The sequence below is a fragment of the Phoxinus phoxinus genome (assembly GCF_949152265.1).
Source record: "Phoxinus phoxinus genome assembly, chromosome: 4".
Lineage (NCBI taxonomy): Eukaryota > Metazoa > Chordata > Actinopteri > Cypriniformes > Leuciscidae > Phoxinus > Phoxinus phoxinus.
In genome coordinates, this window is record NC_136879.1 from 39,997,915 (window position 1) to 40,058,862 (window position 60,948).

At 44.2% G+C, this 60,948-nt stretch overlaps 2 protein-coding genes and 2 long non-coding RNA genes across 5 annotated transcripts in view; 1 reads left to right on the plus strand and 3 right to left on the minus strand.

The window, feature by feature from the left end:
• LOC306997130 overlaps window positions 1-4,149 on the minus strand; it is a 14,168-nt gene extending 10,019 nt beyond the window's left edge. The window contains exon 1 of the long non-coding RNA XR_013797272.1: window positions 3,960-4,149. This is a non-coding gene — a long non-coding RNA (uncharacterized lncRNA). The remainder of the gene's footprint in view (window positions 1-3,959) is intronic.
• Window positions 4,150-27,375: 23,226 nt separating this feature from the next.
• LOC306997135 lies at window positions 27,376-44,789 on the minus strand. The gene is made up of 3 exons (XR_013797277.1): window positions 44,679-44,789; window positions 43,431-43,541; window positions 27,376-27,629 (listed from the first exon to the last, which is right to left on the minus strand). It is a non-coding gene; the product is annotated as an uncharacterized lncRNA (long non-coding RNA).
• Window positions 36,774-39,455, minus strand: LOC306997399 (uncharacterized protein). Its single transcript, XM_079610701.1, has 4 exons — window positions 39,351-39,455; window positions 38,262-38,344; window positions 37,974-38,063; window positions 36,774-37,129 (listed from the first exon to the last, which is right to left on the minus strand). Exons 3-4 carry the CDS (start codon window positions 38,007-38,009, stop codon window positions 36,803-36,805), a joined length of 363 nt encoding a protein of 120 aa, XP_079466827.1. The 5' UTR covers window positions 38,010-38,063; window positions 38,262-38,344; window positions 39,351-39,455; the 3' UTR covers window positions 36,774-36,802.
• A 503-nt stretch (window positions 44,790-45,292) lies between the features above and the next one.
• Window positions 45,293-48,959, plus strand: LOC306997387 (paraneoplastic antigen Ma3 homolog). Of its 2 annotated transcripts, XM_079610692.1 has the most exons (3): window positions 45,293-45,361; window positions 45,441-45,506; window positions 46,103-48,959. In XM_079610692.1, exon 3 carries the CDS (start codon window positions 46,711-46,713, stop codon window positions 48,421-48,423), a length of 1,713 nt encoding a protein of 570 aa, XP_079466818.1. In that variant the 5' UTR covers window positions 45,293-45,361; window positions 45,441-45,506; window positions 46,103-46,710; the 3' UTR covers window positions 48,424-48,959. The 2 variants fall into 2 exon arrangements, with proteins under 2 accessions (XP_079466818.1, XP_079466819.1); XM_079610693.1 differs by lacking the exon at window positions 45,441-45,506 and having other exon boundaries at window positions 45,300-45,361.
• Window positions 48,960-60,948: the final 11,989 nt, after the last annotated feature.

The window sequence follows — 60,948 nt, forward strand, 5'->3', positions numbered from 1 at the left end:
GCACTGCTCCCCTGTACCTGAACTCATTACTTCAGACTTATGTGCCATCCAGAAACTTACGCTCTGCAAGCGAGTGGCGTCTAGTGGTGCCATCTCAAAGAGGCACAAAATCTCTCTCTCGGACCTTTACCATGACTGTTCCCTGCTGGTGGAATGATCTGCCTAACTCAGCCAGAGCTGCTAAGTCCGTAACCATTTTTAAGAAACTGCTGAAGACGTATCTTTTTCGGCAGCACTTGATCCATTAATACTAACACTTTCTTCTCTATTCTAACTTTAAAAAAAATATTGTGTTGGATTGTACTGTGAAGGGTCATAGCACTTACATACTGTTGTCCTACTGCTAGTTTAATTGCTTCTATTGTTTCTCATTTGTAAGTCGCATTGGATAAAAGCATCTGCTAAATGAATAAATGTAAATGTAACCTTCTCAGCAAGCAGGGGCGCCAATTTGCCAATAATTGAAATGATAAACAGGCTAATAGAAAACCGCTTCGCGCGCAAAGGTTTATTATTTTTTTAAAAGTTTGTGCCACCCCCCATGTGACATGAAAAAATTCATGCCCCTGGCAACCGCCCGGTTCGCCGGTGCCAAAAACCGCTACTGATGCCTCTAGTGGAATGAGCCCTAACGCCCAAAGGGCAGTGTAGACGCATTTGCTGCCGCGATAGCGTCAACGATCCACCTGGACAGACTCTGCTTCGAGGTGGCGAGACCCTTAGTGCGCCCACCGAACGAGACGAAGAGCTTCTCCGAGCGCCTGAAGGCGGCGGAGCGCGTGATGTAATCTGATGACAGGACTATCAGAAAAGCAGTTTTGAGCGAGAGGTATTTCAGATCCGCGGCCTGTAACGGTTCAAAGGGATGTGCTTTCAAGGCCTCTAGGACCACCGAAAGATCCCAAATGACTCAGTCGGAGAGGAGGGTGCGTATACTTCACAGCTTCAGCAGGCTCTTCACTGGACTCAGACGGAGAGGAGGGTGCGTATACTTCACCACTTTAACAGGCTCTTCACTGGACTCAGACGGAGAGGAGGGTGCGTATACTTCACCACTTTTGCCGAGGGATTATAGGCTGGTCGCCCGTACACTCTGCAACATCCCACACTTGTGTGTACACTGCAACACACTCAGTGATAATTAAAACTCAGCACAGCATGCACAAACCTCAGATCATTAAGGCAGAGTGCGGACCCAGAGGACAGCCTCGACAGATGACTCTCCGTGTGTTGATACAAACAGGGCTCTCACTGCTGTGTCATTTCCAAACATCCAGCTTCAGAAGAGAGACAGAGGATTGTGAACTTCAGCAGTATGTCAACGCAGTACTTCTTCATAGAATGATAACGACAGAGAATAACCAGGCACTTATCTTTAAGATGAATCCAGTCTCTCTGCCTCTAGTCCTTTCCTCGCTGCGTCTCCGCTGCATCACCACCGATCCTTCCTCGCTCCCCCAACTTCCTTACTCTCCAGCGTCAGCTTCTTTTTATATCCCTCCTAGTCCAATCGCCTGTGTGTATGTTTTCCCCGCACCGCTGCCAGCGAATCCCCTCATTAGTTTTCGTTCCCGGCGTGTTTTTCCCGCTTCCGTGTATCACCGCAACCGGCCTTGTGTTACACCGGAAGTGCTCCCCGCCACAACAACTTCCCGGCCTGTAGTTCCGGCTTTCGTCACCCCGTGACATAAAACTAATCAATGTTAAATAGTTCAACATGAATCTTTATATGATTCACTACAGAGCTTGAATGTCTAAAACTCTCTCCACATTAGTGCGGCTTCTCTCCAGTATGAACTCGCACGTGTGATTACAGTGCCGACAAACCTTAGGGTGTATTCACACCTGCCTTGTTTGGTTCGAAGTAATCGTTGAAAATCCCCCTTGGTGCGGATCTTTTGGGCAGGTGTGAATACAGCAATCGCACTCGGGTGCAGACCAAACAACCGAACCGAGACCCAGCTGAAGAGGTGTTCTCGGTACGGTTCCAAACTAACTCTGGTACGGTTCGTTTACGGTGTGAACATGAACCGACCCAATTGCAGAAAGCACTGCGCTGATACTGTTGCGCGTCTTTCTGCGCGTCGTGTGTGCATCAGGACATTCACAGACAGAGCGTTCTCTTTTTTCTTATCGTGCTTAAATGGTTTAAAAGCATTTGCATGAATAGGACCGTGATCATATAATGTAACGATAGTTTAAGGATGATAGGGGGAAAACGGGTGCTGTGTTAATTTGCGTTAAACTGGACAAACTTAATCGCATGCGTTAAAGTTGACAGCACTTGTTAGCAGTAATAATAATCTCATTTGGATGTATGAACATAGCCCCTCTCTATGAATGAAATCTTTATGCTCATTAGTGGCTGCCAACTCACGCAATTGACACTTTTCACACGCTCTCACGCCACACATCCATTTTCTAAAATGGATCAAAGAGGACACTGACACTGACATCTTTCGAGGCCCTGTAATTGGAATGAGCGTATCCTAAACCCATGGGCGAGGACCCATTGGAGGGCAAGTCTGGTGCCAGCAGCCGCGGTAATTCCAGCTCCAATAGCGTATACTAAAGTTGCTGCAGTTAAAAAGCTGTGTTAATTTGCGTTAAACTGGACAAACGTAATCGCATACGTTAACGTTGACAGCACTTGTTAGCAGTAATAATAATCTCTTGATTTGGATGTATGAACATAGCCCCTCTCTATGAATGAAAACTTTATACCTAATCCGTCTTCTGCGCAGTGCCACTGTCAGCATGCCAGTATAGGCGCACATGAGAGCATGTTCTCTCCGCCGGAACCGTCTTGCAGCACATCGTCGTCTTCTCAAAATCCTAATTACAACATCGTATAGATGACATTGTATCATATGATGCTCATTAGTGGCTGCCAACTCTCACGCAATTGACACTTTTCACACACTCTCACGCCACACATCCATTTTCTAAAATGGATCAAAGAGGACACTGACACCGACAGACAAGACAGAGCAGGTTACTATTGATATTAAAACAAATTATCAGCTCTCAGATGATGTCAATTTTATTATGAATAAATGCTGTTTTGGCGTTTGTAAATGTGACGTGACAGATCTCTGTAGCAGTGTCTCAGTTCAATCGGCATGTGACCGATCATTTTTTACTCTTCTTTACTAGTAAATAAACCCGAATGAACAATAGGCATGTTGAAAGATATAGTACAATTTACCGAAATGCATTTGTCTCGGATTAATCAGTGGTTTTCAGGCGCGGTAAGAGGTCAGTAAAACAGGTAGGAAAGCCATTTAATGACCATAGGCTAGACAAATTAGTGTTTTGTTAAATATGTCCACTATATTAGGCTATATATTATATTTTTTACTTGTATCATTAAAATATTATAAAGTTGTTATTATAATAAAAAAACGCATTAAATTAAATTTAAGTTGTTATTTTTAACCTATAATACCAGCTGACAGGGCTCTCTGATTGTTTACAGCATAAGTGAGTTTTTTTTTTCTTGAGAAAAATTAACATGCATTTACTGTACCTAATAATTATCCAAATGAATCGATATTGAATCAAGATGTCAAGCAATAATAAATACAGTAGCCTACCGCTACCATGTAGCTAAACATTGTAACATGTTGTCATAAAAATTCTGTTTAGTTACCAAATGTTTTGACAATCACAACTTATTGCACTTCCTGCTTTTCCCAATGAATGAATGGACGACCTTAGCACACGTGTGGTTTTGTTTACAAATTTTGGTTTTGGTTCCGTGCAAAAAGAGCTGTGTGAAAAGCAAATCGTACCAAAAATAAATAAAAAATCAACATTGTATTTTTGTTTTTTACAGTCTATGGTCCGGACAAAAGCAAGTAAATTATCGGACTTTCCTGGTGTGAATACATCCTTATTCACGATATGAGGGTTTGTAATCTAGAGCTGGTTAATGTTAATCTGAGAACATCTCTCACCTGCAGACTGGAAATAAACGGCATCAAGAGAAAATATTCAACACTTGTCCTTCATTCACGATCGTTAACAGCGTCACTTTCAGCCTCAACTGGTGAACGTTTCAGCTCGTCTCTCTCTCTCTCTCTCTCTCTCTCTCTCTCTCTCTCTCTCTCTCTCTCTCTCTCTCTCTCTCTCTCTCTCTCTCGCGCAGGCGCAGTGCGCGATGTCATATTTCTTAAAGGGGCCGCATATTATACCAGTGTATTCTAGGGTTAGTAGATAGTCAGGGAAAGTAAGGCAGTCGATTTGCCTGCTTTTTAAAGTAAGGTTAACTAATTAGAAATAACAGTTTGAACACTTTGCTATAATTTCGATGGCTGCTACTAGTCAATCATTATCAACAAAATGTATATTTTTGATGACAAACTTTATTTGTCTAAAATTTAAAGTTACCCATTAATAACTTCACGGAGCAGTTGTAATGTCACATTTACAATCAAGCTGATATTCGGGAAAACAGCACTCTTGATTTTATGTTGCCTGAGTTGTTTCTAATATAACAACACTGGAAAATAAAATATTTGTAACCTAATATCTTGAATTTGGGGGGCATTTGTCTTATTTTTAATGGCATTTCTGCCCCAGTTTTCTGGGGAAATAAATCAAAATTAAGAGAGTTTTTGCTTGAAAAAAAAAGCACAATTATCTGCCAATGGGGTAAGAAAAATAATCTTAATTCAAAAAGAAACAAGATTATTTTTCTTACCCTATTGGCAGATAATTTAGCTTGTTTTAAGCAAAAACTCACTTAATTTTGATTTATTTCCCCAGATAACAAGACTTAATATCTTAGGTCATTTTACTCATCTAGTAAATGCATCTTGATTTAACAATTGTTAGATATTTGGACTGGGAACAAGACAAAAATACTAAGTAAGAAAAGCATTTTTTGCAGTGTAGTGAGACAGTATATGATCAATCTCAATAACAAAATGTGAAATAAAAAACATACAAATTTATCAATATTCTTCTAAATGTTTTGAACTAAAAGCCTGAAAGAGAGTTGTTTTGTGCAGTCTTGTGACCACAAACAAACAGGTGCAAATGTGATTGAATTTGATATGGTCTGTACAGTGGAAATGCGGTGAATGATTTCTGACTGATAAATAATGAACAAATTAAACGAATGCAAACAGGTAAAAGTGAAACCACTTCCGGACAGAGTCAGTCTAGACCAATGAGAGTCCGGCTGTGTTCAAAACACACATGCTTTCTCTCATGTTCTGTATTTTCTGCTGATGTTTAGAGTCGAGCAGTGAAAAACTATTTCCACAAACACATAGACTTGTTTTCAGTTTAAACAATCACAGTAAAACGCTTTTTGTCAAGACAAGATATTTTCTCTGTTTTTTTCTCATAATTGCATGTACTATCAGAAGACAAAATAGTCAACTTAGTAAATAAGTATTACATGAATATATCTAATTCAAGTTAGACTATTTTTTGTGCAAAATCTTTTACACTTTTGAAGCTTCACCTCTTAAATCTTTCTAGTCTTCCATTCAGTTTAACAAATTAAACAAAATAGACAATCTCAATATGTTATCTTGCAGAATTAACCTGAATGTATTTGATGTAGAATTGAATGTTGATCATTTGCAACAGTTTTTCATGTGAGTGAGAAGGCCTGATAAACGTCTGAAACTCTTCTCACACTGAGTACAGTAGTACGGCTTCTCTCCAGTGTGAACTCGCTCGTGTGATATCAGGGTTCCAGACTGAGTGAAACTCTTGTCACAATATGAGCACTTGTAAGGTTTTTCTCCAGTATAAATTATTTGGTGCTGTTTCAGATTCTGAGCTCTAAAGCTCTTCCCACAGTTACAACACACATGATCTCTCACTTCATTATGTGTTTTCTGGTGCTGTTTAAAACCGTCCAGTCGTGAAAATCTCTTTCCGCAGAGAGAACACACATAAGGCTTCTCGTCCGAATGAACTTTCATGTGTTTCTTTAGATTTGATGACGAAATAAAACCTTGACCACACTGATCACAGCTAAATGGTTTTTCTCCAGAGTGAATGTGCAGATGATAACTGAGTGAGAATGAAGATATGAAACTCTTCTCACACTGAGTGCATGGATACGGTTTCTCTCCAGTGTGAATTCTCATGTGTGTCTTAAGGTCTCCTTTTTGACTGAAACTCTTTCCACACTGTGAGCAGGAGTGCAGCTTTTTGGCTTTTGTTCCTTGAGATTTGAAGTCACAGTGTTTCTTTACTTCGTTCAGTTCTTCTCTTTGCTCTGGTATTTCCATCTGATCTAAAATGAACATATCAAGTAGTTATAATCAGTTTAAGGAGGATTGTTTCAGGGAAAATTCAAGTGAATACAAGCATCTTTGATCATACATTGCTAATATAGAATAATTTTGATTAATTTCTACATAATTTATCATAAATATCTACTTATTATTTCACAGCCACCAAAGCAGTCAACATTGAAGAATCAAGAATGGACACCAACCTGTTTGTTCCTCAGTATCTTCATGATTTATTCTGGATGGTTTTGGATCCCTCATGTCTTCAATCTCCTCTTTAATAAACTCCATCTTTAACAGTCACACAGATTTCAGCTGCTACTCCTGGAGTTTGTCCTTCTCTTGTAGGATGATGGGAATATTCCCAGTATTTATTGGTGAATTGTTGTGGGAGGGGCTTCACTGCAGGTGTGAACTGTGATCACTGTGTGATACTGACGCCCACAGGACCAGATCTGGAATCTGAAAGTTACTGGATTTATGCTGAACTAATGTAATTACTTGATAGTTAAGTGAATATATTTGCTGTTATAAATAGTGTTTTGACAAACTTGTATATTATCATCATATAAAACAGATCTATAGGGTCATCCGTGTCAAAATAACTACTTTTTATAAACTTCCCGCTATTTTTTTTAATTTTGTTAATATTTTTTTCTGAAGAAAGCCAAACATAAATGTGATGGATTTATATTTACTGAGTTATCCAGTATTTTGTAGAGGGGTGTAAAAACTTTAGATAGATGGCAAATCATTATTTTGTGTTTACACAGATTGGCAGGTCCCAGTGTTCAAACTGTTGAATTTTACCCATTTCCAATGGTTGAAAACTAAATATTGGTATAACTTTTCAAACAGTGGATACTTATTGTGTTTAAAGAATGTCTGAAGAATAACTAGAAATGTATCTTGTTTCCCTTTATCAAAACTATTGCATACAACATCCCACTCAGAGTGCCAAAAACACACTCAAATTAATATTTCCAGTCTTTATTGGTGAATTATTGTGGGAGAAAAATGTGTAAAAGAAAAGAAACAACTGAATTACTTTCATTGCATTTAAATTGTGAACATTTGTTTTAACAACACTTAGAAATATAGGATATTTCAATGTGGTTTATTTTAGTAGCATTTACTTGTTTAATACTTTCCCAAAGCCTGAGTCAAATAACTGAGTCATCATATTTAAATGAGCTGCTGAAAACGTACTCGGTTACTAACGTAACCTCGGTTCTCTCTAGGAGAGGGAACGAGTACTGCGTCGAAAGAACGCTACGGGAAAGTATTTCTTTTGTAGAGATTGAAGCCTAAAAATTAATCCTTAATTTTGTAAACATGTAAAACGCTTTTCTGTAGCATACAACCCTAGGCGGAGCAATATCGCTCACCCATTGGCTGCTCCGCCAGAAAAGCACAGCCTATGCGAGGCCAGAGACGCTGACCAATGAGGGCGCTTCGCGCCCATTCTGCGTCATCTCCCGCCGAAACAGGCGTGGCCTAGGTCTATAAATACGAGCATAGCTGTCTAACACACCGATTTTCGTCACGAAAGCGACGCAGCGTGGGCACGCACGGCATGAGACGCAGTACTCGTTCCCTCTCCTAGAGAGAACCGAGGTTACGTTAGTAACCGAGTACGTTCTCTTACGTAGAGTTCTCTCGTACTGCGTCGAAAGAACGCTACGGGAACCCCATGTAAAACGCCGTGCGTGCTCTTGGACCGACACAGACACCTAAGGGCGCGCGCGCCCTGGCATACAAGTGCCTACCCCAAGAAGTATAGGGAGAGCGGCTAAAAATAGCATCATCCCTTTATAGTAGTGCCTCTAAGGGCATAATAACATATATATGAAGTATATATATATATGAGGGGTAATAGCATGCTCATGGGACACATTGTCAGTGAGTGATGCTTAAACATTGAAGTGACCTGGGCCGCAACGCGGGGCAGGAACACTAACATAGTCTTCTAGACCGAGAGCAGTTTAGCCTGTAACGCAGGAACCTCTAGGTTATAGAACCGTATAAATGTAGACGGGGAGGCCCAGCCTGCCGCCATACAGATATCTTGTAACGAGATTCCGCTATACCAAGCCCACGAAGAGGCCATGCCTCTCGTAGAATGTGCTCTGATGCCCAGGGGGGCATTCCAAACCTCTAGATGCGTAGGCTAGCGCAATGGCATCCACTACCCATCGAGATAGACTCTGTCTGTTCGCGGCTCGCCCTTTAGAGCGCCCACTGAACGAAACAAAGAGCTGCTCCGTCTGTCGAAAAACAGCGGAGCGGGACACATAAGCTCTTAATGTCCTGACCGGGCAAAGGGAGCTATTTCCGTCCTCCGAGGCCGGCAGGGCCGCCAGGGAAATGACCTGAGCCCTGAACGGTGTGTTGAGGGACTTAGGTACATACCCATGCTTCGGTTTCAACACGACTACAGAGTCGTTTGGCCCGAACTCCATACAAGAAGCTCTAACTGAGAGCGCTTGCAAATCCCCCACGCGCTTCACTGAAGCGAGAGCCAAAAGAAACACGGTCTTGAAAGACAGATGTTTCATGTCAACTGAGTGAATAGGCTCGAAAGGGGCCCCTTTCATAGCGTTCAACACTGTAGAAAGGTCCCAAACGGGGACTGAAGGAGGCCTTGGAGGGTTTAACCTCCTGGCTCCTCTAAGGAAACGGACCACCAGGTCGTTTCTGCCCAGTGAACGGCCAAGCGTCGGATTAACGAACGCAGATATGGCAGCCACATAGACTTTGAGCGTGGATGGGGTTCTTCCCTTATCCAATAGCTCTTGGAGGAAGGAGAGAATCTCCGTTCCCCTGCACTGAAGTGGTGACAGACCTTGGTCTGAACACCAACCAGAGAACACCGACCATTTGGAAGCGTAGAGCCGTCTAGTAGACGGAGCCCTAGCCTGTTCGATCGTGTCTAACACTCCCTTTGGGAGGTTAGCGGGTACCCGTTTATGGCCCATACGTGTAGAGACCAGAGCTCCGGGCGAGGATGCAAAATCGAGCCCTTGGCCTGCGAGAGGAGGTCTCTCCTCACTGGAATCGGCCACGGGGCAGTACTCTTCAGTCGCATCAAACTGGGAACCAGGGTTGATTCGTCCAGTACGGAGCGACTAGTAGCACCGCGCATCCGCTTTCCTCGATACGCTCCAGCACTTGAGGCAGGAGTGAGACAGGAGGAAAAGTATAGAGCGGACGGCGGGGCCAGACACTGGTCAGCGCGTTCGTGCTCTTTGAAAAGAATTCAGGGCAGTGAGCGTTTTCCTGGTTTGCAAACAGGTCTATTTCCGCTCTGCCGAACGTTTTCCACAGCAGACGCACTGTCTGTGTGTGTAGAGACCACTCTCCCGTCGGAACATTGTTCCGTGAGAGTCTGTCTGGGCCTACATTCAAGTGGCCTGGCACATGCATTGCTCTCAACGAGCGCAGGTTGTGCTGGGCCCATACCAGTATGCGTTCCGCTAACCTGAATAGGTTTCGGGATTTCACGCCCCCCTGGCGGTTTATGTAGGCTACTACCGACATGTTGTCCGAACGGACCAGGACGTGGTGCCCTTTTATCCGGGGACAAAAACGCCTCAGCGCAAAGTCCACCGCCATCATTTCCAGGCAGTTTATGTGCGGTAGTTTGGCTCGTTCTGGCCACTGGCCAAAGAACGGTCTGCCTTCGAGCAGTGCTCCCCAGCCTGAGGTGGACGCGTCCGTGGACACCACCTTCAGACTCGAGGAAGTCCCCAGGCTTACACCTGACCGGTACCAGTCTGACGCTCTCCATGGTGTCAGGGCTGAAATGCATTCCTGATTGACCTTGAGGCGATAACGACCGTGCAACCATGCTCGGCGCGGTACGCGCGCTTTCAACCAGAACTGCAGTGGGCGCATGCGCAGCAGGCCCAGCTGCAGTACCGCTGAGGCTGAGGCCATGAGGCCTAGCATTTTCTGAAATCTCTTGAGCGGCACTAAATGGCCGCTGCAGAAGGATTTCGCCATTTGCAGGGTGTCCTGCCTGCGCTGTGATGGCAGCTGTGCTGTCATAGACAGCGAGTTCAGATCCAGTCCTAAAAAGGAGACCCTTTGACTGGGAAACAGTGAACTTTTCTCCCAATTGACTCTCAGACCTAAGCACTCGAGGTGATCGAGTATTAGTGTCTTGTGGTGAGCGAGTTCTGAAGGCGATTGAGCCAGAATCAGCCAATCGTCCAAAAGTTCAGAATTCGAATGCCTCGGAGTCTCAGGGGTGCCAGCGCCGCGTCCATGCACACTGTAAATGTACGAGGTGCTAGGGATAGGCCGAATGGCAGGACTGTGTACTGATATGCCCGGCCCTCGAAGGCGAATCTCAAAAATCGCCTGTGACGTGACGCAATTTGTATGTGAAAATACGCGTCTTTCAGATCTATCGCCATAAACCAGTCTCCTCGGCGAATCTGCGCGAGGATTTTTCTGGTCGTGAGCATTCTGAACTTTCGCTTTGCTAGCGCTTTGTTCAGACGCCTTAGATCCAAAATGGGTCTGAGACCCCCGTCTTTCTTGGGTACCAGGAAATATCTGCTGTACCAACCCCCTTCGCTTTGAGCTTAAGATAAAGGCTCTATGGCCCCTTTGCTCAATAGCTTCGCTATTTCGGCTCGAAGTAGATGTGCTACTTCTGTTTTTACCGTGGTTTCGACTTTCTCCGTGACACGGGGAGGGCGTCGATGAAACTGTAGCGAATAGCCTCTTTTTACAGTCTCTAGCACCCATTCTGAGACCCCGGGAAGTCTTTCCCATGCATCTGCACGTGTGACTAGGGGTTGAATGTAATCTGGGCCCTGGTCGCGAAATGGCGGCGACACGAGAGCAACCGTGTGCTGTAACATGGACGCCGTGGCGTCTGAGGCGGGGGGCATGTTTAACACAGTATGCATCCCGCGCGCGCTCGGCTCTCTGAGTTGAGAGAGAGCGCGCGGGGCGAGCCCCGTAGGGCTCGTTATATTTGTGAATAAAAGTGGGCGCTTGGTGGCGGGCACATTTATAACACCGGGGACACTGTGTTTGTGTACTGACTGACCGTTCGTTAGTTTTGTTTTTACAGAAACCGCGGAACGTGCAGTATGTAGTGGTTGTGGGCACTGGACAGTGGGTACGCTCACTACATGTAAAGCACAATCGGCATGAGCCGATTTTATGTGTGCAGACCCTGTGTTGTTCAGGGCTGTGCTTGCACGGGTTGAAAAACCGGGCTCTGGTCGCGAAATGGCGGCGACACGAGAGCAGTCGTGTGCTGTAGCATGGGCGCCATTGCAGCGTGATGCGGGGGGCGCGCTTAATCGAGCGGGCAGCCCGCGCGCGCTCAGCTCTCTCAGCTGAAAGAGAGAGCGCGCGGTGCGAGCCCCGTACGGCTCGGCATGTTTGAGAATAAATGTGGGTGCGTGAACGCGGGTACATTTATAGCACTGGGAAGTACTGTCTATTAGAACTGACTGACCGTGCATTGGTTTCGTTTCATAGAAACCGTGTGACATGTAGCTTGTAGTGATTGTGGGCGCTTGAAAACGGGCACGCTCACTACATATAATGCACAATCGAAATGAGTCGATTTATGTGTGCAAGCCCTGTATTGTGCGGGGCTGTGCTTGTGTGTACAAATGGGCACTGGGTCGTGGGCATACAGTTACACACATTACATCATCGGCCATGGCCGGGACACCGTGTAGCACAGAGAGTACTGTCTATCAGAACCGACTGACCGTGCATTAGTTTCGTTTTTACAGAAACCACGGGACATGCAGTGTGTAGTGATTGTGGGCACTGAAAAGCGGGCACGTTCACTAACTTACATGTGAAGCACAACCGACATGAGTCGATTTTATGTGTGCAAGCCCTGTATTGTGTAGGGCTGTGCTTGTGTGTACGAATGGGCACTAGGTCGTGGGCATTACGGATACACACATCACAACATCGGCCGTGGCCGGGACACCAGAAAATACATTTTCAGATTTACCTGGGGCGTCGTGAAAACGGCGTCTGTGTGCAGGCAAATGGGCATTGATGCCGATTTGGTGATTGCAAAATACACTGGCACGGTCGCGTATGTTGGGACTGTGCGAGCGAGACATTTTAGTGAAATCCGGCCGCGGCGGGATTTTAACACTGTAGCTTTCCTCGAAGCAGAAGTGCGCATCCTGGCTGAAAACGGGGCTTTCCGGGACTCCGCGATTTCCTCGTGAATTCAGGAAGAAAAAGGCGCGGGTCGTGAGGACGGTAACGTACGTTCCTCTGCAGAAAAGCAGCCATCCAGCCGGTAAGCGCATCGATGCTGGTCTTTCTCCGTCGACGCTCACGAGCGGCGGGGGAGGGGAGATCCTCGGAGCTCGCCCATCCCTCGCTACCCGAAGCGAGGAGAGAATAGCAGTCTTCCTCCACAGACGCGGCTTCACCCTCGTCCATGACGGACGCGGCGGCACTCAGCGGCCCTTGTCCGTCGATCAGAGAGTCCAGCGAAGCGGGCGGAGAAGCTGGCGGCAGCAGCGGCGAGCACCTCGTGGTGGAGGGAGGTTCCGGACTCCGCTGAGCACGGCGCTTTTCACGGCGCGGCACTGCAGCGGGCGGAAAGATGCAGCTTCAGTAAAGAACGCCAGGCGAGTCCGCAGAGTCACCGTAGACATCAAATCACCGTGATGGCAGCCGCCATCGACGAGAGCTGAAGCTGCGTGATCATCACCCAGGCAGGAAACACAATCACGTGGTCCCCGTCGCTGAGCGGGGCTCTACACGAGCCACAGGAGGTGCGAGACATCTTGAAAAAGACGCTCGGCTCTTTTAGTGGTGGAAAAACTGTGTGTCGCTACGGCGAACACACACACAAAACACACACACATAATGTAAAGGATATTCCACGCCGGAGAAGCGCAGCAGGGAACGGCGGCTGAAGGCGGCGAAGACGGCGGCTTCAGGTAAAAGGCTCGTCCTGCTGAGGTGCTTGTTTCCAAACGGCTGTGGCGGCTCGAATCCAATCCAACGATGCGTGCAGCTTCGTGAATTTAGAAAAATCGGTGTGTTAGACAGCTATGCTCGTATTTATAGACCTAGGCCACGCCTGTTTCGGCGGGAGATGACGCAGAATGGGCGCGAAGCGCCCTCATTGGTCAGCGTCTCTGGCCTCGCATAGGCTGTGCTTTTCTGGCGGAGCAGCCAATGGGTGAGCGATATTGCTCCGCCTAGGGTTGTATGCTACAGAAAAGCGTTTTACATGTTTACAAAATTAAGGATTAATTTTTAGGCTTCAATCTCGACAAAGAAATACTTTCCCGTAGCGTTCTTTCGACGCAGTACGAGAGAACTCTACGTAAGAGAACCATCTATTCGCACGGGTAATTTCTAAATCACCAGATAATACTAATCCAGTGCGAATAGGGCTTTTGTCTCCAAAAGTTCCCTGTTTTCACATAATTCTGTGATCTTCTGTAAAGTGGCACATTGAGCACATTTTATTGGTTTCAAGGCTGAGACAGAGTCTGTGAAAAACTCTCTGCCAACATATTATTACTATCTTATTAATAATTAGACCTGCACATTCAGAGGTGAAAACGGTGTTCTCGAATGAAATCTCAGAATGAAACATTCTGGTGCAATCTGATAAGAAAATGAAGTAAAAAAGACAACATTTTGTCACAGTGTCTGGTTTGTGTATTCCTGGTGTCAACTAGAGGTCCTCTTCCCCCACAGGTGTCAGTCACTATTGGACTACAATCCCCATCACTCTTGTTGGACTCATTATTCATTATCACACTCAGCTGTTCCCACTAACCTTGTTAGTGTCTGTCTATTTATACCCTGTCTGTTTGATCACTTGGTGTTGAATCCTTGTATGTTGTCACCCGCTTCCCAGAGTCTGTCTCGGTTTGTTTATGTGTTTATTTCTTGTTTTGGACTGCCTTCATGGACCTTGACCTTTGCCTGTTCCTGGTTTTGTGAGTACGGATTACCCTTGAATAAACTGCGCTTGGACTATCAAGCTTTTGTGTGTGTGTCGTGACAGAAGGATTCCACCAATGGATAGATCCAGCAGTACGGGTTTCCGTATCCTGCCCACTACTACGGGGAGGAAAGGGTCCCAGCACAATGGGATTTCTCGAGCCGGAGAGGTGGAACCTCGTTTGAACATTTTTCAATGTTTTGCGCTTTGGGCCCGTCAAACTGAGGAGGCCATGACGGTCAATTCCCCCGAGCCCCCTTCCATCAGGCATGGACAATCTCTTGAGGGAACTCGTCTGGCCAGGTTTTCTGGGACCCGTGGAGGCCGTGGGAGAGGAGGGGCTAGATGTGACCTGGCACCACTCCCGGTTTCGGTCTCACTTCGACCTTGGGCCGGTGATGCTCAGCCCAGAGCACCCTTCGCCGTGGGTCCTGTCCAGCCCAGAGCCTGCACCTCGCCATAAGAAACGACAGAGGAGGAGGAAGACTTCCTCCGTGACTGCCCCGGTGGTCCCAGGTCCGGTGGTCCCGAGTCCGTTAGTCCCGGAGGTCGTCCCCGTGCAGCCCGCTGTCATCCCGGAGGTCGTCCCCGTGCAGCCCGCTGTCAGCCCTGAGATCGTCTCGGAGCTGCCCACCATCAGTCCTGCCACGGCCAAGAGGGCTGTCTTCCTCTATTATGCAGTGGCAGTACTGCATGCATGGAGGAGACACGTCACGTCTGCCGATCCAGAGAGTGTTCAGTTCACGTCGGCCGATCCAGAGACTGTTCACGTCACGTCTGCCGATCCACAAACTGTTCACGTCACGTCTGCCGATCCAGAGACTGTACACGTCACGTCTGCCGAGCCAGTGTCTCTGGACAAGATGGCCGACGCCGAGCCGGTGTCTGTTGCTGTTCCTGAGCCGGTGTCTGTTGCTGTTCCTGAGCCGGTGTCTGTTGCTGTTCCTGAGCCGGTGTCTGTTGCTGTTCCTGAGCCGTTGCCGCCCGAGTGGTCGTCTTCGCCCTGGTCGTCTCCGTCATGGCCGCCCGAAGGACCTGCCCCATACTGGCCGCCTGCACAGCCGGATTCACCCTGGCCACCTGAGGGAAGGTCTCCGCCGTGGCTACCCGAGTGGTTGTCTTCGCCCTGGTCTTCACCGCTGTGGCCGCCCGAGAAGTGTGACTGCGTCTCCCTCGCTCTCTCTCTCTTGCGCTCTCTAGCCTTTGTTGTCAGGCACGGGTTATTCGCGGTCATGGTCACGCTAGCGGATGGCTTGTGTTGTGAGTATTGTTGTTGTAACCCGCGTTGCACTGAGGTGTTAAAGGGTTAGTTCACCCAAAAATGAAAATTCTGTCAGTAATTACTCACCCTCATGTTGTTGTTCCAACCATGTAAGTCTTTCGTTCATCTTCGGATCACAAATTAAGATATTTTTGATGAAATCTGAAGGCAGTCTCACTCCTCCATAGGCTTTCAGAGGGACCCAAACTCGCCGGCCCAGAATAGTTATTAAAACATTGTTACAACATTGTGTCTGTGTTGCACGTCACCACGTAGACTCACTATTGGCCGACGCTGGTCATGTGTGTGATGCGTGGTGACGTGCAACACAGACGCGCTGCACTAAAACACTACGTGATCTAACTCGAGGCCCAGAGAGAAGGAAATGAATAGTGGAATAAAGTCGTTATTTTTGTTGTTTTTCCGCACATAAAGTATTGTCGTCGCATGATAAACTTAATGCAGAGCCACTGTAGTCACTTGGACTATTACAACGATGTTTTAATAACTATTCTGGGCCGGCGAGTTTGGGTCTTTTTCCTTCTCCACCTGTTTTTGTCTGACCCTGCTGACCCAATGAGCATTTCACTGTCCAATGGTCATGCCTTACCTGCAATTTTTAGTATTGCATCCTTCTCATGGGCATTTAATATTTTTAGAAATTTCAATCTGAGTTAAATCTCTTTTTGGGCTTATTTTATCTGTAAAAGAAAGTGTGCCTGATAATTATGCACACCTGAAAATAAGGCATTTTCAACTCCAGCCTTCATGTACAACTATATATCACTCATAAATGATTAAATACTAAATTAATAGTAGATATTAAGATTAATGTGGTTTGGAATTGGTCAAATGTTCCTGGAAAAAAATATGATCAGAAAACCAACATGCCTAATAATTCTGCACTCAATGTAGTCCAAATATAAACACTTATTATAGGCGTACTGTAGTGATTCAGGATAAGAGAAAAACAAATCTTCCTGTTTAGAAGATCGATTCATACTCCAAAGAAAACTTTAGGATGACCATGGCACTCTTTAGAATTAAATAAAGTGATACACATAAAGTGATGATCCTGTAGTTTGTCTGACACTAATGACGAGCTTGATGTGCCAATTTACAGAAGATCTCAGACATCTCCATAATGAATGAGGAGAAAACAGGGACTATTGAACGAGATAAAGATGCTTTTCAGCAGCTCAGTAAATGTTATGGTGCTGTAATTTTGTTGGTTAGACTCTTGGTTTGATCATTTTCAGTTACATGTTTTTTTTTTGTTATGCCCAATTCTCATCAATCTTAAAAATCTAGTTAAAAAATAGTTAATTCATGAGATTTGTTCAAAAAGCTCATACATCCAGTAATGGAACAAGTGAGTGACTCACTAAATTTAAATATTTAGTCTATAAATAAAAAGACTGCATTGAAATAATTGGCATTTTGTCAGAGCCTCTAGTAAATTACAAGTTATCTGGTTTAATTGTCTATTCAGAATCATGGTTTCTATTTTAAACAAAACATCATAATTCTCAATTTATCCAGAATACAGCTCTACAGAAAGGGTGCCATTACATGTACAAATTTGTCACACCAATAAAGTATCTGAAAACAAACTCACTGGATGATTTGATACTTTGCTCACTGTGACACTTGGACAACACTTCTTTATATGATTCAATACAGAGCTTGAATGTCTAAAACTCTCTCCACATTAGCGCTGCTTCTCTCCTGTATGAACTCGCTCGTGTGACTCCAGTGCCGACAAACATTATTCACGATATGAGGGCTTGTACTCTGGAGCTGGTTAATGTTAAACTGTAATCTGAGAACATCACTCACCTGCAGACTGGAAATATACGACATCCGGAGAAAATATTCCACATTTGTCCTTCATTCACGATCATTAACAGCGTCACTTTCAGCCTCAACTGGTGAAAGTTTCAGCTCGTCTTCTTAAAGGGGCCGCATGTTATACCATTGTATCCAAAGGGTTAGTTCATTAATAAGGCAGTAGTCAGGGAAAGTAAGGCTTCTTCTTCTTCTTCAAAAAAAAAAAAAAAAAAAGATCGACCGGCCCAAAAGTGAAGCGGCCCACCGGGAATTCTCCCGATTCTCCCAATTACCCACCCCGGGCCTGCTTGTGACCACAAACAAACAGGAGCAAATGTGATTGAATTTGATATGGTCTGTACAGTGGAAATGCGGTTAATGATTTCTGACTGACATATAAATGAACAAAATAAACAAATGCAAACAGGTAAAAGTGAAGCCAGTACCGGACAGAGTCAGTCTAGACCAATGAGAGTCCGGCTGTGTCCAAAACACATGATTTCTCTGGTCTGTGTTTTCTGGTGCTGTTTAGTAGCCTGGATGCCAGCCGAACTTAGTCCCGCCTACAACATTTTAGGTCGGGAAGTTCGGTCTGGACTTGATCCGTTGTGGAGCAACTATGCTACGAACAAGATCTGTTCGGACCAATCAAATTGTCAGGGCGGACTTTATACGATGATGGCCAGATGGTCAACAGTAACGTAATCATCCACGTCACCAAAGAGCGCTTGGGTTGAATTCCCCTGGACGCCAGCCGAACTTAGCCACGCCCACAACATTTGAGGTCGGGAAGTTTATTTCTCTCAAATTATTCTCTTAAATAATTTTTACAACACTGGCAAATATCGTTTACAGTACACTCATCTTCTTGATAAGTGTACAGTTGAGATCGTGAAGTGTAGTTCCCTTTCGTAGTCACTTCGAGTTACGTCGAAATGACGACGAATGGGGTTCGCTTAGAAGCCTATCCTCTTCGAACAGTAATAAAACGAGCCAATGGCAAGCAAATGCCATGGGTCTGCTGAATTTGCATAGCGTAACTCCGCCCCACAGTGTGGGTATATAAGGAAGTGAGCCGGCAACATGCAGATATGTTTTCGCTTTCGGAGCCAAGTTTATTCTTCACTCCACAAGCCATCCTGAGTATCATCTCTATATTCCTCTTCGAGACGAGCTTCCCTCCAGGTGTTGGTGTGACAGCGAGTTCCAGCGAGTGCACATTCCCTGCGATCTGAGCAGTGATCTGCCAGTGTGTGTGTGTTCTCTCCCTGGTCGCTTCAGCATCTGCGGGGATCTTCCTTCTCTCTAAAAGAGCAAAGCGCGTGGCACGTCTTTTTAAAGATGCATCGCCCGTGCCCTTCTGGTTGTGGTCACTGGCTGTCTGATTTAGATGGGCACAATCGCTGTTTTGCGTGTTTGGGCTTAGAGCACGCCAAAGCAGCGCTTGTGGATGACTCATGTTTTCATTGCGGAAACATGACCATCGCGACACTACGGTCGAGACTCAATGATCTCGAAAGAGTGAGAGTCCCCTCATCCACACCCCGATCTACCAGCTCTAGTGCAAATAGAGCTGGTACTTCGGCTGGTGGCCAGGGTGACCTGAGGGTGACGGTGTGGCAACAACAACCGACGATTCGTCCTCGGGCCACATCCCCCTCTCAAGTGCCGCAACCCGCGAGCCGACCGGATGATGCGCTCGATCAGTCCCGGCCAACGGTCGGCGGCGGACCGAGTGCGCCGTCTGGCGCTCCTAATGACGATGCTATGTCGATCACAGCATCACAAGGTGGGCAGGAGTCCTCGGGAGATGAGGGGTCGGCTGTGCTGCCGCCTCCGGGCGCGTCAGCATTGCCCGATCCTGATCCCGAGCTGACGGCCATGCTTTCCCGGGCAGCCGCGAGCATCGGGTTAGAGTGCAATCCGCCGCCCTGCCCCGAGCGCTCGCGTCTGGACGATTGGTTTTTGGGGGCGGCCGCCGATTCACGTCGGCGTCCAACCCCAATGCCTTTCTTCCCGGACGTGCATGAGGAGGTCTCGAGGTCCTGGAAGACACCCTTGTCTTCCCGTGATCGCTCGGCGACCTCCTCCGCCTTTCCTCCTCTCGATCAGGCGGCTGTTTACGGGTACACTGGGGTACCTATGGTTGAACGCTCTGTTGCGATGCAACTGTGTCCACAGAGTGCTTCTTCCCGTGGTGATCCTAAGCACCCCTCCAAGGCCTGTAGGTTTTCGTCGACCCTGGTGGCGAAGACCTATAGAGCTGCGGGGCAGGCAGCCGCCTCTTTGCATGCCATGGCCACTCTGCAGGTCTACCAGGCCCAGATGCTCAGGGACATGCACGAGGGGAGGACTGACCCAGGGCTCTTCAATGAGCTGCGTGCCGCCACTGACCTCGCTCTCCGGGCGACGAAAGTGACCGCACGCTCCCTGGGCCAGGTGATGTCCACTAGTGTGGTCCAGGAGAGACACCTCTGGCTCAACCTGGCCGATATGAGGGACGCTGAGCGGACTCGTCTGCTTGACGCCCCCATATCCCAGGCTGGCCTCTTCGGCGGAGCGGTTGAAGATTTTGCCCAACAGTTTTCAACCGCCCAGAAGCAGACTGAGGCTATCCGTCATATTCTGCCCCGACGGCCCGCTGCTGCCTCCACCCAGCCGTCGGTTCAGACGCCTCAGCCTGCTCGCCGCCGAGGGCGCCCTCCCGCGGCTCCCGCCCCTCCAGCACGGCCCCAGCAGCAGCCTTCACCCGGGCCGCGTCGTGGAGGACGCCGCAGGCAGGCGCCCCAGCCCTCTCCAGCCCCGCGCCCCGCTAAACGCCAGGCCAAGCGCAATCCTGAGACGGGCTGCTCAGAGATGGCTGTCAGTTTTTCTCAGGAGATGGTAGCAGGACCACTCCTTCCCCCGGTGGAGGGCCGGGGGAGAATCTTTTGTTCTCCACTCCCCGCTGCTCACCCACGGGTGGGCAGCACCCTAATGTGGTTAAAGAAAGAACTGATATCCCCATCTCTGAGCCCCCAGAAGGGAATGACAGTGTGCGCCGCCCACGGGCCCCGCCGCTCTCATCCCCTTCTGTCGCCAGACCCCTGCCAGAGCACGCCCCCGTGGAACGCTAGTCCTTCCCTGGCTCCCTCTGGCAGGACGCGGCTAATGACCGTGCCCCCACACCGGGCCGCTATGCCACCCACGTCCGGGCCGGTCATGCCGCTTCGCTGCACCCCCGGGGGGACGTCTGTCGTTCGCATGACCCCGCTGGCACAGTCCTTGGGAGCCTGGTTAGAGCTTCCCAACCTGTCCCGCTGGCTCGCGCGAACCATCAGGCTCGGCTATGCGATTCAGTTCGCGCGGTCTCCTCCCCGCTTCAGGGGAGTCCGCTTCACTATGGTCGGTGGCAATGCCCCTGTCATGAGAGCGGAGGTCGCCACCCTGCTGGCGAAGGGTGCGATCGAGACCGTCCCTCCAGCCGCAATGAGGTCCGGCTTCTACAGCCCCTACTTCATTGTCCCCAAGAAAACCGGTGGGTTACGGCCAATCCTGGATCTGCGCGTCTTGAACCGTTCCCTTCACAGGCTTCCGTTCAAGATGCTCAGGCCAAGCGCATTTTCGAATGTGTGCAGCCACAGGATTGGTTTGCAGCGATCGACCTGAAGGACGCCTACTTTCATGTCTCCATTCTTCCTCGACACAGACCGTTCCTACGGTTTGCTTTCGAGGGGCAGGCATACCAGTACGCGGTTCTCCCATTCGGGCTGGCCCTGTCTCCTCGCGTCTTCACGAAGGTCGTCGAGGCAGCCCTTGTGCCGCTACGGCAACACGGGGTTCGCATCCTGAATTATCTCGACGACTGGCTAATCCTAGCTCACTCTCGGGACCAGGTTTGCGAACACAGGGACCTAGTGCTCCGGCACCTAGCCCGTCTGGGCCTTCGGGTCAACTGGGAGAAGAGCAAACTTTGCCCCGTGCAGAGGATCTCTTTTCTCGGTATGGAAATCGACTCGGTCGCCATGTGCGCGCAGCTTACGAGCGAGCGCGCGCAGTCACTGCTGACTTGCCTGAGACAAATCCAGAGCAAGAGTGCGGTTCCACTGAAACTTTTTCAGAGGCTCCTGGGGCATATGGCATCTGCAGCCGCGGTAACGCCGCTCGGATTGCTTCATATGAGACCGCTTCAGCACTGGCTTCACGATCGAGTCCCGAGGTGGGCATGGCACCAGGGCAAGCTCCGAGTACCAGTTACTCCGACCTGCCGTCAGACCTTCTCCCCGTGGACGAACCTCAGCTTTCTACGGGCCGGAGTGCCCTTAGAACGAGTTTCCAGGCATGTTGTTGTGTCAACGGATGCCTCCTCCACGGGCTGGGGTGCCATGTGCAATGGACATGCTGCCGCGGGCTCCTGGACAGGACCCCACCGCCTATGGCATGTCAATTGCCTCGAGTTGCTGGCAGTACGTCTCGCTCTGCACCGCTTCCGGGCGCTGCTCAAGAACCAGCACGTACTAGTCCGATCAGACAATACCGCGACAGTAGCGTACATCAACCGACAAGGTGGTCTACGCTCCCGCCGTATGTCGCAACTCGCCCGCCACCTCCTCTTATGGAGTCAGAAGCATCTGAGGTCGCTTCGAGCCATTTATATTCCGGGAGACCTGAACTGTGCAGCCGACGAGCTCTCACGGCTTCAGCCTCTTCCTGGAGAATGGAGACTCCATCCCCAGGCGGTCCAGCTGATTTGGGATCAGTTCGGGGACGCACAGGTAGACCTGTTTGCCTCCCACGACTCGTCCCACTGCGCCCAGTTTTACTCCCTGACCGAGGGCACGCTCGGCACGGACGCTCTGGCACACAGCTGGCCCCGGGGCCTCCGCAAGTATGCGTTTCCCCCAGTGAGCCTTCTTGCACAGACCCTGTGCAAGATCAGGGAGGACGAGGAGCAGGTCATATTGGTTGCGCCGCACTGGCCCACCCGAACCTGGTTCTCCGAACTTGTACTCCTCGCGACAGCACCTCCCTGGCCAATTCCTCTGAGGAAGGACCTCCTTTCTCAGGGACGGGGCACCCTTTGGCACCCTCGTCCCGATCTCTGGAACCTCCACGTGTGGCTCCTGGACGGGACGAGGCAGGTTTGAGTACCCTACCACCAGCGGTGGTGGCTACCATCACTTCCGCTAGAGCGTCGTCCACTAAAGAAGAGACATGCCTACGCGTTGAAGTGGAACCTCTTCGTCTCTTGGTGCTCTTCTCACTCAGAAGACCCCAGATCATGCCCGATCAGTGTCGTGCTTTCCTTCCTGCAGGATGGGTTGGAGCGAAGGCTGTCTCCCTCCACCCTGAAAGTATATGTTGCCGCTATCGCCGCACATCACGACGCAGTTGATGGTAAGTCCGTGGGAAAGCACGACCTGGTCATCAGGTTCCTGAGAGGAGCGAGGAGACTACAGCCTCCTCGCCCTCCTCTCGTTCCCTCTTGGGACCTCTCAGTGGTACTAACTGCCCTGCAGAGTGCTCCCTTTGAGCCTCTGCAATCAGTGGAGCTTAAGTTCCTGTCAATTAAGACAGCGCTCCTGGTTGCTCTGGCCTCCATCAAGAGGGTAGGGGACCTGCACGCATTTTCTGTAGACGAAGCGTGCCTGGAATTCGGGCCGGCCTTTTCTCACGTGATCCTGAGACCCCGGCCTGGATATGTGCCCAAGGTTCCCACCACTCCCTTCCGGGACCAGGTGGTGAACCGGCAAGCGCTGCCCCTGGAGGAGGCAGACCCAGCCTTGGCATTGCTCTGTCCAGTACGCGCCCTCCGTGCTTACGTAGACAGAACGCAATGTTTCAGGACCTCAGACCAGCTCTTTGTCTGTTATGGTGGGAAGCTGAAGGGAAGGGCTCTCTCCAAGCAAAGGTTGTCTCACTGGATAGTGGACGCCATTGCTTTGGCTTACCAGCAGCAAGGTCGACCGTGCCCCCTTGGTGTGACGGCCCACTCCACCCGGAGTGTGGCCTCCTCTTGGGCTCTAGCGCATGGCGCCTCGCTAACAGACATCTGCAGAGCTGCAGGCTGGGCGACACCCAACACATTCGCCAGATTCTACAATCTCCGAGTGGAGCCAGTGTCCTCCCGAGTACTCGCTTCAACCAGCCGGTGCTAGGACCCGCTCAGGTGTCTTCGCTTGCTCGCCATTCCACTCCACGGACTGGATACGTGCGATATTCTCCTCAGGTGAGCCTGATAAGCCCTGAGTTCCTCCAGCGCTGTTGACGTCAACGCCAGAGTTATGCCTCCGGCAGCTTTCGCGTTGGCTAGGTGCCACCATGTGCATGGTTCCCCCGCTGGGCGACCCCCACGTGTGTATTTCCACTGTAAGCCTCCTTCGAGCATGTGTCTTTCCCTTGGCAAGCCAGTCTGCCACCCCTGGGGTTGAAATACTCCACCCTACGGGCTGGACACCCCAGTGTTCTCCGTATGCTCCCCCCTCCGGGTCATATGTGTTTTCTTAAGTCCCCCCCCTTCGGGCGGGCACTGATTGCATATTCCACTGTGATATGCTTCCCAGTGTACCTTGGTATTCCTGTGTTAGGTAGGAGTCCTTCGTCCGTGCTAGTCTCACGACAGGGAGCTCAGACTTACGCAGGGCACTGGAAGACAGCCGAGGTGGCGTGATTGGACTGGGAACCCCATTCGTCGTCATTTCGACGTTACTCGAAGTGACTACGAAAGGGAACGTCTCGGTTACGGATGTAACCCTCGTTCCCTGAGTAGGGAACGGAGACGTTACGTCTTCCTGCCACTTCCGCTGTACCGCTGGAACAGCCTGAGTTCAGCTTGGCTCCTTCAGCGAAGAAACATATCTGCATGTTGCCGGCTCACTTCCTTATATACCCACACTGTGGGGCGGAGTTACGCTATGCAAATTCAGCAGACCCATGGCATTTGCTTGCCATTGGCTCGTTTTATTACTGTTCGAAGAGGATAGGCTTCTAAGCGAACCCCATTCGTCGTCATTTCGACGTAACATCTCCGTTCCCTACTCAGGGAACGAGGGTTACATCCGTAACCGAGACGTTCTGCTGACAACTATGCGTTACTCCGATCGTTGCTCTGATTGGCTGTAGGTCTATCCAAATGAGTGCGGAGGTTTTTTTTTTTTTTCTGGTTCGGTTGAAACACGCCCAATAATCTCAGCCCAATGGAGCAGTATCAGACTCATATTCTGCCTAGAATCTGAGTATGACGACGTCAGGCTAGCTGTTTAGAGTCCAGAAGTGAAAAACGATTTCCACAAACACATATTAGACTTGTTTTCATTTAAACAATCACAGTTAAACACTTTTAGTCAACACAAGATGTTTTTTTTCTGTTTATTTCTCATAATTACATGAACTATCAGAAGACAATATAGTCAACTTAGTAAATAAGTATGACATGAATATATCCAATTCAAGTTAGACAGATTTTGCAACAAAAATATTGGTAACACTTTATATTACGACCCGCAAACAACTGTGTAAGTAAACCGAAATTACGGTGTACGTTTCTGTAATTATAGTCTACTTCCGTGTAGGTATAAGGGAATAAAAATTAAGTTTGGGTAATAAAGGGGTAACAAGCAGATATACAACCTGCAAAGAATTTCGTAAGTAAACCGAAATTACTATGTACGTTTCTGTAATTATAGTGTACCTCCGTGTAGGTAAGGGAACAATATGTTACCTTTTGGGTAATAAATGGGTACAATATAAAAGCAAATTATTTGTAATGTAATTATTCTAAAACGGGTACCTATTCTGTTAATATATTCCAGGCAAAAAGTGTACGTCTGTTGTAAAAGTTATCACCACATTTCTGGCAAAATATGTTCTTGTGCAATGTAGTTACAGGGTAATTTTGACATCTGTGGGTTGTAAATTAAAATTAAATTTAAATTACAGAGAAAGGTACTCTTATTACGAAAAAAAGAAAAGAAAAAAATAACCTTTTTAATTACACAGTATATTTGCCCTGACATTTAAGTGTCATTGCAATACAATGTGATAAGGCAAGTACTAAGTACTACATGGTACGTTCTAAATTAAAATCATAGCAGAAACTATTTTTTTGGCTTAACGTTAAGTAGTTTAGAAAGAAAAGCCAATAAATTAAATTTTTATCATACTGTGCTTAGATACAGCTATATATATATATATATATATATATATATATATATATATATATATATATATATATATATATATATATATATATATATACAGAGATGTATAAATTACCCTGTAACTACATTGCACAAGAACTATTTTGCCAGAAATGTGATAAAAACTTTTATATACAACAGACGTACAATTTTTGCCTGCAATATATTAACAGAATAGGTACCTGTTAGTTTTAAAATAATTACATTATAAATAATTTGCTTGTAGCCTATATCTGCTTGTTACCCCTTTATTACCCAAAACGTAATATTGTTCCCTTATACCTACACGGAGGTACACTATAATTACAGAAACGTACACCGTAATTTCGGTTTACTTACGCAGTTGTTTGCGGGTCGTAATATAAAGTGTTACCAAAATATTTATACTTTTGATCTCAATATTTTTTTCTTGCAGAATTTACTTGATATAAAATTGAGTGTTGATCACTTGCAACAGTTTTTCATGTGACTGTGAAAACTCTTCAAACCATTGACTTATGATATTTCTTCATATGACTGAGAAAAGTACTTGAATGTGTAAAACTTTTCTCACACTGAGTACAGTCGTACGGCTTCTCTCCAGTGTGAACTCGCTCGTGTGATTTCAGAGATCCAGACCGAGAGAAACTCTTGTCACAATATGAGCACTTGTAAGGTTTTTCTCCAGTATGAATTCTTTGGTGCTGTTTCAGATTCTCAGCTCTAGTAAAGCTCTTCCCACAGTCACAACACACATGATCTCTCACTTCATTGTGTGTTTTCTGGTGCAGTTTAAAACTGTACAGTCGTGAAAAACTCTTTCCACAGAGAGAACACACATGAGGCTTCTCATCCGAATGAACTTTCATGTGTTGTTTTAGATGTGATGATGAAATAAAATCTTTACCACACTGATCACAGCTAAATGGTTTTTCTCCAGAGTGAATACGCAGATGTTGTTTCAAACCTGCTGAATCTTTGAAACTTTTCTCACACTGAGTACAGTAGTACGGCTTCTCTCCAGTGTGAACTCGCTCGTGTGATTTCAGAGATCCAGATTGAGTGAAACTCTTGTCACAATATGAGCACTTGTAAGGTTTTTCTCCAGTATGAATTCTTTGATGCAGTTTCAGTTGCTCAGCTGTAGTAAAGCTCTTCCCACAGTCACAACACACATGATCTCTCACTTCATCATGTGTTTTCTGGTGCAGTTTTAAACAGTCCAGTCGTGAAAAACTCTTTCCACAGAGAGAACACACATGAGGCTTCTCGTCTGAATGAACTTTCAGGTGTTGTTTTAGATCTGATGAAGAAATAAACTCTTTACCACACTGATCACAGCTAAATGGCTTTTCTCCAGAGTGACGGAGCAGATGAATACTGAGACCTGATGGTTGAGTAAAACTCTTCTCACACTGAGTGCATGGATACGGTTTCTCTCCAGTGTGAATTCTCATGTGTCTGTTAAGGTTTCCTTTGTGTCTGAAACTCTTTCCACACTGTGAGCAGGAGTGAAGCTTTTGGGCTTTTGTTCCTTGAGTTTTGAAGTCACAGTGTTTCTTTACTTCGTTCAGTTCTTCTCTTTGCTCTGTTATTTCCATCTGATCTAAAATTAACATATCAAGTAGTTATAATCAGTTTAAGGAGGATCATTTCAGGGAAAATTCAAGTGAACACAAGCAGACAACAAGAGAATAGGTTTCTGTCTGTGTGAGTATAAAGTATCAGATCTTTAATGTTGAAGTTTTGTTATATCATTCTCATTCATTTGAATAATACAAATGTATTTGACGCATTGCTATATACAAGGTTATGATCATTTAGATTAATTTCTACATCATTGATCATCAATATACTACTTAGTTAACAATGAAGAATCAAGAATGGACACCAACCTATTTGTTCCTCAGTATCTTCATGTTTTATTCTGGATGGTTCTGGATCACTCATGTCTTCAATCTCCTCTTTAATAAACTCCATCTTTAACAGTCACACAGATTTCAGCTGCTACTCCTGGAGTTTGTCCTTCTCTTGTAGGATGATGGAATATTCCCAGTATTTATTGGTGAATTGTTGTGGGAGGGGCTTCACTGCAGGTGTGAACTGTGATCACTGTGTGATACTGACGCCCACAGGACCAGATCTGGAATCTGAAAGTTACTGAATTTTACTGAACTAATTTAATTACTTGATAGTTAAGTGAATATATTTGCTGTTATAAATAGTGTTTTGACAAACTTGTATATTATCATCATATAAAACAGATCTATAGGGTCATCCGTGTCAAAAGAACCACTTTTAAGAAACTTCCCGCTAATTTTTTAAAAATATTGTTAATATTTTTTCTGAAGAAAGCCAAACATAAATGTGATGGATTTATATTTACTGAGTTATCCAGTATTTTGTAGAGGGGTGTAAAAACTTTAGATAGATGGCAAATCATTATTTTGTTTACATAGAGATTGGCAGGTCCCAGTGTTCAAACTGTTGAATTTTAAAAACCAAATATGGATATAACTTTTCAAACAGTGGATACTTATTGTGTTTAAAAAATGTCTGAAGAATAACTAGAAATGTATCTTGTTTCCCTTTATCAAAACAATTGCATACAACATCCCACTCAGAGTGCCAAAAACACACTCAAATTAATATTTCCAGTATTTATTGGTGAATTATTGTGGGAGAAAAATGTGTAAAAGACAAGAAACAACTGAATTTACACTGAATTACTTTCATTGCATTTAAATTGTGAACATTTGTTTTAACAACTTTTAGAAATATAGGATATTTCAATGTGGTTTATATTAGTAGCATTTAAAACAAGGCTTGTTTAATACTTTCCCAAAGTCTGAGGCAAATAACGGAGTCATCATATTTAAATGAGCTGCTGAAAACCCTCTATTCGCACGGGGTAATTTCTAAATCACCAGATAATACTAATCCAGTGCGAATAGGGCTTTTGTCTCCAAAAGTTCCCTGTTTTCACATAATTCATTATGGTGATGCCGGAGATCTTCTGTAAAGTGGCACATTAAGCACATTTTATTGGTTTCAAGGCTGAGACAGAGTCTGTGAAAAACTCTCTGCCAACATATTATTACTATCTTATTAATAATTAGACCTGCACATTCAGAGGTGAAAACGGTGACGTGTTCTCGAATGAAATCTCAGAATGAAATGAATACAGTACAGAACATTCTGGTACAATCTGATAAGAAAATTAAGTAAAAAAGACAACATTTTCTTTAATTAAAAAAACATGTATTGACAGTACAAGCTTTTAATTAGATTTTAATTCACTTTGATATTAATTTTAGGCCTATCAGCTACAGAAAATGGCAAATTTCCTCAAAGGACAAAATATCTCTCAACTAAGTGGCGGTTCTGAATTATTTACTTTACTGACATTTACAATGCACATTAGCTTATCTTTTATTATTAATAGTAAAATTCGGTCCAATTCTCCCATTGCGTCTGTCGTTGCTATGCAACCATGAACTGCGCTCTCTAGAGCTTGCGCATTAGACTTGAGTCGAATCCGTATGTTTGTTGTTTGTCCGGAAGCTAGTTATTTTACTTTAGGAAGTTTTAAATATGAATATTTTTCTTACACAAACGCATTGCTTTGCTTCAGAAGGCCTTATTAACCCACCGAAGCCTGCATTTCAGCCCGAGCCAGACGGGCCCCGACTTATTTACGCCCCTAGGGCCGGGCTTCGGGCCAATTTCCACGCCATAGTTCACACGCGGGCCGGGCCTCGGGCCTGTTTTAGGCTTATCCTTCTTTTTATAGCCTATTTCAGACATGTATTAAAATTAAATATGAGAAATTGACGATGGAAAAACAAACATAGAAAGACGTTTTATAACCTATCACACTGACATATGACTGACACATGACAGTCTGCTCGCGCACACACGTATGTGTGGTTTCCCGGCGGCACGAACCAAGATTTGCGCGACCGGCACGCTCTGTTGTTAGTGTCCCCGCCAGCAGCAGAAGTGTAGCGAGCGTGACTTCAGCGCAGCTGGAATAGTTGAAGAAAAAAGTACAACTGGATTGAAACCTTCCACTGTGGATGTTGTGATTTTTCTTCACGATGCTCTGTAACTGTTCTTAGCCATGTTAGGGGCTGTCTTGTTGTTTTTCGCTTGAAAACGACTTTATTTTCATTAGTCTGTTGGAAACTATTGGAAATAAGAATGGCCATGTTCTGTAGTGAAGACTTGATTTTTAAGGGTAAAATAATCTGCATGTTTGTTTTTAATTTAATGTCATTAATTTGATTAGTTTAGATTGTACACTGAAAAAAGTTTTTCATTCATCCAATTAAAAAAATTTAGGGTAATGGTTCACATCTATATTTTATAACTTGAGCCAATGAAAAATAAATAACTTGCCCTAACCAATATTTTCTCTTTCTATGAAAACTATTTTTTAAAACCTGGCACAAAGTATATTTTTCTTGTTGAATTAAGTCAATTAATTTAAATTATATTTTTGATCTAAGCAAAAATATATAGTTCTCTTACGTAGAGTTCTCTCGTACTGCGTCGAAAGAACGCTACGGGAAAGATATTTCTTTGTCGAGATTGAAGCCTAAAATTAATCCTTAATTTTGTAATATTGTAAAACGCTTTTCTGAAGCATACAACCTAGGCGGAGCAATACAGCTCACCCATTGGCTGCTCTGCCAGAAAAGCACAGCCTATGCGAGGCCAGAGACGCTGACCAATGAGGACGCTTCGCGCCCTACTGCGTCACCTCCCGCCCAAACAGGCGTGGCCTAGGCCTATAAATACGAGCATAGCTGTCTAACACGCCGATTTTCTTAAATTCAACGAAGCTGCACGCATCGCTGGATTGATTCGAGCCGCCACAGCCGTTTGGAAACAAGCACCTCAGCAGGACGAGCCCTTACCTGAAGCCGCTGGTCATCGCCGCCTTCAGCCGCCGTTCCCTGCTGCGCTTCTCCGGCGTGGAATATCCTTTTCAGTTTTGTGTGTGTTTTGTGTGTGTGTTCGCCTACCGCGTCACACACTTTTTCCTCACAAAAGAGCAACGAGTGTCTTTTTAAAGATGTCTCGCTTTTCCTGCGGCTCCTGCCGAGCCGCGCTCATCGACGGGGACCACCACGAACTATGTGTTTCCTGCTTGGGCGAGGAACATGCAGCTATCGCTCTCGGTGATGGCGGCTGCCATCACTGCGACATGATGCCAATCGCGACTCTGCGGACTCGCCTTGCATCTTTCGCCGAAGCTGCTCAACCGCCCCCTGTAGCGCCGCGCCGTAAGAAGCGCCGTGCTCAGCGGGTCCCGGAACCTCCCTCCACGAGGAGCTCGCCGCCGCCGCCGCTAGCTCCTCTCAACGTTTCGCTTGAGTCGCTCACCGACGGACAACAGCCGCAGCCCGCCGCTTTGTCCGTTATGGAAGACGACCAGCAAGCTGTATCAGAGGGAGATGATGACTGCTGTTCGCTTCTCGCTTCGGAGAGCGAGGGTTGGGCGAGCTCCGTGGACCTCCCCTCCCCCGCTGTTCGGGAGCGCAGAGGAGGGAAGATCAGCATCGAGGCAGAACTGATGCGTCTGCTCACACAGGCCGTGTCGAGCCTCGGCCTCGATTGGTCGACGCCCGAGCAACCTGCACTCAACCGGCTGGATGGCCGCTTCCTCTCTGGAGACCGCGCTGCGCCCCCCTCCAGACACGCACCGTTTCTTCCTGAGCTTCATGAAGAGGTAGCGAAATCGTGGAAGGCGCCATTTTCAGCCAGAGTACGTACTTCTGCCTCGCCAGCATTCTCCGTAGTGGACGGTGCTCGAGACAGAGGCTACCACGCTCTCCCTCCGGTCGAGGAGGCTGTAGCGACTCACCTTTGCCCACCCTCTGCTGGACGGCGGGCTAAGGGAGTCCTACCATCCAAAGCTTGCCGCACATCGTCAGCTCTGAACGGTCGCGTGTATTCCGCCGCCGGACAAGCTGCATCGGCGCTGCACACCATGGCGGTGCTTCAAATCCACCAGGCCAACCTCCTCTGCAAGCTAGACGAGGAAGGCCCGGGCGCGATCAGTGTTCCGGACTTACGTAGCGCCACAGACCTAGCTCTTCGCGCTACAAAGTCCGCCGCACACGCCATCGGCAGGACTATGGCCACAGCTACTGTTTCCGAGAGACATTTATGGCTGACTCTCTCTGAAATGGCGAAGTCCGAGCGCTCTGCGTTCCTCGACGCCCCCATTTCACCGGCTGGCCTCTTCGGATCCTCCGTGAAGGACTTCGCGGACCGATTCGCCGAGGTACAGAAAACTTCGCAGGCCATGAGACATTTCCTGCCAAAGCGCTCCAGTTCCGCAACAGGCCGCCCTAAACAGCCGCCTGCCCGAACTCAGCAGCGCCCCGCGCCCGCCGCACCGGCCCAGCAGCAACAGGCCCGAGAGAGACCACGGTCTCGCTCCGCCGGACGCCGCCCGCCACCGCGTGGTCCTCGGCCCAAGATTTCACTCAAGCCCGAGGCCTCGGCGCCATCCTAGCCCTGCTAGGAAAAAGACGGTGTTCGGGTCCCGCTGCGGCCGGACTTCCACCAAAGATTCCCGCTTGTACAGCCCTAAGTTCCGCGTTTGTACCAGTGTACTCAGCAGCCAACAAACCGGCCGTAAAGCCCGTTTGCCTGCACACAAACGCCGTTTTCACGGCGACCCAGATAAATCTAAAAAAGAGTTTAATTTCTGGTGTTCCGGCCAAGGCCGATGGTGTAATGTGTGTAACTGCAATGCCCACCCAGTGCCCATTCATTCACACAAGCACAGCCCCGTTCAACACAGGGTTTGCACACATAAAATCGGCTCACACCGATTGTGCTTTACGTGTAGTGAGCGTGCCCACTGTCCAGTGCCCACAACCACTACACACTGCACGTTCCGCGGTTTCTGTAAAAACGAAACTAACGAACGGTCAGTCAGTACACAAACACAGTGTCCCCGGTGTTATAAATGTGCCCGCTACCAAGCGCCCACGTTTATTCACAAACATAACGAGCCCCGTAGGGCTCGCCCCGCGTGCTCTCTCTCAACTCAGAGAGTCGAGCGCGCGCGGGACGCATACTGTGTTAAACATGTCCCCCGCCTCAGACGCCACGGCGTCCATGTTACAGCACATGGTTGCTCTCGTGTCGCTGCCATTTCGCGACCAGAGCCCAGATTACATTCAACCCCTAGTCACACGTGCAGATGCATGGGAAGGACTACCCGGGGTCTCAGAATGGGTGCTAGAGACTATAAAAAGAGGCTATTCGCTACAGTTTCATCGACGCCCTCCCCGTTTCACGGGAAAAGTCGAAACCACGGTAAAAACAGAAGTAGCACATCTACTTCGAGCCGAAATAGCGAAGCTATTGAGCAAAGGGGCCATAGAGCCTTTATCTCAAGCTCAGAGCGAAGGGGGCCTGTACAGCAGATATTTCCTGGTACCGAAGAAAGACGGGGGTCTCAGACCCATTTTAGATCTAAGGCGTCTGAACAAAACGCTAACAAAGAGGAAGTTCAGAATGCTCACGACCAGAAGTATCCTCGCGCAAATTCGCTGAGGAGACTGGTTTATGGCAATAGATCTGAAAGACGCGTATTTTCACATACAAATTGCGTCACGTCACAGGCGATTTTTGAGATTCGCCTTCGAGGGCCGGGCATATCAGTACACAGTCCTGCCATTCGGCCTGTCTCTAGCACCTCGTACATTTACAGTGTGCATGGACGCGGCGCTGGCACCCCTGAGACTCCGGGGCGTTCGAATTCTGAACTATTTGGACGATTGGCTAATTCTGGCTCAATCGCCGTCAGAACTCGCTCACCACAAGACACTAATACTCGATCACCTCGAGTGCTTAGGTCTGAGAGTCAATTGGGAGAAAAGTTCACTGTTTCCCAGTCAAAGGATCTCCTTTTTAGGACTGGATCTGAACTCACTGTCTATGACAGCACAGCTGTCATCACAGCGCAGGCGAAATACCCTGCAAATGGCGAAATCCTTCCGCAGCGGCCACATAGTGCCACTCAGGAGATTTCAGAAAATGCTGGGCCTCATGGCCTCAGCCTCAACAGTGCTGCAGTTGGGCCTGCTGCGCATGCGCCCACTACAGTTCTGGTTGAGAGCGCGCGTACCGCGCCGAGCATGGTTACACGGTCGTTATCGCCTCAAGGTCACTCAGGAATGCATTTCAGCCCTGACACCATGGAGAGCGTCAGACTGGTACCGGTCAGGTGTAAGCCTGGGGACTTCCTCGAGCCTGAAGGTGGTGTCCACGGACGCGTCCACCTCAGGCTGGGGAGCACTGCTCGACGGCAGACCGCTCTTTGGCCAGTGGGCAGAGCGAGCCAAACTACCGCACATAAACTGCCTGGAAATGATGGCAGTGGACTTTGCGCTGAGGCGCTTCTGTCCCCGGATAAAAGGACACCACGTCCTGGTCCGCTCGGACAACATGTCGGTAGTAGCCTACATAAACCGCCAGGGTGGCGTGAGATCCCGGAACCTATTCAGGTTAGCGGAACGCATACTGGTGTGGGCCCAGCACAACCTGCGCTCGTTAAGAGCAATGCACGTGCCAGGCCACTTGAACGTAGGCCCGGACAGACTCTCACGGAACAACGTTCCTACGGGAGAGTGGTCCCTACACACACAGACAGTGCGTCTGCTGTGGAAAACGTTCGGCAGAGCGGAAATAGACCTGTTTGCAAACCAGGAAAACGCTCACTGCCCAGAATTCTTTTCGAAGAGCGCGAACGCGCTGGCCAGAGTCTGGCCCCGCCGCCCGCTCTATGCTTTTCCTCCTGTCTCACTCCTGCCTCAAGTGCTGGAGCGTATCAAGGAGAGCGGATGCTCAGTACTGCTAGTTGCTCCATTCTGGACGAATCAGACCTGGTTCCCAGCTTTGATGCGACTGAAAAGTACTGCCCCGTGGCCGATTCCAGTGAGGAGAGACCTCCTCTCACAGGCCAAGGGCTCGATTCTGCATCCTCACCCCGAGCTTTGGTCCCTACACGTATGGGCCATAAACGGGTACCCGCTAACCTCCCAAGAGGAGTGTTAGACACGATCGAACAAGCTAGGGCTCCGTCTACTAGACGGCTCTACGCTTCCAAATCGTCGGTGTTCTCTGGATGGTGTTCAGATCAAGGTCTGTCACCACTTCAGTGTGGAGAACCGGAGATTCTCTCCTTCTTGCAAGAGCTATTGGATAAGGGAAGAACCCCATCCACGCTCAAAGTCTATGTGGCTGCCATATCAGCGTTCGTTAATCCAACGCTTGGCCGTTCACTAGGCAGGAACGACCTGGTGGTCCGCTTCCTGAGAGGCGCCAGGAGGTTAAACCCTCCAAGGCCTCCTTCAGTCCCCGTTTGGGACCTTTCTACAGTGTTGAACGCTATGAAAGGGGCCCCTTTCGAGCCTTTCACTCAGTTGACATGAAACACCTGTCTCTCAAGACCGTGTTTCTTTTGGCTCTCGCTTCAGTGAAGCGTGTGGGAGACTTGCAAGCGCTCTCAGTGAGAGCTTCTTGTATGGAGTTCGGGCCAAACGACTCTGTAGTCGTATTGAAACCGAAGCATGGGTACGTGCCTAAGTCCCTCAACACACCGTTCAGGGCTCAGGTCATCTCCCTGTCGGCCCTGCCAGCCTCAGAGGACGGAAATAGCTCCCTTTGCCCGGTCAGGGCATTAAGAGCTTACGTGTCCCGCTCCGCTGTTTTTCGACAGACGGAGCAGCTCTTTGTTTCGTTCAGCGGGCGCTCCAAGGGACGAGCCGCAACGAAACAGAGTCTGTCTCGATGGGTAGTGGACGCCATTGCGCTAGCCTACGCATCTAGAGGCTTGGAATGCCCGTTGGGCATCAGAGCACATTCCACGAGAGGCATGGCCTCTTCATGGGCTTGGTATAGCGGAATCTCGTTACAAGATATCTGTATGGCGGCAGGCTGGGCCTCCCCGTCTACATTTATTAGGTTCTATAACCTAGAGGTTCCTGCGTTGCAGGCTAAACTGCTCTCGGTTGTATGCGGGGCAGGACTATGTATAAGTGTTCCTGCCCCGCGCTGCGGCCCAGGTCACTTCAATGTTAATATGTATAAGTGTTCCTGCCCCGCGCTGCGGCCCAGGTCACTTCAATGTTTAATATGTATAAGTGTTCCTGCCCCGCGCTGCGGCCCAGGTCACTTCAATGTTAATATGTATAAGTGTTCCTGCCCCGCGCTGCGGCCCAGGTCACTTCAATGTTTAATATGTATAAGTGTTCCTGCCCCGCGCTGCGGCCCAGGTCACTTCAATGTTTAAGCATCACTCACTGACAATGTGTCCCATGAGCATGCTATTACCCCTCATATATATCTATATTTACATATATATGCTATTATGCCTTAAGAGGCACTACTATAAGGGATGATGCTATTTTAGCCGCTCTCCCTATACTTTTTGGGGTAGGCGCTTGTATACCAGGGCGCGCGCGCCCTTAGGTGTCTGTGTCGATCCAAGAGCACGCACGGCGGTTTGCATAGGGTTCCCGTAGCGTTCTTTCGACGCAGTACGAGAGAACTCTACGTAAGAGAACGTACTCGGTTACTAACGTAACCTCGGTTCTCTCTAGGAGAGGGAACGAGTACTGCGTCTCATGGCCGTGCGTGTCCACGCTGCGTCGCTTCATTGACGAAAATCGGCGTGTTAGACAGCTATGCTCGTATTTATAGGCCTAGGCCACGCCTGTTTGGGCGGGAGGTGACGCAGAAGGGCGCGAAGCGTCCTCATTGGTCAGCGTCTCTGGCCTCGCATAGGCTGTGCTTTTCTGGCAGAGCAGCCAATGGGTGAGCTGTATTGCTCCGCCTAGGTTGTATGCTTCAGAAAAGCGTTTTACAATATTACAAAATTAAGGATTAATTTTAGGCTTCAATCTCGACAAAGAAATATCTTTCCCGTAGCGTTCTTTCGACGCAGTACTCGTTCCCTCTCCTAGAGAGAACCGAGGTTACGTTAGTAACCGAGTACGATTTAATCAAAACGAAACTTCTCATTTAAGAAATATGTATTAGAAATTATTTGTTTTCTCTAATCAAATATATATATCGATTTAATTAAACAATTATTTCTCATTTTTAAAAATACAAGTTAATAGAAATTATTTATTTTAAACAAAGAAAAAGATATGGATTTAATAAAACATGTTTCCCATTAAGGAACATTGTACTTAATATTTAATCTTATCCAAAATCTAATAAAAAAGACATACATTTTCATTGCATTGATATTTATTATCTTATACACAACTTCCACACATCCACAATTTCAGTGCTCAAGTGTCAGATTTTTAACTTCTGAGCTAGCAAACATTGACCTGAAAAGCGGCGACATGCCTTTTGGGTCCAGCTCCATGATGACTTTCTGGATATATTCAAATGTCAGTTTCAATGTCTTGGGATATTCCAGATTGAACGCATAAAGGCGGCCCAGGAGAATTGCAACAGCATTTGCGACAGACGGCAAGTTGCTCAGAACCTCTTGACCCTCAAGAATGATACCAATGTTTGTGGGTACAGCGTGTGCATCTCTGATGATGAAGACTGCCATCGTTTCTTGCTGAAGAATTTGTCCAGCCTCTTCTTTCTCTGACACCTGGAAAATAATTTAAGAAGTAGAAAAAAGAAATGAATAAGGAATCGATACAGCTTGGGTTTCCCCCTATTAATATTCCAACGGCCCGCAGACTTATACCGTATATTCTTATATTCAGGCCAGCTAATACCGTATTGGCCTGAATATAAGACCACATGCAAATAATGAACTTTTATGAACTGTAGTGTCCCGTTCCTCTGTGTTAACATTTGATGTGAATATACGTCGTGTTGTACAGTATGTTGAGACGGAGACACCAGAACTGCAACTGATAGAATGCACGATACTACGATATTTCTTCAAAAGCAGATCGTGAAGACATTTTAATTGTCCACGATCAAATCTTGATATCGCACACCCTTACTGTAAACTATTAAGGGTTACCCCTTGCTTGCACATTACTATAATATTAAAGGTTAACAACAGAGTCCAAACCATTAGCCTAACTTTAGTTGCTATTTATTTTTTAGATATAATACCCGCAACAGTCAAATAACAAATTGTATGCGCAAACAAACTGCACATAATTTTATAATTAGCATTAACTTCTAACTAATTATAAAATTATGTTTTTACTCCAATTCAATGTTGAAATATAAATATAACAGTCGCATAACTTGTGTACTGTATTGTGAAAAGCGCTATACAAATACATTTGAGTTGAATTGAATAACTTACCAGCACATGGGACTCTAATTTTAGTGGAAAGGAATTTTATCTCTATTTGAAATTAGCCTTCAGACTGTTTTCAGACATATATCTGAACATAGTCTGATGTCTAATTTGGAAGTGGACAGCCTTATATAGCAAGTATTTTCACATCTCTAAAGTAATCTTGCCTTACCAGGAAATCTTTGAGGTCCTCCACTGCTTCTCCCATGTAAAGGATGAGACATTTAAGTGCAATCTCCCTCTTTGTAGCGGTGTCAGTATCCTGCATCAAGATAGTAAAAATTAAAATCCATGAATTTGAGTGCGTCAAGGTTTGTTACGTGTGAGATTGAGAGCTAGTTTATGTAGGAATATGAATGGTCATACATGCGCATGAGGGCATAAGGGTAGGGCCGGACATTATGGTCAACAATTTTTATCACAATATACGTTATCCAAAAATTGGACTCTGCAATAATACCTCTAGAGGGTTTCTCCCACCGTAACAGCAGCTATAATAAGGTTGAGGCCGATGAGATGTTTCCACCTGAGAACTCCGATACCCTGCATAAGAGAGAGAAGTAAGGGAATGAGAGAGAGCGAGACAGAAAGTCTTGGCAATAGTCAAAAGTAGAAAGCGCTATTTTATCATCTCAATTTATCATCTCAACAAATTTCAATCGTCACACATTTTAATACATTTTAACGGTTTTGTAATGCATCATAACATTGACATTACATTATAAGAGCTGTGTGCATTATCTTTATCATTTTGAGATGCTCAGATCAAAGCGGACCTTTCACATCCATTCAGCTCGTAGCCTCTACCCTCCAGTCTCATGGCTAGTGCTGAATATTTTAGGTAATAGTCCGCCATTAGACGTCTCCCTGCGCCATACTGCAGGCATGGGCCGTATATTTTCATCTCAGCCTAACGTAACGTTAGTTTTTTGACACTTAAGTACAAGCCGTCTACATTAACAGACAATGTTAAAACATTAAGCATTTATATTCATTGTCAACTGACGGTCCTCTGGCTAGTATTTTGTTTTTTTTTGAAAACCAACCGACATCGCCAATTGGCGCCAATTAATGCAGCAATACTTATTAGCCATAATTAAAATGACCATTGTCACAACTGCATTAGCTAATGTTACCATTAAGCCAGTCCCTTTACATGTAACGTTAACTTAGCTCCTTCACTAAAAGTTAGTTGTTGATCAGGTTGTAACTTACAGTTTTAACGTTATTCTTATTACACTGACTCGATATAACTTACGTCCAATGCGTACGTAACCGTGAATTACCCTTGTAAAATCTAAATAAGCCACGGATATTTTTTAACTTATGTTCCCTTTTGCAATCGGACAGGAATTGATTAACGTCGACATAACGCTAACGTTACCTAGGTTAAACTAGCTAACGTTAACGTTAACACCAAGTTAACATTTCCAAACTGACGTAACGTTATATCAAAGAAAGTCAGTAGAGCGCCATGTCTGGCATAAAATCAACAGGCTAACGTTACTAAATACAGCAGCACATTTAAATGTTTGTTTGTTTCACTTACCACAGTTTTTCCGCGTTGCAGCTTGATTCTCTCTGGAACAGGAAAGTAGTGATACACGGAGGCCGGGTAACAGACGAAGACGACAAAGAGCGGTCTCGTGGTGACTCGAGAGTCGAGATTGTGTCTAATGCCCATGCGCGCTGGTCTGTGTGTAACCTTGAAATTGTACATTCGTCGAAACAAATTTTTCTTAGTTGAGCTCTTAATTAAAAATATTTATATTTATCAATGTTTTAAACTAAAAAAAATATGACTTGAAAAATAAAACAAATAATGGTAAACTGAATTGAAAGAGAATTTATTAATTGGATGAGTTGCTGCTTGAAAACCTTTTTTCAGTGATAGGCTATAGCTCATTTTGTTTGAGAGCGCTGTTGCAACTGTGAGCAGTTTGCCTCAGCTTTTAAAAAAGGATAATAAAAGTTTCTAACTGTCTGTGTGATATCCTTAAGGTGTTTTATATCTATGGATTTTGTTGTAGCCAAGTAAAGTGTTGATTTGAGAGGCTAAATGGATCAAACATGTTTACCTCGCTGTCGGCTGCTTGGTCGTCATTAAAAAAAAAAACCCCGAACATTTGTCTAAATTAACTTAATAAAGAGATGAAAAGAAACATGACCAACAAAACGGACCTATTATAATGGCTGCAAATAGCTATTTGGCCCTAGGGCAGGCTACCGCTGTGTAATGAAGAAAAGAAAAAAAAACGGGGTCGGGCTGATAATTCTGATGAGCTGTCGGACACGGGCCGGGCTAGGGCCTAGATTTTAGGCCCGTGCAGGGCTCTAGCGCTCTCCACAACGACAAAGAAGTTTTAGTAACTAATGACTCAGACGGAGAGGAGGGTGCGTATACTTCACCACTTTTGTTATAGGCTGGTCGCCCATACACTCTGCAACATCCCACACTCGTGTATACAATAATAACAATGCAACAGCGAATCCCCTCATTAGTTTTCGTTCCCGGCGTGTTTTTCCTGCTTCCGTTTATCACCAGAACCGGCCTTGTGTTACACCGGAAGTGCTCCCCGCCACAACAACTTCCCAGCCTGTAGTTCCGGCTTTCGTCACCCTGTGACTTGTACATAAAACTAATCAATGTTAAATAGTTCAACATGAATCTTTATATGATTCACTACAGAGCTTTAATGTCTTAAACTCTCTCCACATTAGTGCGGCTTCTCTCCAGTATGAACTCGCTCGTGTGATTACAGTTCTGACAAACATTAGGGTGTATTCACGCCTTGTTTGGTTCGAAGTAATCGTTGAAAATCCCCCTTGGTGCGGATCTTTTGGGCAGGTGTGAATACAGCAATCGCACTCGGGTGCAGACCAAACAACCGAACCGAGACCCAGATGAAGAGGTGTTCTCGGTACGGTTCCAAACTAACTCTGGTACGGTTCGTTTACGGCGTGAACATGAACCGACCCAATTGCAGAAAGCACTGCGCTGATACTGTTGCGCGTCTTTCTGCGCGTCGTGTGTGCATCAGGACATTCACAGACAGAGCGTTCTCTTTTGTCTTATCTAGGGGTGGCTCGATACCACTTTTTCATGTCCGATACCGATACCACACACTTGATTATCTGTAGATACTGATCTATACCGATACAATACCATATATTCCACACAGCTGACATGATAACTTAATAATTAAGTCCCTCCAGAAAAACGCAGAGTTTTTTTGTGATTGTTGCGGGCAAAAATCCTTGATTATGCGGCACGTTTTCTTGAAAAAAATGCGATGGAATATGCGGGATATTTATGCAATTTTATGCGATGAAATTGCGGGAACTTGCAAAAATTGCGGTTTGATGAAAAAGAGAGAATTTTTTTTTCCCCCAACACCCTATTCACTAGGCTACTACTTTAATGTAAAGAGTCATTTCTTATTACTTCCCAGGGAACTACACTGTGACCAAAATGGTCGCATATGCGACCTTTTGAAATGACATTGCGACCCTAATTTTTAATGGGTCGCAAATGTATCACTGATTATTTTTGTACGTACCTTATGTTTTAGGCAATATGCTATGATTTACTATGAGCATTTATTAAAACAGAAATGTGTATTTTAAGAACACGTTTTATAACGTGCTCTGAGCATTCAACACAAAGTTGGCTTCAGCCCCGCGACTTATAAATCGGGTTGATGTGCGCGTTTATGTCACACGTTTCCCGCTGTTCGCGCATAACTATTCTCTATTGGTTCTTTATTTGTTTTAAACAGCAGACGTAATACTGGAGACGAATTGGGCGGTACCGCCCAAAATGGTATACTTTTACAAATGTGCAATTATCTTCAAAACTATTAATGATAGAGAGGTGCGGTCTTTTTTGCCGTCTTCCTCAGATTCCGCTGAAAACAGTGGTATCCCGTTTGTATTATACACACGCTTCGCTGTTGCGCAATACCACTGCATAAAAAGGCCAATGAAATCGATGTTGTTAGGCAAATTCCACCAATGGAAAAATTGCCGCTGGGAGGATTTTTTTTTTTACCCAATCAGAGGAAGGTTACCATGACGTATTCTAGCCAATCAGAGGACTCTGTAGCCTTCAACATGTACAAACAAACAGCGTCATGTGGACGGAGAATGAGACAGATAGCGAACGGAGCGGAGTATTACAGAGCGCACAGAGATCTATATAAGAGAGAGACAGAATAACTTAAATAGCATTATTATTGTATTGTTTTAGCACTGTTATGATGGCTAGCAGTAAGATTTACGGTAGAACAAGCTCTGGAACAGTTAGTGGAAAGTAAATCTGCCAGGTTGTGAGTGTGTCATGTTCTTCAGAGCAAGCAGGTCTCATTTAGTTCGAAGCAGACAGCTTTTTCACGCCTGGGACTGTTTGTAAAAAAAGTTCCTTATTTCATTGTTCTTAACACATTTGATTAAACAATTACAAATGGCTGTCAAGCAAAGGGTTTGACAAATATTTGTTTGGTTCAAAAACTGTTCACTATTGTTGTGTGAGGTGTGATTTTCAGTAATAAATGACAAAAATCTAATTTTCGGTTTTGAAATTCTCTCGATTATTGTACATTTTTCACACATACTTCCTTTATAAACACATTACATGCATGCTTATGTTAGCTTAGGGTCTTCTGAATCCTTTCTAAAATCTTTTTAGTCCGATTATAAGTGTCCATGTAAATTGAAGCTTCAGAATGACAGTATGAAGCACGCGAAATGTATAGACAGGTACATATCCCGTAACGCAGCAGCACTCCCCACTGCATTTCGGCGTCAAGCAAACAGAGCAAGTGAGGAATCTGAATTGATAACTAAGTTCAATGTAGCTTATAATATAGCCTTATTTGTTGCTTATTATATTTCACTTAATTGTGAAGTGGACATGCATTGTTTTTTTTTTTTTGTATCTTTAATACCGAATAGTCAATAGCTGCTGAAAATCTATTATTATATTATTTTATGGATTATATTTATTTTATTTTATTTTAAGAGTTCAGGAGTGTGGCAACCATAGCATGTTGAAATCCAAAAGAAATTAATTTTGCACATTATTGTGTACTGTATTTTCTATTGCAGTAAATCTATCCCAACCAATGTTAAAGAAAACAAGGCGGCATGTGGTTTAAAAGATGGAAAGTAAAATAAAAAGCACATCTGTATGCAATACAGTTCCATTATTGTTCATTATTACCCAGAGCGGCTTACTATAAATAATTTGTGCGACCAAATCATGTTTTGCGCCAGTAACTGAAAAAGTTAGTAGCGCAAGTGCCACCAGTGGAAAAGGTTAGTGTAGTTCCCTGCTTCCTATGATAAGCGAGCATACTACCTCACATAAAGTGCTGGGAATATTTAAGTTCTCATCTTGTTTTATTTCAGACCTTGTTGTTAAGCATTTGCATGAATAGGAGCGTGATCATATTAACGATAGTTTAAGGATGATAGGGGCAAAACGGGTGCTGTGTTAATTTGCGTTAAACTGGACTTAAATTAAACTTAATCGCATGCGTTAACGTTGACAGCACTTGTTAGCAGTAACAATAATCTCATTATTTGGATGTATGAACATAGCTCCTCTCTATGAATGAAAACTTTATACCTAATCCGTCTTCTGCGCAGTGCCACTGTCAGCATGCCAGTATAGGCGCACATGAGAGCATGTTCTCTCCGCCGGGACCGTCTTGCAGCACATCGTCGTCTTCTCAAAATCCTAATTACAACATCGTATAGATGACATTGTATCATATGATGCTCATTAGTGGCTGCCAACTCTCACGCAATTGCCACTTTTCACACACTCTCACGCCACACATCCATTTTAAAATGGATCATAGAGGAAACTGACACCGACAGACAAGACAGAGCAGGTTACTATTGATATAAAACAAATGATCAGCTCTCAGATTATGTCAATTTTATTACGAAATTCAAACAATAAATGCCGTTTTGGCGCTTGTAAATGTGACGTGACTGATCTCTGTAGCAGTGTCTCAGTTCAATCGGCACGTGACCGATCATCTTTTACTCTTCTTTACTGGTAAATAAACCCGAATGAACAATAGGCATGTTGAAAGATATAGTACAACTTACCGAAATGCATAGGCTATACCACGGATTAATCAGTGTTTTTCAGCCGCGGTAAGAGGTCAATAAAACAGGTAGGAAAGCCATTGAATGACCGTAGGCTAGACAAATGAGCTATAGAGAGGAGTGTTTTGTTAAATATGTCCACTATATTACGCTATATTATATTTTTTACTTGTATCATTAAAATATTATAGACTTGTTATTATGATAAAAAACGCATTAAATTAAATTTAAGTTGTTATTTTTAACCTATAATACCAGCTGACAGGGCTCTCTGTTTGTTTACAGCATAAGATAGTTTTTTTTTTTCTTGAGAGAAATTAACATCTACTGTACCTAATAATTATCCAAATTAATCGATATTGAATCAAGATGTCAAGCAATAATAAATACAGTAGCCTACCGCTACCATGTAGCTAAACATTGTAACATGTTGTCACTAAACCTAATAGAAATTCTGTTAAGTTACCAAATGTTTTGACAATCACAACTTATTGCACTTCCTGCTTTTCCCATGAATGAATGGACGACCTTAGCACACGTGTGGTTTTGTTTACACATTTTGGTTCCGTGCAAAAAGAGCTGTGTGAAAGCGAACCGTAGCCTACCAAAAATAAATAAAAAAATCAACATTGTATAAAGTCTATGGTCCGGACAAAAGCAATTTTATCGGACTTTCCTGGTGTGAATACATCCTTATTCACGATATGAGTGTTTGTACTCTGGAGCTGGTTAATGTTAATCTGAGAACATCTCTCACCTGCAGACTGGAAATAAACGGCATCAAGAGAAAATATTCCACATTTGTCCTTCATTCACGATCGTTAACAGCGTCACTTTCAGGCTCAACTGGTGAACGTTTCAGCTCGTCGTCGTCTCTCTCTCTCTCTCTCTCTCTCTCTCTCTCTCTCTCTCTCTCTCACTTCCGGTGTGATTGTTGGGGGTGAGCGTGTGGATTGCGTGAGTGCGGCTGGATTCTGTGAGTGGATCTTTTCTTTCTTTCTTTCTGGCTTTTTTCTTTGTTCGTTGTTTTTGTGTGTTTTTGGTTTATATTGTAGTTGTTTTGGGCCGCGTGCCACCTGTTTCACCGGGAGCATGACGGCCCCACGCTCACGATGTTTGGGTTTATTGACTCGGCGTCATGGGGTGAAAGTTGCGGCCGCATTTAGTGTGGAAAAATGTTGCCTGGCAGTAGGAGAGGTGGTTGGGCATGACAGTGTAACCCACCTAAAAAGGGTAACCAGTTAATTGTGTGCAATTATTTTCATTATTTATCCATACTTTACGTTTATGAGTAATGGGGGTTTTATTTTGAAAAATATATTTTATTTTGTGGGAAACCGGAAGTAGCGCGCTAAGATACTTCCGTGAGTCGAACGCGCTAAAAAGCAAATGGAGCACTGCTTCAGGTTCCCCCGCGAGTTAAAATAAACAGAAGAAAAGGTATGAAAACCTGTCTATTTTTTCTAGCAGTTTAAATATGATTCAGTTCGTTATGTAAACATCTGTATACTTGTTTTAGAAGTTGGAGAGCCGTCCAGAAATCGTTTTATCTGTCCTGGCTTCTCATACTGAAAATCCTCTCTTGGTAAGCTAAAGCGTTCAATGATGGTGTGTGTGGAAAAATACCACGAGGTAGCCATGTTAGCTCCAATTAGTAATTATTCAAACATTTCTGTTGTTCAGAAGGAATGTAACATTATAAAATACATTTATTTCATGGTTTAAGGAGAGATGTAAACTAATTTGATATGTTTAAAAAAAAGATGCTTTTGTAACATTTTACTTTGTGATATATATGTGACTAAAGGTTAAAGTTACATACAGGAGAATATAAATTGTCATTTTAAGTTAGTTAAAGTGGTTAAATCAGCAAATACTGTAAATTCATATAAATGGGTTTTCAATTAAAACTGTATTTCATTTATTTTGATTTAAAATCTAACAAAATCCTATGTAAAAAGGGATTAAAAAGAGAGAGAAAGTTAATTGGTATAATGTGTCCTATAATTACATTTCATTGTAATGACATAAGGTTAAAATGGTATATTCTGATTTAAAATAGCTATTGTTTTCTTCATGTGAACTATGCTATGATATTTTCTAACATTAATATAATGTTGTACAGTACTTTAAGAACTATTTGATATCATTGATTTTGGACTGAACCTGTTCTATATACAGGTCAGGTCTTTTTCTTGCTTGATGAGATGAGCAGAAATTCCAGAAGCTCCAGTCCTTGAATGATATCAGGTGAACCATTGACCCATAGATGGCGAGCCTTCCCAATGAGCCGTGAATCTCCACCACAGCAGTCCGGAAGCCTGTGGTAGGATTGTGTCAGTTCAACTAACCGGCACCAACGAGATTGTCCTGACGAAACCTTGACCTTGACTATTTCCCTTGACTAACTGACTCGAATTATCGTTTTGACTTTGGAATTCTTCAGGAAAATTTCCAAGGAATATTTTCGACAAAGAAAGGACATTTTATTTTATTTTACATTTATTTTGGGCCATACTTATTGTGAACAAAAAATTGTTGTGAAGTGTGAAACCTTTTGTTGACTAAAAGCTTACATGTCAAACCGTTATACTTGTGTTGCTGGTTATTACTGTACTTCTCAGCTCCTACGAACCTAGTGTGTGTACATACTCTGAAGTGGGTTACACGGTAAAACTTGGCGAGCCAGCCAGGAGCTTTGAGTGAGTAATAACCAGGCTTCTTTTCGAAAAAAAGTGTCATTGAGTGTCCTTAAAGTGTACATTTTTGTTTTTGTTCTTTTTCCAAAAATGGATGTGATTGCGAAAGAAAGTATTAAGGTCTCCAATGCCGTCATTGTGTCAGGTTTGACAAATACCGATGTAGATGAAGAGATTTATGAAGATTTAAAGCAATTTGGATCTATTAACAGAATTGTGAAGGTTTTAGACGAAACCTCTGAGTTTTATGGTAAAGCTCTTGTAGAATATGTATCTGGTGCTGCTGTGGAGACACTTGAGAAAGATTTACCCTTTGATAGAACCAGTGATACTGATGACGCTGTTGTCTTCCACGTTGAAGCTTTAGCCAGTTTATACTCAAGTGGAAAGGGTACCGATATTACCAAAACATTTCTGTCTGACCTCCAAAATGTTGCAAAACTCAGTGGAAAATCTTTTGAAAACCTGCTACATGATGAGTTAGCACGAATCACTGGATTACTGGAAGAGCCGAGTGAGTCTGGCAAACCTCAGGGTACAGTTGTGGCACCGGCTGGAACAGCCACAGGTCCCGTTTCCCTTGATGCCATTCCAAGGGATTCAGTCAATGATGAGCAACGTCCTCTTGACCCCTTCAGCCCTCCTTTCAGACCTATGGCAAATGCTAGGCCCACTCAATTGCCAGTATCTTCCTTCTTGCAAACTGCCGAACAACTTACTCCACCTGAGGTGCAGCGTGTAGTGGTCGAACACATTGTCAAAAGTTCTGACTTCTCTTCACAAATACACGCACCAGCAAAAGTTAGACCTTTTTCCGGCAAAGTCCCTTGCCCAAACTTTGAAGTCGATTATGAAACTTGGAGGAACAGCATTGAATGTTACTTGGCTGATCCTACCGTTTCCAGTGCACAGTTGGTAAGACGCATTGTTGACAGTTTGCTTCCCCCTGCCACTTCGGTTGTCAAGTCACTTGGTCACCATGCAAATCCAAAAGCTTTCCTCGATCTGCTTGACTCAGCTTATGCTACGGTGGAAGATGGAGACGAACTTTACGCCCAGTTTCTAAATGTTAATCAGAACTCCGGCGAGAGACCTTCCAATTATCTCCAGAGATTACAGACCCTTTTGAATAGAGTTGTAAAGTTGAAAACCATTTTGCCTCAAGACTCAGACAAGCAGCTCTTAAAGCAGTTCTGTAGGGGCTGCTGGAATAATGTGCTGATTAATAACCTTCAGCTTGAGCAACGGAAGAAAAATCCGCCCACTTTTCCAGAGTTTTTACTCCTTTTACGCACAGAGGAGGACAAACAAACTGCAAAAGCGAACAGGATGAAGCAACATCTGGGGTTTCAAAAACCAAAAGCTCAAGCTGCAGCACAAGTGCATGAGGTATACGTGGAGGACACATACAATTCACCTCAGTCTTTCTCTGCCGAGCAACCAGCTATGAAACAACTTCAAAAGCAAATTGTTGAGCTACAAGCTCAAATTGCTGCCCTATCGAGTCCTAAACAACAGACATCATCTACAAACACACCTGAAAGGAAAAAGGAAAAGGAGAAACGAAAAGAGAAACCTGTTTACAAAAAGACATCAACATCAAAACTTACCTCAGGAGCCGCACCCGCAACAGTCAAGCCAAAACCATGGTACTGTTTCAGTTGTGGCGAGGATGGACATATTGCCACAAACTGTGATGATCCTCCCAACCCCACATTAGTGTCTGCAAAGAGAACTTTGCTGAAAGAGAAACAACGAGCTTGGGAAAAAGACAATCCAACCCCCGATAAACATTTAAACTGAACAGTGTTTCTATTGAGGGACAAATGGAAACAAATCAACCTGAAAGTCCCAAAATTGCTCCAAAATTGAAAGTCAAGTTAAAAGAGCACAAAGTGACAAAAACCGTAACCTTACCTAAAGGGCTAGTTGGTAGCAAGAGCACCGCTAACGTTAAAGTTAATGGGCTTGAGTGCAATTCACTACTTGATACTGGGTCGCAGGTAACAACTATGTCACTGTCGTTTTACAACCGTTACCTTTCAGATCAGACCATTCACCCAGTAGCTGACTTACTAGAGATTGAAGGGGCTAACGGTCAGTCAGTGCCCTACCTGGGGTATGTCAAAGTCATACTCCAGTTTTCCAAAGAGTTCATTGGTAGTCAGCCTGAATTAGAGACACTTGCCCTCGTAGTGCCAGATGTTAGGTCCAACAGTCTCACTCCGTTGTTAATAGGAACTAACACCCTCGATCCACTGTACGAACAGTTTTGTGATGACAATACATTTCGAAAGAGTGCTTACTGTGGCTACCACCAAGTCCTGAGAACCCTACAAATGAGACACAAGCATAGTTTAAATGGCAGACTAGGTCTCGTCAAGTTGAGAAATAATGAGCCAAGTGTAATCGGTGCTGGTGAAAGGATAGTGCTAGAAGGATATGCGAATATCGACAATGCAAACAATGAACAATGTGTTTTGTTTGAGCAACCAGCAGTGTCATCCTTACCTGGGGGAATTTTTGTCGAATGCTGTCTCATAAATGTCCCAAGAGACACCCCATACAAGATACCTGTAGTGGTAAAGAATGAAACTGATCGAAACATCTCCCTTCCTGTTAGGTGTATCATCGGTGAACTTAGTGCTGTTAAAAAGATTGTTCCAACTCAGAAACCCGCTAGTTGCAGTAGCCACCAACAGCCCACTAGCCAAACAAACAAGCAGCAAAGTTCAAACCTAACCTTCGACTTTGGAGAATCACTTTCCGAGGAGTGGAAAGCTCGTATGACAAACAAGTTAAACACATTTTCAGACATTTTCTCTCATCATGATCTCGACTACGGACATGCAACAAAAGTGAAACATTCAATCAAACTCAAGGATGAGACACCTGTCAAGCAGCGCCCACGTCCTATTCATCCTCAGGATTTTGATGCAGTGAGGCGTCACCTGCAGGCTCTCCTTGAAGCAGGGATCATTCGCGAATCGCAGTCTCCTTTTGCGTCTCCAATAGTCGTAGTAAAAAAAAAGAACGGTGATGTCAGATTATGTGTAGATTACCGGCGATTGAATATGCAAACGATCAAAGATGCGTATGCATTACCGAATCTTGAGGAATCTTTCTCAGCCCTGAGCGGATCTCAGTGGTTTTCAGTAATGGATCTGAAAAGCGGCTATTACCAGATTGAGATGACTGAGAGTGACAAAGACAAGACAGCGTTCGTGTGCCCTCTAGGTTTTTGGGAGTGGAATCGCATGCCACAGGGGATCACAAACGCTCCCAGCACTTTTCAGCGTTTAATGGAAAAGTGCATGGGGGACATTAATCTGCGCGAGGTGCTTGTGTTCTTAGACGATATTATTGTCTTTTCCAAAACACTAGAGGAGCATGAAAATCGTCTCACGAACGTACTGTCCCGATTGCGAGAGAACGGGTTAAAGTTATCTCCTGAAAAATGCCGTTTCTTTCAAACTTCGGTTCGTTACTTAGGTCATATAGTATCACGCGACGGAGTTGAAACCGATCCTCAAAAGACAGAAGCACTTAAGACCTGGCCAAGACCTCAAAACTTGAAAGACCTTAGGTCATTTCTTGGGTTCTCCGGGTACTATAGAAGGTTTGTGGAGGGGTATTCTAAAATAGTAAAGCCCTTAACCAACCTCACAGCTGGCTATCCTCCCGTGCGTAAAGGCGCAAAGATTACCAACATAGCCGCCAAGTACCATAATCCCAAAGAACTTTTCGGAGAAAGGTGGACCCAATCCTGCCAAGACGCTTTTGACCAGATCATTGAAAAATTAACATCCGCGCCTGTCTTAGGGTACGCAAATCCAAGATTGCCTTATGTTGTTCATACTGACGCGAGCACAACAGGCCTGGGCGCGGCGTTATATCAAGAACAAGACGGCCAGACCCGCGTCATTGCGTATGCGAGTCGGGGTCTCTCACAGTGTGAAGCCCGCTATCCAGCCCACAAGCTGGAATTTTTAGCTTTAAAATGGGCTATCACCGAAAAATTCCACGACTATCTATATGGCAACGTGTTCACAGTCATTACTGACAACAATCCTTTGCTATACGTTTTCACCAAAGCCAAATTAGATGCTACTAGTTATCGATGGATAGCAGCCTTGTCTACGTTCACTTTTGACATCAAATATCGCGCCGGCAAGCAAAATCAAGACGCCGATGGCCTGTCAAGGAGGCCACATGGTGAGCTAATCAGTGACAGTGCATCTCAAGAAGAGAGTCAAAGAATACATGACTTTACCTCATACCATCTTGCACCTGTGAACGTTGTCCAAGCCACATGTCAACTCCACACTATTTCTCAAAACGACTCTGGTCTGTCTCCATGTTACATTGAGTCACTTGCCGTGCATCCAGATGCTATTCCCTCAGCATTTTCTGATGATGAAAATCTTAGTGGTCTTTCAACCATCCCTAAGTACAGTGAGGCTGAGATAGCTGAGTTGCAACGAGCTGATTCGGTAATCGGTGTAATCATACAGTCATGTGAGTCAGCAGAACCTGTCCCCGATGGTAATAACTGTCCTGAACTCCAACTCATGCTCAGGGAAATGAGTCGATTTGAAATAATAGACAGTCTGCTGTATCGGAAAAGACAGTGTGACAACAAAACCATCTACCAGCTTGTCTTACCCAAAATTTTGAGAAACCCCGTGCTCTACAGTTTACATGATGAAATGGGCCATTTAGGAGCCGAAAGAACTCTTGAGCTAACCAGATCTCGGTTTTATTGGCCAAAGATGTCTCACGATGTTGAGTCCAAGATTAAAAGCTGTCCAAGGTGCGTTAAAAGGAAAAGCCAACCCGACAAAGCCGCACCTTTAGTCAACATACAGGCAAGTAGGCCAATGGAATTGGTCTGTATGGATTTCTTGTCCATCGAACCCGACAGTCATAACTGCAAGGACGTTCTGGTCATAACGGACCATTATACGAAATATGCAAGTGCCATTCCGACTCGAGACCAAAAAGCTCTAACTGTAGCCAAATGCCTTTGGGAACAGTTCTTTGTCCATTACGGATTCCCTGAACGTCTTCACAGCGACCAAGGTCGCGACTTTGAGTCACAGGTCATCAAAGAGTTGTGCGCCTTGGTCGGTACTAAGAAAGTAAGAACGAGTCCTTACCATCCCCAGGGTAATCCCGTCGAGCGGTATAACCGTACATTGCTCAGTATGTTGGGTACGCTCAAGGACAAAGAGAAAACTAAGTGGCGCGAGTACGTCCGACCTCTCACTCATGCATATAATTGCACAAGGAATGACGTCACCGGGTTTTCACCCTATGAGTTGATGTTCGGGCGCCAACCTAGACTGCCCATAGACATTGCGTTTGGTCTACCAGTTAAGAACAATTCGAACATGTCTCACTCGCAGTATGTGAAAAACCTTAAGACATACTTGAAAGAAAGTTATCAGTTAGCATCTGCTAATGCAAAGAAAATTGCTGACAAAAACAAACGCAGGTTTGACATGAGAGTAAGGGAGTCAACGCTTGACACAGGCGATAGAGTTCTAGTGCGAAATCTCCGTTTTCGCGGCAAGCATAAACTCGCCGATCGGTGGGAGTCCACTATTTATGTTGTACAAAAGAAAGCTGGAGATATACCTGTGTATACAGTCTGTCCTGAGGGTCAGGAAGGACCTTTGCGCACACTCCACCGCAACTTACTGCTTCCTTGCGGATTTCTATCTGAAGATGATGAGAAAATGGCAAAGCCAAAGAAAGCCTCAAAACCCAAAACAAGGCAAACTTTCGTCTCTCCAGAGGAAAATACCCCTAATTCTGACAGTGATGATGACTATATTCAGAGTTATTACCCTACAACAATCAAGACAACCACAAGGATTATTCAACCAAACAATATGAACTCAAACACGAATGCTACAAAGGAGAATCTCCCCAATGTTGAGGAACCTAAAACCTTACCTATGGACTTACCTTCAGGAATCCTGGATCAACCTGTGGAACAACAGAGAACAAACCAAAACTTAGCAGAAGTGACACAAAAGGAACTAGAATCTGTAAATGAACAAGCGAGTGAACTTACCGAAATGGAACATGATCTATCAGACACTTACTCTTGCACAGAAACTCCAGAGAGAGTCGAGAAGTCCAAAGACATTGATCAGAGACAATCTACTGACTTGGACAATGCTGAACAAGATACTAGTTCACTTGAGCTTGCAGATCATGATGTTCCTAACAATCAGACTGCTGACCAAATACGCAGATCTGAACGGTTGAGAAAGCCACCTGCTAAGTTTACTTATCCACAGCTTGGTAAACCCTTGATTTCATTTGCACAAACTATACTGGATGGGTTTAACAAAGTTTTAGTTGAAACATTTGAAGGTGCCCCTGCCTTTGTACGAACATGAAGGGACTCATGTTAATTAAGAGGGGGAGGATGTAACCCACCTAAAAAGGGTAACCAGTTAATTGTGTGCAATTATTTTCATTATTTATCCATACTTTACGTTTATGAGTAATGGGGGTTTTATTTTGAAAAATATATTTTATTTTGTGGGAAACCGGAAGTAGCGCGCTAAGATACTTCCGTGAGTCGAACGCGCTAAAAAGCAAATGGAGCACTGCTTCAGGTTCCCCCGCGAGTTAAAATAAACAGAAGAAAAGGTATGAAAACCTGTCTATTTTTTCTAGCAGTTTAAATATGATTCAGTTCGTTATGTAAACATCTGTATACTTGTTTTAGAAGTTGGAGAGCCGTCCAGAAATCGTTTTATCTGTCCTGGCTTCTCATACTGAAAATCCTCTCTTGGTAAGCTAAAGCGTTCAATGATGGTGTGTGTGGAAAAATACCACGAGGTAGCCATGTTAGCTCCAATTAGTAATTATTCAAACATTTCTGTTGTTCAGAAGGAATGTAACATTATAAAATACATTTATTTCATGGTTTAAGGAGAGATGTAAACTAATTTGATATGTTTAAAAAAAAGATGCTTTTGTAACATTTTACTTTGTGATATATATGTGACTAAAGGTTAAAGTTACATACAGGAGAATATAAATTGTCATTTTAAGTTAGTTAAAGTGGTTAAATCAGCAAATACTGTAAATTCATATAAATGGGTTTTCAATTAAAACTGTATTTCATTTATTTTGATTTAAAATCTAACAAAATCCTATGTAAAAAGGGATTAAAAAGAGAGAGAAAGTTAATTGGTATAATGTGTCCTATAATTACATTTCATTGTAATGACATAAGGTTAAAATGGTATATTCTGATTTAAAATAGCTATTGTTTTCTTCATGTGAACTATGCTATGATATTTTCTAACATTAATATAATGTTGTACAGTACTTTAAGAACTATTTGATATCATTGATTTTGGACTGAACCTGTTCTATATACAGGTCAGGTCTTTTTCTTGCTTGATGAGATGAGCAGAAATTCCAGAAGCTCCAGTCCTTGAATGATATCAGGTGAACCATTGACCCATAGATGGCGAGCCTTCCCAATGAGCCGTGAATCTCCACCACAGCAGTCCGGAAGCCTGTGGTAGGATTGTGTCAGTTCAACTAACCGGCACCAACGAGATTGTCCTGACGAAACCTTGACCTTGACTATTTCCCTTGACTAACTGACTCGAATTATCGTTTTGACTTTGGAATTCTTCAGGAAAATTTCCAAGGAATATTTTCGACAAAGAAAGGACATTTTATTTTATTTTACATTTATTTTGGGCCATACTTATTGTGAACAAAAAATTGTTGTGAAGTGTGAAACCTTTTGTTGACTAAAAGCTTACATGTCAAACCGTTATACTTGTGTTGCTGGTTATTACTGTACTTCTCAGCTCCTACGAACCTAGTGTGTGTACATACTCTGAAGTGGGTTACAACAGCATATTGTCTGCCTCACGGATGAATAATGCCACTGTTGTATTTCTCAGTACTATTGAGAAGGCTAATGAACTAGTTGAGAAAGGGATAGTTGTTGATGATGTGTTTAACCCTGTACTTCCGCTTTCTACCCCATCAAAGAAAGTCACGCTATCCAATGTACCACCGTTTCTCAGTGATGAGATATTAGATAAAGCTTTGTCTCGTTATGGCAAACTGGTCTCGCCCATTAAAAAGATCCCCATTGGTAGTGAATCGCCTTTACTAAAACACGTTGTTTCGTTTCGGCGTTTCGTCTATATGATTATGAATGACGATGCTGATTTGGATGTGTCTTTGCACTTTCGGGCTGATGAGTACGATTATATTATTTACGTGACAACTGACAAGATGAAGTGTTTTAGTTTTGGGCAATCTGGTCATTTAATCCGTGCTTGTCCCGCAAAAAATTTAAACAACCGTGACGTAGCTGCTGTCGTCAGAAATGATGTAGTCAATAACGTTGAAGCTGAAGCGGGGCCGTCCGGTGAGACTCCGGGTGTGTCAGGTGTACGAGCCTCAGAGGACAAAAATGATGGGGATTTACCTGTGATCGCGGCAACTGAAGCCGCAGAATTAGCGCTTGAAAACACAGTTTCTGGTGTGGAAGTGCTAAACGTTCAGGCGGGGGTTATTGAGACGGAAAGGCTTTTAAATGATGCTCTCAATGAAAATCTGCAATCTACTGTGTCTGTGGGGAATATAGGTGATGACAGTCCAATGGAAACAGGGCAGGTAGACTTTAAAGTCCCGTTAAAGAGGAAGAAGGCTGGTAAAACTCGGATTGATAGGCACGCAAAGAAATCAGAGATGACTGACGCAAGTGACAGCGAATCTTCTGATTCAAGTGTTTGTCTTTCTCAGTGTGATTTTTCTAGATGTCAGTACGAAGTAGATGATATTAAACTGTTCCTTAGAGCTACTAAAAATAAGAGGGGTGTGCGCGTTAATGAATATTTTCCTGACTTAAAACAGTTTATAGAGAATTCTAAGGGTTTTATGATGGAGGGCTCCTTTACAAATAAAGAGGTCTATAGGCTAAAAAAAATAGTGAGGAAACTCAACTCTGAGCTTAATAATGATGACAGTGAGAAAGCCTAATTCCATGACCTTTGGTAGTTTTTTTTTGTGGACAGTTTTGTTTTTCTTTTTTTTCTTTTCCTCAAGTATGTGTCACGCTAATGTTGCTACTCTGAATCTGAATGGTGCTAGAGATATGCACAAAAGAGCTGCATTATTTGAAGTAATTAATCAGAAAAAAATTGATATCATGTTTTTACAAGAGACACATACTGATGCTAATAATGCTGCAGACTGGGCAGTAGAATGGAATGGGATTGCTGTTTTAAGTCATAATACCTCAATTAGTGGCGGAGTTGCTGTTCTCTTTACTAAGAGTTTCAGCCCACACTCTTATCAGGTTGAAGAGGTTATCAAAGGTAGACTTTTGAAAGTAAGAGCCTCTTTTGAAAATGTTGTTTTTGTTTTTATTTGTGTGTATATACCAACTTCAGCTGTTGAAAGAATGCTGTTTTTAAATACTTTATCCTCTGTCTTACAAGATGTTGCTGATGATGAGTATTTAATTTTGGGTGGTGATTTTAATTGCACAGAGTCCAACTTAGATAGAAATCACATGGAGCCTCATTTACCTTCACGTCAACGTCTTGTGCAGCTAAAAAAAACACATGAATTAATTGATATTTGGAGGCAGCTTAATGGAGAACAAAAACAATACACTTGGTCTCATGTCCGTGATAACATGATTTCATTGGCAAGGCTGGATAAGTTTTATGTTTTCAAACATCATGGTAGTATTGTTGAGAAGTGTTCTATTACTCCATCATGTCTTTCAGATCATAGTATGGTGCAGTGCTGTATCTTTTTAAATTCTATCAAGCCAAAGAGTGCTTATTGGCATTTAAATACCACTCTATTGGATGATAAGTCTTTTAAAGAAAGTTTTAAATATTTTTGGGATATTTTTAAAACAACAAAGACTTCCTTTAGAACACTGCAGCAATGGTGGGATTTTGGGAAAGTTCAGATAAAACAGCTATGCCAACAACACTCTCAGAATGTCACTAGAGAAGTAACCCTGAGATTGAACACCTTAGAGACTGAGATTCTGAAACTGCAAGATTTGGCTAACTTGCCTGGGAATCAAAGTGATGTGGAGTCTCTCATAAAAAATAAGAAGACTCAGTTATCTGACCTTTTAGGGGTTAAAACGCAGGGTGCGCTGGTCAGGTCACGTTTTCTAAGTATAAATGAGATGGATGCACCGTCAAGGTTTTTTTTTAGTTTAGAAAGGAAAAATGGACAGAACAGAGTCATTCATGCTTTACGTTCTGAATCTGGATCCGTATTGACTGACCCCAAAGACATTCGTAAGAGAGCAGCCACTTTTTATGAGTCTCTATATAAGAATGAACTTGGTCCAGATTATAGGGATGACAGTGCTTTTTTTGATAATCTTCCTCAAGTGGCAGAGGAAGTCAACGTAAAGATTTCAGGTGCCGTGACCATGGGGGAACTGTTTAAAGCCGTCCAAGGCATGGCGCTTGGAAAAGCACCAGGGATTGATGGTCTGCCTGTTGACTTTTATAAGTCGTTTTGGTCAGAGATTGGAGAGGATTTGCTAGAGGTACTGAATGACAGTTTAGCCGGAGGGCTACTGCCGTTGAGTTGCCGTAGAGCAGTCCTGACTCTCCTACCCAAGAAGGGTGATCTGACGGACATCAAGTGCTGGCGGCCGGTCTCCCTCCTGTGTAGTGACTACAAGTTGCTCTCTAAGGTTTTAGCTAATCGATTGGCAGAGGTTATGGACCAGGTAGTTCATCCTGACCAGACATACTGTGTCCCCGGGAGGTCAATCTTTGATAATGTTTCTCTGATTAGAGATCTTCTTGATGTCTCTAAGAGGTTAAATTTGGATTGTGGCTTCATATCATTAGATCAAGAGAAAGCGTTTGATCGCGTTGAGCACAGTTATTTATGGAGAGTTTTGGAAGCCTTTGGTTTTTGCCAAAAATTTATAGATCAGGTGAAAGTTCTCTATAGTGACGTTCAGAGCATTCTCAAGGTTAACGGTGGTTTGTGTGCGCCTTTTGAAGCTTGTAGAGGTATTAGACAGGGGTGTTCCCTTTCTGGTATGCTCTATTCTCTGGCCATAGAGCCTTTATTGCAGCAATTACGAATTAAACTTCAAGGTATATCTTTGCCAAATTGCAATGGTAATTTTTTATTATCAGCGTATGCTGATGACATTGTAGTCATGATTAGCAAGCAAAGTGATGTACAGGTTTTATCTGAATTGCTTGAAAATTTTAAAGTTTTGTCTTCTGCTAAGATAAATTGGAATAAAAGCGAAGCTTTGCTGATAGGAAGCTGGAAAAGCGGAAAACCAGGGCTCCCTGCTGGTTTACATTGGGGAAAAGAAGGTTTTAAATATTTGGGGGTGTTTTTGGGAGATGAGACAATAATACAGAAAAACTGGGAAGGTTTAATTGAAAAAGTCATAGGACGTTTAGAAAAATGGAAGTTTTTGTCTCCAAAATTGTCATATAGAGGACGCATTTTAATTGTTAATAATTTGGTGGCATCATCCTTATGGCATAAGTTTGCCTGTGTAGATCCTCCTTTGCAACTGCTTTTAAAAATTCAGGCTGTCATGGTTAATTTTTTTTGGGATCGATTGCATTGGGTTTCCCAAAATGTATTGTTTTTGCCTAAGGAGGAGGGTGGTCAAGGACTAATACATCTGCAAAGCAGAATTGCAACCTTTCGTCTGCAGTTTGTGAAAAGGCTGCTGGATGGACCATCAAACTGTAACTGGCGTGCTGTTTCATGCCTCATTTTACGTAGGTTTGTAGGATTGGGGCTGGACAAAACACTTTTCTTGTTGGATCCCCTGAAACTGGACACCTCCACACTGCCAATTTTTTATAAGAATACTTTTAAAGTTTGGAGTCTCTTTGTTGTTCAACGACCAGAAAACTCACCTTCTCTTTTCTGGTTACTGGAGGAGCCTTTAATCCATGGCTCTCGGCTGGATTCAATGGACAGTTCCTTTTTTCCTGGACTTAATAGGGTGCTGATTGGACACAATGTTATTACACTGAGGCAGCTACTGAACATTGTAGGGCCGGATTTTAAGGACGGAGCAGCCCTAGCTCAACACTTGGGAATCAGGTCCATTCGTCTGGTTACCCAGTTGCTCATGAGATGGAAAGATGCCCTTAAGACAGCTGAAATTGATTTGTTAACAGAATATTGTGAAGGTTCTTGTGTTTTGAATCCTGAAGACTCCTTTCCTTGTTTGTTTTTGTCTATAGATGTTGAAGGGATTACTTCCCCTTTTTTTAAAACTGCTGCATCTCTGTGTAAAGACTTTTTTTTAAGTACTGGCAAATCTTTGTACAGGTCTTGTGTTTTAGTGTTTAGTAAAAAAGTGTTAAATGTAAGAGTTGATACCCCCTGGCGTGATGTTTTTAAACTGAATGAAAGCAAAAAACCTGAGTGGCGATCTTTTTATAAACCACCGTTGACCAAGAGAACAGGTGATTTACAATGGAAAATCATTCATGGTGCTGTCGCGGTTAACGCTTTTGTTTCAGTTTTAAACCCCGAGGTTGATTCTGCATGCCCGTTTTGTTCTAACAGAGAAACCATTTTTCATGCCTTCATGAATTGTTGTAGGTTACAACCTTTATTTGAAGTTGTAGGTGATGTTTTTAGGAGTGGTAATGAGACCTTTTCTCTGGAGACGTTCATTTTGGGGTGCAAATATGTGAGAAAAAAAAGATTTGTTTGTCAACTTCTAAATTTTGTTCTAGGCCAAGCAAAACTGGCCATCTATTTAAGTAGGAAAAAGAAAATAGAACAAAATGTAAATCAGAATATAGTAGCCTTGTTTTCTAACCTGGTGAAATCAAGAGTTATGGTTGATTTTTATTATTATAAGTCTATTGATGATCTTCTGTCATTTGAATGTATATGGTGCTGTAATGAGGCTCTGTGCTCTGTTTTTGAGGGTGAATTGTTGTTTATGCATATTTTGTGAGTTTTTTATTTATTTATTTTTTATTATTATTTATTTAACGACTGTGGTGTAAGTGTATGGTGAATAGTTGGTTTTTGTAATAAATGTCTTGTTAAAATTCAATTCTCTCTCTCTCTCTCTCTCTCTCTCTCTCTCTCTCTCTCTCTCGCTCGCTCGCTTCTCTTTTGCGCAGGCGCAGTGCGCGATGTCATATTTCTTAAAGGGGCCGCATATTATACCAATGTATTGTAAGGGTTAGTAGATAGTCAGGGAAAGTAAGGCAGTCGATTTGCCTGCTTTTTAAAGTAAGGTTAACTAATTAGAAATAACAGTTTAAACACTTTGCTATAATTTCTCTGGCTGCTACTAGTCAATCATTATCAACAAAATATATATTTTTGATGACAAACTTTATTTGTCTAAAATTTAAAGTTACCCATTAATAACTTGGTCATGGAGCAGTTGCAATGTCACATTTACAATCAAGCTGATATTCAGGAAAACAGCACTCTAGATTTTATGTTGCTTGAGTTGTTTCTAATATCAGGAAAATAAAATATTTTTAACCTAGTATCTTGAATTTGGGGGGCATTTGTCTTATTTTGTGTAACAGGTAACAAACAGTATAATGAGACAGTATACAAATGATCAATCTCAATAACAAAATGTGAAATCTAAAACATACAAATTTATCAATATTCTTCTAAATGTTTTGAACTAAAAGCCTGAAAGAGAGTTGTTTTGTGCAGTCTTGTGACCACAAACAAACAGGAGCAAATGTGATTGAATTTGATATGGTCTGTACAGTGGAAATGCGGTGAATGATTTCTGACTGATAAATAATGAACAAATCAAACAATGAGTTCAAAACACACATGATTTCTCTCATGGTCTGTATTTTCTGGTGATTTTTAGAGTCGAGCAGTGAAAAACTATTAAACACTAAATGTTTTTTTCTGTTTATTTCTCATAATTGCATGTATGTACTATCAGAAGACAATATAGTAAACTTAGTAAATAAGTACGACATGAATATATCTAATTCAAGATACACAGATTTTGCAAAAATAATATTTACACTTTTAAAGAGTCACCTCTTAAATCTTTCTAATCTTCCATTCATTTTAACAAATTAAACAAAATAGACAATCTCAATATTATATCTTGCAGAATTAACCTGAATGTAGGTACTTGTAAGGTTTTTCTCCGGTATGAATTCTTTGATGCCTTTTCAGACTGTCAGCTGTTGTAAAGCTCTTCCCACAGTCACAACATCTCACTTCATCACTTCATCATGTGTTTTCTGGTGCTTTTTAAAACCATTCAGTCGTGAAAAACTCTTTCCA

Bases quoted from the DNA above. Each gene is read 5' to 3' on its own strand.
- LOC306997399 (XM_079610701.1), bottom strand. From the start codon at position 38,009: ATGGGAGAAGCAGTGGAGGACCTCAAAGATTTCCTG. The intron at 37,130-37,973 runs GTAAGGCAAGAT...ATTATTTTCCAG, and splicing joins AGGACCTCAAAGATTTCCTG to GTGTCAGAGAAAGAAGAGGC.
- LOC306997387 (XM_079610692.1), top strand. From the start codon at position 46,711: ATGGATGTGATTGCGAAAGAAAGTATTAAGGTCTCCAATGCCGTCATT.